Consider the following 72089-nt stretch of genomic DNA (forward strand, 5'->3'; position numbering starts at 1 on the left):
TGTTCTGGAGTCTCGTTTTTGAAGATTTAGGCTACTCATTATACCCTTAGATGTCCTCAGAAAGGTGGTGGTGACCATACCTCTTGCAGTACAAAAGGTGAGTATATTAACCAAAAATGTTTTATGCATTATTTTTTTTTATTTTTCAGTTTAGTGTAGTGATACCTCATAGCAGGAAGGACCTTAAAAAAATAGCTTTAACTGTAAGCTTTACTTTAAGTATCTGTAAAACCTTTAGATTTTGTCATAATATATACAGTGCCTTGAAAAAGTATTTATACCCCTTGAAATGTTGCACATTTTATCACGTTACAACCAAAAATGTAAATGTATTTCATTGGGATTTTATGTGATAGACCAACACAAAGTGGCACATAATTGAGAAGTGAAAGGAAAATGATAAATGGTTTTCAATTTTTTTTTACAAATAAATATGTGAAAAGTGTGACGTGCATTTGTATTCAGCCCTCCTAAATCAATACTTTGTAGAACCACCTTTTGCTGCAATTACAGCTGCAAGTCTTGTTGGGTATATCTCTACCAGCTTTGCACATCTAGAGAGTGACATTTTTGGTCATTCTTCTTTGCAAAACAGCACAAGCTCTGTCAGATTGGATGGAGAGCAATTTTCAAGTCTTGCCACAGATTCTCAATTGAATTTAGATCTGGAATTTGACTGGGCCATTCTTATGCCCCGTACACACGGTCGGATTTTCCGATGGAAAATGTGCGATCGGAGAGTGTTGTGGGACATTCCGACCGTGTGTGGGCTCCATCGGACACTTTCCATCGGATTTTCCGACACACAAAGTTTGAGAGCAGGCTATAAAATTTTCCGACAACAAAATCCGATCGCGTCAATTCTGACCGTGTGTGGCCTGTTCTGACGCACAAGGTGCCACGCATGCTCAGAAGAAATTCTGAGACGGAACAGCTCGGTCGGGTAAAATTAGCGTTCGGAATGGATACAGCACTTTCGTCACGCTGCAATGTTAAAAATGGTTTAATACAGTGCACTCTCTTCTTCTTTATAATGTGAGAAGAATGAAGTAGTTTTACTGCTCATATTCACACAGACTTCTCACAAACTTATTTCTTTACTATTTATCGGGATTCCCTCAATATATTTTGATTTGTCACATCTGACAACGTTATTTTTGTGTTGGTTTTTTTTTTTTTGGTTTTAAGGCAGATTATTTTTTGTTGGTTTGACTTTTTTTCAAGGCTGATCTTTGTTTTATTGTATTTTAATTTTTACTCCAGAATATTTTTGTGTGTGTTTTGTGTGTCAAGTTACCACAACACCATTGATATGTTGTTCTATTTAATCTGTAGGAGATTGTTTGGTGTGGTTGTCACTTGTTAATTTCACATTGTACTTTCAAAATGTACCTGAATCCTCACCAACCAACTGTCCTTTTTGGATGAAAACACACATAGGAGAGTATAATTTTCCCCCAAAATTCATTTATTAAGGGCTCACAACTAAACAAAGAGGGAGGCAACGCTGGAGAAACAGCAGAAAGGGGTGAAGCCTTGGACCCCCAGGGCACACATCAACTATTTTCAAGCAAAATTGGTGGCCTGAGGAGTCCATATGTAAGGGAGTGCAGTCTGATCCAGAAGTCCCAGAGATCCGGAAAGCAGCAGATGACATATGTGTCCCCAGGCTGTGGTCATACAAGAGACTGCAGCTTTTGTCAGACCAGACTGAACCCAGGGCCATCACTCTCTGGTCTTCCTTCCATGCTTCCTTCCACGCTGTGGCTCTGGTGGTGGAGTTGTGGCAGCAGGAGGAGGAGGAGGATGGTCCAACTCAATCACGTTGGTCTTGGGTGTGATTTTGCCACTCACTCCCTTAGTTAGGACTTTATAAATAAGTTGCTCACACATGAGGCATTGACCCTCCTGCATGCCCTGCAGTTTGGTGGCAGCCATGCAGGCAAAGGCCTCTTCAGGAGTGGGTAAGGCTCTGAGGGACGCAGAAGCCTCCTGAATGAGCCTGAGTGCAGAATCCTGAGCGTGACTCCCCTTCCTGGGTCTTTTGTATGGAAGGCGGAGGGGAGGAACCTGCGATTCGGTCATGCTGCGACTGGTCCCAGGCTTCTCCTGGCTGACACTTAGCCCTGCCTCCTCCTGGCTGCCACTAATCCCCGCCTCCTCCTGGCTGCCACATTCCAGAGCCTCGTCCTGGCTGAGGTCTTCCTGTGTATGAAAAAGGGACATAGTTTTAGTATTTTAGTCATCAATCACACACAATTTTCACCTCCTGACTGTTGCAAATTGAATGTGAACAAATATAACATACTATCATTCTGAGCCCAGCATTTTTCATTCTTGTCCCAATTGTGGGTGCCCACTACTGTCTATTGATATGTCAAACACTTTTTTCAATCAGCAATTAGTGATCAATAATAACATCTAGTAAAGATCATTTCTTTATTGACCAGAAATCTGTAGAAGAATGCTATACCTGACTCCAGCTGGGCTCCTCCACTTCTTCCTGGCTGGAAGGCCCAGGTTGGACATCGGAAGCCTCAGCTGGGGTGGAAGGAAGAGTGGAAGGAAGAGTGGAAGGAAGAGTGGAGAGGGATTCCCTGACTTCAGTGTGGTCTGACAGAAATCGCAGTCTCTCATAGTACCAGAGCCTGGGGACATAAATGTCATCTGCTGCAGCTCCGGACCTCTGGGAATCTGTGACCTTCTTGCGCTCCCTAAGATAAATGCTCCTCAGGCCACCAATTTTGGCTTTTAAATAGGGAATGGTTGATGTGGGGACCACCGGCTTCACCAACTCCAGCAGTGTCTCCAGCGCTGCCTGCCTCTTTTGTTTATGATTATAATGGGGGTGTCTCACCTGCCACAGACAGGGCAGCTCCCTGTACTTGTCTATGAACAGGGGGAGGAAATTGTGGTCGTTAAAGACATCCATTTTCTCTGCAAGACACAGCAGAAGAAAAACCCTAAGGTCAGGCCAAACTCTCCTAATCTTGTTACAATATGGGCTTCAATTTTTAAGCAGTATAGGCCCAAGTTTAGATCTTACCTTCGTTATCACGATCGGCGCCTCCGATGCTCCTTCCTCCGCTCACAGATCGTACGTAATACGCACGCGTGTTACGCTTTATACACACTGCGCATGCGTGTAACTCTGCCTGCCCCTGACGTTCTTTCTAGTCTATTCCCCGCCCCTTTTCATTCTGCGCAGTGGGGGAGAGCACATGGCGGATACACAGCAGGTGCATGCTAATTATAGCAACGAGGAGGAGGAGGAGGAAAGCCCGGATCCGGAGACGTCCCGATCCAGAAGGAGAAGATTTAAGGCATCAAATATGTCCTTTGGGGAGATGTTGGAGATGGTGGATATCCTGAAGAAGGCCAACTATGACGGAAGTATGGACCTTACCCCAACCCCAATGTCCGAAAGGCCAAGATCATGGCGAAAGTGGTCAAAAGTCTGCACCGGAATTTCGGGGTACGACGATCGAAAGATCAGCTCAGGAAGCGGTGGTCGGACCTCAAATTACTAGAACATGAGCAGTACAGAAAGATCCGGAGTGTGCTGCAAAAAAGTAAGTAGTTGTCCTGTGTTCCTATTCTTTTTGTGTTTTATTACGTTCGTGCTGTTCCATGTGCTTTTCTTAAAAGTGTGCATTTTAAAATGGCAACTTTCATGTTCATGGGCACATTATTCGTTCGTATCAAACATTTTTCTTTCGGCCTATAAAACACCATTGTTTTGGCCATATGCATTTGACCACATTTTTGACGCCCTACTTGTATGAAACTAATTTGGTTGTGTAGATGGCTTTGTTACTAGAATGAAATGCAAACTAGATTCTGTGTAAGGAGAGGACACTGAGCAGCTGTTTTCACATCTGGACACTGGAGCACTAGTGTGGGACCCCAGAACACCATTTTTATTAGGGGGCCACACAGGTGCTCCAGTGTATATTATAGGGGGGTCTCCATCTGTGAAGCTTGTACCAAACAGGTAAAGTATTGCAGCTTGACAAAGGACACTGAAAATGCTACATTTTAGAACTCGGCCAAAATAGACAATTGTACCCCACTTCCAAGCAATGTTTTCTATTTATAGTTCTGCCATCAAATATCTGTGTGCTAAGTATACCATTTTTGTTTTACATAGGGGAGAAAAGACTCGGAGGACACCCCTCATCCGAGGAGAACAGAGACCCCCCAGGGGAAATACCCCCAACCCAAGCAGAGCAGGAGGAGGAAGAAGATGTGGTGGAAATTGTCACCACAACAGGTGAGTGTCTGCGACCACAGGCTCAGGTAAGAGATGGATGCCGGCATGTTTTTGACACCTGTTTTTGTTTGGTTTCTCTCTTTTTAGGTGATCGTGATGTTGTGGATCCAGATCCTTTCACATCAGAAAGTGCACAGATCCTGATCGGGGAGATCATGGGGTGTAATTTAGAATTGGAAAACCTCAAGAAAAACATCAGTGATGTTATTCAAAAAAATAAAAACATCATTGATGTTTTGGGGCGAGTTTAAAACCCCTCCAAATCCCTTTTTTTTGTTGTGTGCTACAATCTTAAAAATGTTTTACCGATTTTTAGAAAAGCCAAATTTGGAGGATGCACACAGTGTGCCAACATGTGCTATCTGCCATCACGGGAGATCAATGAACGCATTTTGGGGGTGCAACCCCTTCCTCAATAGTAAAGTAGCTGAGAGGAAGGGGTGGCTCCCTCAAAACACGTCCCTTGATCCCCCGTGATGGCAGCTTGCACATGTTGACATTCTGCAATTTGTGTGCATCTTTCAAATTTGGCTTTTCCTGGGGTGACTTCACCCCATCTGAACGCAATATCAAACACAGTTCCTAAATACTCATGTCTGATATTGCCTTCAAGTTCTACCAAATGTGAACTTTCTAAGTTCAAGATTTGTGTCTTTCTTATTGGTTTTACACATGCCTGTTTTATCTTAAATGGACATTTCTATTTTTGATAATGCCACTCCAAAAATTGTTATACAACAAACATGTTGGTTTGTTTTAAAAACCTTTTCTAAATGCACATGTGATTGTGCAGGTATTAAAAAGACTGTTAATCAAGAATGTGTGGATTATTTCCTCAACGCTACAACACTTTTGTGGTGATGTAATTGCTGCTTTCTGTGAAAATGGGGCTTATTTCCTAAGGGCAAATCCTCTTTGCACTACACTGCAGTTTCAGTGCAGTTTCAAGTGCACTTGTAGTGCAAAGTGTCTTTGCCTTTAGTAAATAACACCCAACAGTGCTTTGTATAAGGTTACACAATCACGCCATTTTCCGGACTACCCACATTTCTGTCAGGGTCAGCTAAAACAAACACAAGCATTAAATGTCACCAAAGATTTTGTTTTTTTTTTGGTTTTTATTTGATAAAGGCTTCACAAATTGTCTGGCATATGCGATGCAATATTGATGGCCCCCCTACCCGCAAAGAACTCAAGGTATCTTAACCGGACATCACGGGCACTCAGGGAGGGCAAGCCAGGACGGCCACTTTCAAGCGCCGTCAGTGTTATTTCATTTAGAATTCCGGCCTCAGGCCCAACTGAGCCAGCATAGTTGGCAGAATGTTGGCGTAAAAAGTTATGTAGAACACAGCATGCCAGGATTATATGATTAAGTTTATACTCCCCCATATGGATGGGTGTCAGAAATAGGCGGAACCGGCTGGCCATGATTCCAAATGTGTTATCCACCACTCTTCTGGCTCTGGCCAGCCGGTAATTAAAAACCCTCTGTTCCAGGGTGAGGGTCCTCATTGGGAATGGCCGCATAAGATGGTCCCCCAGCGCAAAGGCTTCATCTGCAACGAAGACGAATGGGAGTCCTTCCACATTGTCTTCTGGAGGTGGCAAGTCCAAGCTGCCATTCTGGAGACGCCTGTAAAACTCCGTCTGGGCAATGACTCCACCATCGGACATCCAGCCATTCTTCCCCACATCCACATACAGGAACTCGTAATTAGCCGACACCACCGCCAACAACACAATACTATTGAACCCCTTGTAATTATAATAGTACGACCCCGAGTTGGGGGGTGGGACGATGTGGACGTGTTTCCCATCAATTGCCACTCCGCAGTTAGGAAAGTCCCACCGCTGGGCAAAGTGGGAGGCCACAGTCTGCCATTCCTGTGGCGTTGAAGGAAACTGTTGAGGAAAACAAAACAAACTTAGTATTTTTGCACATAAACATGGAAAGCAGATTAGACACAAACATTCTTGTCCAACATCCAGATAACATTTATTAAGGGGAATTTTACAACACCAAAGTATAAGGTACACCTATCATATTCCCCCTCCCACCCCCTCTCATGGGCCATTTCTAACATTATAGGGGGGGGGGGGAATCTTGGACAGGTGACCCTCTTCACTTCATTGAGAGATTAATGCCTAAATACAGGGTATTACTTGGAACAGCCCCTCCTTAGTTACACTAAAGCATGTAGAGCAAGGGCCTGCCTGTATACTTTCAAATGGTACTGTTTAAAGTTTTTGTATCCTATTATTATCTTGATAGTTAATAGCAGAATGTCCAAATGTGCTCAAATGTGTACAGTGTGTATTTATATCTTTGTATTATGACACTTCTTACCTGTCCAGTGGGCTGCCAATAGTGTAACTATTTTGAACGGAGATTAAATTACACACAGGTGGACTCTATTTACTAATTAGGTGACTTCTGAAGGCAATTGATTCCACTAGATTTTAGTTAGGGGTATCAGAGTAAAGGGGCTGAATACAAATGCACGCCACACTTTTCACATATTTATTTATGAAAAAAAAAAATTGAAAAACATTTATCATTTTCCTTCCACTTCACAATTATGTGCCACTTTGTGTTGGTCTATCACATACAATCCCAATAAAATACATTTATGTTTTTTGGTTGTAACATGACAAAATGTTGAACATTTTAAGGGGTATGAATACTTTTTCAAGGTACTGTAAATATGGATAAATACTATTCTGTAATATTTAAGATTGTTTAATACATGGAGCAGATTCTTAAAAGCAAATTTTGTGCCTAAAGTTATGTTTCTATTAAATATGACCAGGCATTCTAGAGTCTGCCATCTTCATCCTGCCAACAGTGGCGGCTGGTGTTTTTTTCCACTCCCCGGTCGGCCGCCGGCGGCGGCAACCCCCCCCCCCCAGAGGACAGTCGGGACATCAAAGCCCCGCACTTACCCCATCTAGGAAGCTGGCGAGCGGGCGGGCAGTGTGTCCGGCAGCTTTCTTCCTCCTCCTGTGGTGTGTATCACGGCTGCTTCTGCCGTGCATCCCCCTCCTCCTCCTCCTCCTCCTAGGCATCAAATAGGATCCCCTGACCTTTCAGCCAATTGGGAAACAGGTATCAAACCCGCCCTTCCTGATTGGCAGAGAGGCGATTCTGTGTTAGAAAAGCGAATATTCATTTGCTTCTCTAACACATCTGGGTGGGCCCTGAGCGCAATGCTCTGCGCCATGAGTCCACACTATTTTGAAGCCTATTAGAGCCTATGGCTCTAATTAGGTGCTTCAAAAAAAACAGCCCCATGACTGGAATTCATGCAACCGGCATCCTGAAAAGGGCCGGATGCATGAATAGGGGGTGGCCGTGGCGGTTGTGTATAGATTTATGCTATGCATGGATCTATCTATTAATCATATAGGGGGTGGTGTGGATAGAGGGGGCGACCCTCAATGGACCATGCCTGCCACATAGTGCTTGATACCTGGATAACCTACAAGCAAACTCAGAAATGGTCAGGTGGCATCAAATATCAAAATCAGTATTTGCACTCTTGGGTTGGCAGGGCTCTGGGTGAAGCTAAAGGGGGATAATCTGGAAGAAAATGAATATGTCTATAAGGTATACTGTCAGCAAAGTTCTGCATAATGCTGACCATAGAAGATCAAAAATTCGTTCTAAGAAAGTTTGTTTGTTTTTATAACATTATATGCGTTTTTGTTCAGTAAAGTCCATTCATTCCAGAATCAAATGTTAAAAACAAAGAAAATCTTTTGCTAGACATTCAAAGGTTCTGAGAATGTTTCTAAGAATTTTCATTCCAAATTCTATCCATCTATAACCAACTTAAAGTGGTCAATAAGCCACTCAATTACATTCCTACAATGCCCTCTGCTATATTAAAGTGATTGTAAAGTCTCTTTTTTTCCCATAAAAATAACAAACATGTTATACCTACCTGCTCTGTTGCAGTGGATTTGCACAGAGCAGCCTGGATCCTCTTCTTTTTGGGTCCCTCTTTTGTGATCCTGGCCCCTCCCTCCTGTTCAGTGCCCCCACAGCAAGCAGCTTGCTATTGGGGCACCAGAGCTAAGTCAGAGTTCCGCGTGTCCATTCAAACACGGAGCCCCGACCCCGCCCTGCCCCCTCTCTCCCCTGATTGGCTAGCTGACTTTGATTGACAGCAGCGACAGCCAAGGGCGCTGCTGCTGTGTCAGCCAATCAGGAGGGAGAATCTCGGAAGGCTGAGACACTCGTGGACATCGCTGGACAGAGAGGGACCTCAGGTAAGTGTTAGGGGGCTGCGCTCCCCAGTGTATGTGTTTTTTTTTTAAAATGCTGCTTTGTACCTCATTTCATATTGCTGCTCAGCGCTTACGTGACCACCTGCTGCTCCCTCTCCTGATCTGACAGCTACAGTGGGAGGAGCTGAGAATCCCCCACTGACATCAGCCAGGAGGAGGAGAGGAGAAGACCAGCGGGTGGTCACGTAAGAGCCGAGTGGCACTATGAAATGAGGTACACAGTGGCATTTTAAAAAAAGAAACACATACACTGGGGACATTATATAATATAGCAGAGGGGATTGTAGGAATGTCGTTGAGTTATCATAGCAGCAGGAGGGAAGCAGATCAACACTGACACAGCTGACAGGCAGGGAGGGGGGGAGAGGAGGACAGAGGAGAGCTGCGGATGATGAAGGCATGTAAACTGACCATAGTGTCAGGGCTCAGCAGCCATGATAAACTATGGTGAGTTTACAGGGAGGAGGGCAGAACTAGGCAGGATCAGCCAGAAGAAAGAGATAGAAAAAGCCAAATTACACAGCACAAGCAATGTGCTGTTATATATGCTTTAAAGGAACAGAATCCATTTTTTTTAGGGTTACAAGCACTTTTAGTCTTGTTACAAAAAACACTTTTTCCTAATTTTGGATAGAGTAGGGAATCGTTAAAATGCCTGTCATGCATTTTTTGGTCATTTGCATCCCACTGGGGAGATTTTCCTGAACTTCTTATGATGTAAATCCTTAAAAGTGAAGGAAATGCCCTCTTAGACAGGGGCACCAGAACAGGTGTCCCTATTGGAAAATGTCTTTATTTCCATTCTGGAGACAACTCAAAATGATGGATTTTCTGCAATATCCAATCTCAGCAATAGTGGTTAGTTACAAGGACAATAGAGAGTAAATTTCCCTAATGAGGACACAGACAGCAATACCAACCTATCAAGGGTTCTAACCTCACCACCACCAGTCCCCAGTCTTTACTCCCTGCAGGGACATCCCTTGGCCCTTCCTCAGACTTCCAGTAGAGCGGCAAGTGGCTTTGATCTCTGGACACAAGCAACTGGAAGATCAAAGCTTGCCCTACCCACCAATAAAGGGGTCTTCTGGCATTGCGGCAGACTGCCTGCCAGGCACCAGGAAATCTGTGGGAGTGCTCGGCCCCTGCTCCCGCCATAGGTATCTACCAGGGAAAAATGCATTGATCTTGGAGGATCATGTGACCAATAGGCGGTGAGGCTAGTTGCTTAGCAACAGCCTGCATATGTCCCCTCCCCTCTCATGCCTGCACCTCTCACATGGCTTTTGTGGGAAGGCTGAGTAGGCAGACCTACAGTGTAAGCAACAGAAGAGCCTGAGCTGAGGCAGGGCTCTGTCTCTCAATGTAAAGGGACCACTATGTGGGGGAATTAACCTGCACCAATTGGGATGCGCAAAACCTGCAAGTTTGAGTTACTTAGGTCTGGGTTTACTGCTGCATCTGTATTTCTGTGGCCTATTTCCTTGCTGTACTATATTACTGTCTTGTGACCCCCTGCTTAGTTAACACTTGCTGCACCCTGTATTGCTGTCCTGTGTCCCTATGGACTTATCCACTTGCTTTACTATATTACTGTCTTGTGACCCCCCACTGGAATAACCTTTGTGGTACCTCAGATTGCTGTCACAGTTACTCTGGACTTATTGCTTGCTGTGACATATTGCTGCCCTGTGATCCTGCTGCCTGTCCCTTGTTGCACTCTGGATCCCTGCCCTGTGTGTCTGGACTTATTCTTTGCTGAGCCACATTGCTGCCCTGTGATCCCGCTGCTTGTCCCTTGCCATGCTTTGAACTATTACCATAATGCATCATATTCTATCATGTGATCTTGCAGATTCTCCCTGGCAATACCACACTGCCGTTTGGCATCTCCCTCTCAACCCTGGCTCTATTGCATTGCTTCTGTATATCCCATGTTGCTTTAATTTTGGATAGTAAAACATTTTTTTTCTGCCAGTAAATACCTTATATATATGCCACTTTCTGTTTCTTGTCTGTTCATTAGCCTAGGCTTTAGGGTGACCACATTTCCAAACTGCCATTCAGGGGGACAGCAGCAGAACTGAGAGGGAGTGCTGTGGGGGGGGGGGCAGCAGCAGAACTGAGGGGGGTGGGGGTCTGGGGACAGCAGCAGAACTGAGAGGGAGTGTGCATTGCTCACTGAACTAGGTAGTGGAAGTTACGGTTACACTAACCTGAAGTTTGTCTGGCGGTGGCGGGCAGAACTCGTGGGCGGGAGGGAGCCGGAGGGAGGACTCGGACGAGGCAGCTCAGACTCAGTCAGGACTCAGGATGGAGAGAAGTTGGAGAAGTCGGGCAGCTCGGAGTCGGCCCGGGTTGCGCTGCTGGCTAGCAATGTGCTTCTGGTTCACGAATGAATCACCGGCTGCAGTGCTGGAGTAGTCGGCTCAGCGGCTCCGGGTCCGGGACTGTCACTGGCAGGCACCACTGACTGGGGCTGGGCACAGGGCGGCGCAGGCTAGTAAGTGTGGCAGGCTGGCGGCTCAGTGGCTGCTCTCTCTCTGGGACTGAGGCGCGCTGCTCAGCCGAGCCCGTAGCGTGTAGACTAGAGTGCGGGCGGGTGCCCACTGCACTGACTATCACGTGAGGGTGAGGGACCAGCTGACGTCACTGGTTGCTAGACGCGGGGCGGGCGGCCCTAGCCTAGCAACCAGTTAAGCTGCATGGTGTTGGTGTGTGTGTTACTGTGTTAAAGTTAGTGTACTACTGTATAAGAGTGGCGGACTCGGAGACGGAGTCGGACTGGTGCCAGCCCCGGCGGTGTGGTTTTTTTTCATTCCGGGACACTGTATTGTCCCAGAATGAAGGTACCCGGGACATGGGACAAAAAGCTGAAATAAGGGACAATCCCGGGCAATCCGGGACACGTGGCCACCCTAGTAGGCTTATGACATCATGCACAGCTCTCTCTCTCTCACTCTCATAAGAGTTTGCCAGGAAGGGAGGGGGGGTTGAGTGAAAAGAGGGCCAATGAGAGCTGCAGAGCTGGATGTGTCCCTCTGTGTGTCTGTGCAAATCCAGGAAGTGAACAGGCAGCAGCTTCAGCTGCCCACAGTTAAAATGGGTGCAGCCAGACTCAGTGGAGGGAGATTTCTGCAGCATATTTTTTTTCTGCCAAAAGAACTGGCGTTTTATTAAGCCCAGTGTGCAAGGACCCTTAGATACACTTTAACATTTTTTCATCTTTTGTTGCATCCACATATTGCTGATCTCCTTCTTTGCAACCACTTCCTACTTACATGCATGTACTCCAGGTATTTTTCAAGACAAATTTCCTCATTGTAACAACAGTGGACCATGGCTGTATAATTTGTGCTGAAAAGGCCTCTTATAGTCTCCATTGGAGACCCATGTGCAGTGGCATCACTAGGGGGTGGCTTTTGGGGCTATAGCCCCAAATCTGGGGCCCATAGCCCCGGGTCTCTGCAGGGGTCCCCAAGGGGAGGGGATGCCCTGAAGTAAGTGGGGGCTCTCTGGGGACCCTGATGCAAGAGGGAGGCTCTCTGGGGGCCCTGATTTTAAGGGGGAGGCTATGTGGGGACCCTGATTTAAGGGGGAGGCTCTCTGTGAACCCTAATGTAAGAGGGACTCTCTGGGAACCCTGATGTAAGTGTAGGGCTCTCTGGGGACCCTGATGCAAGGGGGAGGCTCTCTGGGGACTCTGATGTAAGGAGGAGGCTCTCTGGGGATCCTGATGTAAGGGGATGCTCTCTGGGTACCCTGATGTAAGTGGGGGGCTCTCTGGGGACCCTGATGCAAGGGGGAGGCTCTTTGGGGAGTCTGATGTAAGGAGGAGGCTCTCTGGGGACCCTGCTGTAAGGTGGGCTCTCTGGGGACCCTGATGTCAGTGGGGGGTTCTCTGGGGATATATACAAACACACACGTATATTACTGTATACTGTATACATGTGTATGCCTGCCCAAGCCTATGACTTTCTTTACTACGCTGGTATGGGCTCTAGCCCCAGATCTTTTGTAGACCTAGCAACGCCCCTGCCCATGTGACAGGGTGACAATGCAGGAACACAATCAGCAGACAAGGACAGAATGTTTTTATATTTTATTATATATAGGAAGTGCCTGAACATGGATTTTATGGCAGGACCACCAGGTAGCATTTTAATGAAAGCTGCAGAATTAAAATACTGAAAATGACTTTTGCAATGACAGTACCATGTTAAAGATAGTATGATTGGATTTACATATAGTTTGAAGAGATTCATTTGATTTCTCTTGCATAATCAAAACACAGGTTTGCTTTAAGTATTTTAACCATTAGTCGACCAGCGCACGGCGATGTACGCCGACATAATGGCACGGCTGGGCAAATGGGTGCACAGGTACCATGTTAAAGATAGTATGATTGGATTTACATATAGTTTGAAGAGATTCATTTGATTTCTCTTGCATAATCAAAACACAGGTTTGCTTTAAGTATTTTAACCATTAGTCGACCAGCGCACGGCGATGTACGCCGGCATAATGGCACGGCTGGGCAAATGGGTGCACAGGTACGTCCCCTTTAAATCGCGGCATTGTGGGCTCCGTGACCGTGCCCGCGGGTCCCTCGGACTGATGTCCACTCGGGGCCCACAATCATGTCACGAAGCGGAAGAACGAGGAGCAGTGATCGCTGTCATGTTAGTGGAAGCCCATCCCCCCCACAGTTAGAACACCTTTCTAGGACACTTAACCCCTTGATCGCCCCTAGTGTTTAAACCCTTCCCTGCCATTGTCATTTACACAGTAATCAGTGCATTTTTATAGCACTGATCCCTGTATAAATGACAATGGTCCCAAAATGGTGTCAAAAGTGTCCGATGTGTGCGACATAATGTCGCAGTCACAATAAAATCCGCAGATCGGCGCCATTACTAATAAAAAAAAATTCATAATAAAAATGCTATGAATCTGTCCCCTATTTTGTAGACGCTATAACTTTTGCGCAAACCAATCAATATACGCTTATTGCGATTTTTTTTACCAAAAATATGTAGACGAATACATACTGAGAAAAAAATTTTATTTTTTAATATTTTTGGGGGATATTTATTATTGCAAAAAGTAAAAAAAATAGCTTTTTTTCAAAATTGTTGCTCTTTTTTTGTTTATAGCGCAAAAAATAAAAACCGCAGAGGTGATCAAATACCACCAAAAGAAAGCTCTATTTGTGGAGAAAAAAGAACATCAATTTTGTTTGGGTGCAATGTCGCACGACTGCGCAGTCACCACTTAAAGCGACGCAGTACTGAATCGCAAAAAGTGCTCTGGTCAGGAAGGGGGTAAAATCTTCCACGGCTGAAGTGGTTAATGAATGCATAAGTGGAATACATAGGGACTGTTTCATATTTGCCTACACTTGAGTTAGTTCTGTCCCATAATCAGCATTCCTGTAAATGGAAAACAACAGAAAAGATTCATACTTAAGTACAGGATGATCTGTTCAATTCTATTTTAAAATCTATTTTTTTTTAAATCCGGATGTACCAACTCATATTCTCCTGTCAGCTTGTCCAGAGCAGCAACTATACTTCAAGGTGTCAACAGGAAAAGCTGTGATGTAAGGAGAAATCCCAGTGCATTCCTCTTCCTCAGCACACATTGCATATAGAACCATGAGGAATGGATTTGAACATTATGATTTCATCAGACCTCATTGGCCGGTATTTGCCTGCTGTGACGCAGCTGCCCACACAAGAGATCAGAGCTTTTCCAGTCAATTACAGTACGCTCCTTTCCCATGCAGGGAAAACAGTTCTCATGGCTCAAACCTTTTTTGCTTTAATAGTAATATTTTACTAGAATGTTATTAATACTTGCATCATGCTGCATTCACTGCATGATAATCTGGTTTTCAAGGAACATGTAGGATGAACATTTCATCAGTATAGGGAATTGAAACCAGAGCCAGGACTCATCAGTCGGTGTTTCATGGCTGCAACTGGTCTGTTTCATTTATCATAACCCATGACTAACCCTAACAAAAAAATAGTCCAGCCAATACACTCAGCTTTCATTTTAGTTCTATTCTTATTAATCATTTCTCAACCAGGCTCTGTATAAAACACACGCACTGTATGACCTCAAGTATAACTAAAGGCAAACTCTAGTTTTGGATATAGTCAAGAGGGATTAGACCCCCTTTTATTGCTGTCAGTGCTCCCGTTAAGGAGATTCACCGTTTTGTCACAAAACAGAAAAAAATCCCAAATGTTGGGTTGTCCCCAAAACAGTGATAAAAGGGGAAATCTTCCAATGGGGATACTAGTTCCGCTGATCCTGGTGACAGCCAGGGATTTCCTCACTTTGGAGGGACTTTTTCACTTTCTATTGTCGTTATGGGACAGGAAGACATTGGAAATCTAACTAGTGGGGCAAAGATGGTAGCAAGAAAGCTGAAATGGGTTATAACCCTTGCTTTCTCTATCCAAAATGAAAACAATAGCCTTTGGTTCCACTTTCAGGTTATCCTAAATTACATTTTTGTGAGTATTCCATATTGGATAAGGTAAGTGGGTTTGTAGGCACTTGATCCCCTCGCTGGCTATGAAAACTGAATTAAATTTTTTTGGTAATGTTAAATTGGTCCAGCTTGAACCAGAGTAAGGCCGGCCATAGATGGTTTGAACAACTGGCCAGGATTCGAACTGTGTGTGGACAGGCTGAATGTATCGATCGATCAATCAACTTGGGTACAACCAGCCTGCCGTATTTACTTCTGATTTACTTGTGACTTCAGTCCCAGAGAGTGTAAGAGGACAGGAGGCCATGAAATGAGATTGGAGGAGAAGCGGTTCAACCATAAAGCATTTGTTACCCTAAAAAAAAAAAAAGGATCCTGTTCCTCTAAAGCATGTTAAGCAGCACAGTGCTTCGCCCCCTGTATCACCGGAAATACCTGGCTGCTCCTGCCTGATTCTGCCCTCCCTTCTGTAAACAGACCACGGTTTATCATGGCTGCTGAGCCCTGACACCGTGGTCAGTTTATGTGCCTCCGTCATCCCATTGTTGCCTGTCAGCTCATTACAGTGCCCACCCCTTCCCCTCCTGCTGCTATCATAATTGTTATATTTTCATACAATCCCCTCTGTTTAATAAAGATAACTGCCCCAGTGCCTGTGCAGAATAAAAAAGAAGCTGATTTGTACCTTATTTCACAGCGCCTCCAGGCACTCACTTGACTCATCAAGTAAAAAGTGTACTAAAGCGCTGATATGAACTAGTAAATAAATAAGCGACAAATACTAGAAGATGACCAAATAATATAGCTGCAATTATTGTGTATGTGAACTGATATCACACAAAAAGTGTTGTATATATTCAAAATGTATAATGCGCTACTATTAACCTCCCAATATAACACGGTGTGATCTCTTAATGATTAATCAGTGAATCCTGTGCAAAATAATCAAATGGAGCCTATTATAAATAACATAACATCCTTCACCATAACAAAATCCTATAACTAAATATCAATGTAATAATAAATTATTGAACACAATTAAAAAGAGAAAAATAAAGATAACATATATTAATGTGATGAACCACAGTGCATAGCTATCTCAATAGGACAGCATACCGCTGTAAAGAAATATAACGTCTCTGGTGATTGATGAATATAGACAGGTTTCAATGAGTAATCCCCAGTGATAGATGGCTTGCTCATATATTCAGCTGCTCATTAGCATGGGCTGGCTTCTGGCTTTCAAAGAACTTCCGCAGTATGAAACAACAAAGAAAGAAACACCATTGCGCAGGCAGTGTGATATGTAATCCCTATATAATAAGGGTAAAAAATTCACTCACACTTTTCAGCAGAATAAATCGCATATGGTAAGGTCAGTTGCATACAGCTAACAGCTGGAATCTCCTCACACGTCAACAGTGTACACACAGCACTGCTCGTCACAGCACACACAGCACTGCTGTTCAATCATTTATTGTCACATTGATATTTAGTTATAGGATTTTGTTATGGTGAAGGATGTTATTTTATTTATAATAGGCTCCATTTGATTATTTTGCACAGGATTCAATGATTAATCATTAAGAGATCACACCGTGTCACTTGACTCATCACCTCTCTCCTCCCGGCTGACGTCAGTGGAAGTTCTGGGCCCCTCCCTCTGTAGTTGTCAGCCTGGGAGAGAGGCGAAGAGTCACGTGAGCGCCAGGTGGCGCTGTGAAATAAGGTATAAATCAGCATCTTTTTTATACAGCACAGACACTGGGGCACATATAGTTATTAAACAGAGGGGATTGTATGTTCCCAAACAAGTGGCTTTACAACCACTTTGACCCGCTTGTGGTTTTTTCATTGTCAGGGCGATAAGGATGCGGAACTCTCTTCCACAATTGGTGGTGTCAGCGGGGAGTATTGATACTATTAAAAGACTCTTGGACGCATCTTAAAGAACACAACATACAGGGATATGGGAAATGATTATCAACACTGACAGACGTACACCTACACAGGTTGAACTGGATGGACTATTACCTACTATGTAACTATGTAACTATATGATTATTGCTAGTGGGTCCTATAGCTGCTAGCAATAATCACTGTCTTTCACCGGCGGGGATGACTTAACTCACTCCCCACCATGAGAATATAATGGGGTTAATTTACTAAAGGCAAATAGACTGCACTCTGAAAATGCAGTTGCTCCAGGGCTTACTAAATGAGGCAAACTTTTACTTGCAAAGAATACCCAATCACGTGCAAGGAAAATAAAAAAAAACAGCATTTTTCCTTGCACATGATTGGATGATGGAAGTCAGCAGCTTCTGCTCATTTACTAAGCTCTTGAGCAACTGCTTTTGCAGAGTGCACAGTTTTTTTGTCTTTAGCAAATCAACCCCAACGTCTCAACAGGAAGGATTTCCCTGTCACTGTCTGTGTTGATGGGGGAATTGTGCAGATTTCACATGATTCCCCCAAGGACACCTTAAATAATTCTCAAGTAATGCAAAGCCTTCTCTGATTGGATGAGGTGGAGATAGTGATATCACTATCCTGCCTCACCACCTTGTTCAATCAGAGAATACTTTGCATACACTAAGAAAAAAAAAAAAGGTATTCTCTGAAGGGTGTCCATGTCAAGCGAATGACCCCCTGTGATTACTATGCAGCAGGGCAAGTGCTTGGCATGTGACACGGAAGACAGTGAGAATCACTGTAGTGGCAGCGGGATCAACCAGGTATGGAATATATATTAGCTCCATGTAACTATGCAAACGAAACAATACCTGGAGTTCAGCTTGAATATTTTTCAACAGATCAGCCAAGGGATTCTGACTCCTGCAGCCTGCTTGAGAGAACTTTGTAAGGACACCCTGTAGCCCAATCACTACAACAGATGAAGTGTAGACGATGGCAGCATGACAGCCAGGCAACTAGTATTTGCAGAAATCAAAAATAGCAGCTTCCGTGTTTCCATTAAGCAGTCCTTATCTGACCTGTGTCTATAAATGTGGCTAAAGGGACTATTCTTAAGCCTGGTACACACTATTAGTTTTTTTCCATTTAACCCAGTGGGTTGAACGAAAAAAAAAACTGTCAGCTCCGGTCAGAGCCGCTGTACTCACCATGCGAAGTTAGTATCTTCCCCACTGAGCTATTGTGTTCTGACAAGGGGATGCCATTGGCTGAGAGACAGCTCTCACGTTAGTACAGCCCCCCCCCCCCCCCCCCCCCCATCACAACACTCCAATCAGTGCTCTCAGCAATTGGCTGAGAGTGCTGATTGGGAGCTGATTGGCAGACCTTTTTTGGTCACACCCCTTCGACAAAAGCCGGCCGAATGGAAGTTGAACCAACTCCAGTACACATGGGGCGAACGTTGAACGGTTTCTACTAGGCTTTAGAGTCTAAGGTCCTTAACTCCTATGTATACATACACAAGCTAAGGCCAATTTAGACAGGATCCAATTACCCTACCAGTCTTTTCGGAGTACCTGGATAAAAACCATGCAAGTACAGGGAGAACATGCAAAGAAACCAGATTCCTGATTTGTGGTCAGTAATGATCCTGAAAGATCTGAGCTAAAATAATATCCTGACCAAAATTCAAATTGGTGACCCTGGTGCTACAAAGCTGTCCACTAAGCCACTGTGCTGCCCAGAATATAAATTGATGTTACTGATTAGAGAAAGTTTTATTGAAGCAATCGTACATTGCCAGAGTAACCAGCTTCATGTTTTGTGGTCAGTGAGGATCCTCAAAAACCTGAGCTAATCTTTTATAGCCCTGTTACACAAAGTAGTTACTGCTCACTCAACATGATGCTTTAAAGTTGCTTATCTCAATTACTGTATGTGGACCTACAGGCAAGATAGAGTGTGAAAGCTATATACAAACAATTTTGGCATATTCAGTCAAACATCTGCAAAGGTGTTTTAAAAGATTTTTTTCCAATTGTGTGAAACTACTGTATATGTGCGCTGAAATGGCCATTGGATTTTCCCAGCCGATTGCAGTTGTATTTTCTTGAGATACGTTGGTGCCACAATTGTCTAACAGTGATTTTCCTTCCACTTCCGTGCCTTAAAAATCCACTCTTGGCCATTTCTGATCACCATCTGCTGGCAAACTCTAGTAGTAGTATCTTCAGTTTCTCTCCTTCCAAACAGCACTGAATAATAAAGTGACTTACGAGATGCGTCATGTGTTGTATGGACTGCAAAATGTTCAGTTTGGCATGTAGGCCTAGTTTATGTTGTGGTTCACATGGTATTTTGTCCATGTATACTGTTTTGTGTACTGTCACTTTAGTCATTAGTGATACAGTTCCTCTGCAGGTATATAATTTCCCCTTTGAAGGGCATACATGTAAAGGAGTCAATCTTGTGGGAGAGTCTAGTTTTTTTTTCTGCCAAAAGAACTGGCGTTTTATTAAGCCCAGCGTGCAAGGGCCCTTATATACACTATAACATTTTTTCATCTTTTGTTGCATCCACATATTGCTGATCTCCTTCTTTGCAACCACTTCCTACTTACATGCATGTACTCCAGGTATTTTTCAAAGCAAATTTCCTAATTGTAACAACAGTGGACCATGGCTGTATAATTTGTGCTGAAAAAACCTTTTATAGTTTCCATTGGAGACCCATGTGACAGGGTGACAATGCAGAAACACAATCAGCAGACAAGGACAGAATGTTTTTATATTTTATTATATATAGGAAGTGTCTGAACATGGATTTTCATGGCAGGACCACCAGGTAGCATTTTAATGAAAGCTGCAGAATTAAACTGCAAATGAAATTAATTAATACTGAAAATGACTTTTGCAATGACAGTACCATGTTAAAGATAGTATGTGTAGCAATAACTCTCGGTGGAGCTGCTGGTTTAAGCGGGTCTGTTACCTTCACTCTGCTTTCCTCTGTTCACCGGCACCGGGTCTAGGGTTCTGTTGAGTTTACCTCTGGACGACACACGCACCAACACTGGAGTACGTTTTCAATGCTTTATTAAACACTTGACTTAGGAGATAGCAGGAAAGAGGCGGAAAGGAAACTGCAGAAGAAACTCAAACATCTTCCTTTAGGGTTCTTTTAACAAATGTTCGGGTAGAATTCAGATATTGTATGGAATGCACTCCCCTCGTGGGACACACTCCTTGCTCGTCTGGATAGGCCTCTCTCATCAGCCTAGCAGCCAGCACGCAGCACAAATCAAAGTCTCTGCCACAGACTTGCTTGGGAACAAATTCCGTACGATCCTCTGCCACAGGATGTATCAGATTTTGTAATGAATGTCAGTCACAGTGCCTGAACCTTTAAGCCAACCCAGCAACACTATGCTGTATAGTTACTTTCGGATATGTCCTCCAACCGAGTCACCAGGCCCCTCTATAGACCAGCACGCTGCGTGATAGCTCCAAGATGGGTCCTCTCCTGGTATTTCCTCGGTTGTCCAGCTTCGTCACACAGGACCGACAGCTCAGGACCATTCCTCGGCCGCGGTGGTAGGCCCCAGACAAGCCTCTGGACCCATCCCACTCCGGTGGCCCCCGTAGTATCGTGGGCCACCGGAACGGAGGCCCACGAGGTATCTCCTTAATGCATACCTGTCGGCCAGGAGGGCCAGCAGGTGGCTGTAAAACGAACCCCAAAATATGGCGTCTGTCCCATAAATACCCTCGCCCAGAATGCAACTCGGAGGATCACCTCCACCGAGTTGTCTCCGGGACAGAAGAGCATCCATACGCTTCAACACGTTGCCTTTCCAACACTAACCAGTGATAACAGCGACACCCACCGGTCAGCACAGAAAAACACACAACGTCGGCCAAGCTGGAAAAGAGGCAAACTTAACCTTCCTAACGAATAAATTACTAAATGTACCTAACATGCAGTAGATTGCAAATCTACCAGCGCTACATACTCCCCCCACTACAATAGACGTTGTCCCCAACGTTTGTCCAAAAACGGTGACAATAACTCCCAAGCCTGAGAGTAAGCATTTGAGTTTCTTATAACTTTGGATAGACAGAGAGAGAGAAAGGGACAGTGAAAGACACTATAAGACTTATATCTATAAAACATTATGTTTACATCCGCAAACAAAACCACAGTATGATTGTACACAACATCACTATCTAACTAGCTGAAAAGCCTCCCAGCTTAATATAAGATCCGATGATCTCTGAAAACACACATATGTATATCCTACACAACATTAGGAGCAAAGCCTCATTTAAAAATGAGACTCTCTTCCTATAACCTATACCAAAAAAAAAAAAAATATATATTCTTTAGTCCATCCCTATATAAAATTCTTCTTCCCTTTTTTTTTTCATGAAACAAAATCCAGCTAGCAAAAGGAAGTCCTTGGATTTAAACACTGAACAGAATATGTAGATCTTGACCACGCAGATCTCTTTACCCTGACACTAACTAGCTAAATAACTTCAAAGTTCTTTTGTCCATAGTTACCAGTAAAACCGGGGATCTGGCAAGGTCAGTGTCTTTCCCTCTTTATCCACTGTGGTAATAAAATACACAACATTGTCCTTTCCCGGCCTGTAAATTACCACTTTGTCAGCATAGATGTGCCGACCGAAATTCCAGTGTTCAAAGCATCCGTTAAAACGTTCATCCATCTTAACAGAACATCCAATCTTTCTGAAGGGCTTAGGTACAGACAAATAGTCCCAAACAGCTTCACTGTACCAAAGTTCCCGATTTGTTTCAATCTCCTGCATGATATCCCGGGACACATAGGGGAACTCCAAACCATACTCTGCCGCCACACGCTTGTTCAATTTCCTCTGTAAGCGGGCAAGTTTTGGCAAAGATCTGTCTCTCCCCATACCAGGCGGTATACAGGAATCCAATGATTTGCTCACCATAGACCCAGCCGGTGTCTGCAGTGAACTAGCAACTTTTGGCAAAGTCCCATCAATAGTACTGTGCTGCTCCACACAGGGTGACATCTTCCCAGAACTGAGGGCTGTCCATTCAGGGAAAGTAACAGCGGAGGCAACATCCTCACTTTGTGACCACAATAACTCTTGTGACGTAGTCTCAAATAGGTCATCATCACCGGAAAGATCCGACGTGGATTCCATTTCAGAATCTCCCAACTCTTCCGCTGGCAAATATTTATTTACAGTCCTGGACACATTCCCCAACAGTGGCTTACCCATTCCTGACGTGGACTCTGGTAGCTCCGGTCCAGGTAACCTCTGGGGTAGGCCTCGACCACGGCCGCGGGAAGCCTTTACATAGCCCACCTTCCTTTGAGTAGGCACAAGAGGAGTAGGCGTAGTGGACGCAGAAACCAAAATAATGTCCCCTGATGAGACAACAGCAGCAGTGTCTTCTTCTGGAACATTGTCAGTAACGACAGGCAAAGTGGCGGCCTGTCGCTCTCTCTCTGTAGCGATAGCAGCTTCTACTGAGGCTATACCTGTTGCCCAATCCATCCGATAAGCACGGGGTGACGTGGTAGGTTGCTCCACCACAAACAAGTACTCTCCACATTGCGGACATCGGTCAAATGGGCGAAGATGCACGGCCAATCCTTCCCATCGATGGCAGATCATGCCCAATCCCTCAACATCTCCTGAGGTATACAGGACAAACCTCCCAGCACGCAGCACGAATCAAAGTCTCTGCCACAGACTTGCTTGGGAACAAAATCCGTACGATCCTCTGCCACAGGATGTATCAGATTTTCTGTAATGAATGTCAGTCACAGTGCCTGAACCTTTAAGCCAACCCGGCAACACTGTGCTGTATAGTTAGTTTCGGATAGGTCCTCCAACCGAGTCACCAGGCCCCTCTATAGACCAGCACGCTGTGTGATACCTCCAAGACGGGTCCTCCCCTGGGATCTCCTCGGTTGTCCAGCTTCGTCACACAAGACCGACAGCTCAGGACCATTCCTTGGCCGCGGTGGTAGGCCCCAGACAAGCCTCTGGACCCACCCCTGCGCCGTAGTATCGTGGGCCTCCGGAACAGAGGACCACAAGGTAGCTCCTTAATGCATACCTGTCGGCCAGGAGGGCCAGCAGGTGGCTGCAAAACGAACCCCAAAATATGGCGCTTGTCCCATAAATACCCTCACCCAGAATGCAACTCGGAGGACCACCTCCACTGAATTGTCTCCGGGACAGAAAGGCATCCATACGCTTCAACACGTTGCCTTTCCAACACTAACCAGTAATAACAGCGACACCCACCGGTCAGCACGGAAACACACACAACGTCAGCCAAGCTGGAACAGAGGCAAACTTAACCTTCCTAACGAACAAATTACTAAATTTACCTAACATGCGGTAGATTGCAAATCTACCAGCCCTACATATGATTGGATTTACATATAGTTTGAAGAGATTAATTTGATTTGTCTTGCATAATCAAAACACAGGTATGCTTTAAATATTTTAACCATTAGCCGCATGGCGATGTACGTCGGCACAATGGCATGGCTGGGCAAATGGGCGTACTGGTACGTCCCCTTTAAATCGCGGCATTGTGAGCACTGTGACCGTGCCCGCGGTTCCCATAAACAAGGCATTTCCCTGTTCTGCCTAGTGACATGATGGGGATCTACTGATCCCTGTCATCAGGAGAAGTAATCGCTGTCATGTCAGTGGAAGCCCACCCCCCCCCCCCCCCCCCCACAGTTACAACACTTCCCTAGGACACTTAACCTCTTGATCGCCCCCTAGTGTTTAAACCCTTCCCTGCTATTGTCATTTACACAGTAATCAGTGCATTTTTATAGCACTGATCACTATATAAATGACAATGGTCCCAAAATGGTGTCAAAAGTGTCCGATGTGTGCGACATAATGTCGCAGTCACAATAAAAATCACAGATCACCGCCATTACTAATAAAAAAAAATTAATAATAAAAATGCTATAAATCTGTCCCCTATTTTGTGGATGCTATAACTTTTGTGCAAACCAATCAATATACGCTTATTGCGATTTTTTTTTACCAAAAATATGTAGAAGAATACATACTGAGAAAAAAATTTGTTTTTTTATATATTTTTTGGGGATATTTATTATAGCAAAAAGTAAAAAATATTGCTTTTTTTCAAAATTGTTGCTCTTTTTTTGTTTATAGCGCAAAAAATAAAAACCACAGAGGTGATCAAATACCACCAAAAGAAAGTTCTATTTGTGGGAAAAAAGGACATCAATTTTGTTTGGATGCAACGTCGCACAACCGCGAAATTGTCAGTTAAAGCGACGCAGTACTGAATCGCAAAAAGTACTCTGGGCAGGAAGGGGGTAAAATCTTCCGGGGCTGAAGTGGTTAATGAATGCATAAGTGGAATACATAGGGACTGTTTCATATTTGCCTACACTTGAGTTAGTTCTGTCCCATAATCAGCATTCCTGTAAATGGAAAACAACAGAAAAGATTCATACTTAAGTACAGGATGATCTGTTCAATTCTATTTTAGAATCTATTTTTTTTTTAAATCCGGATGTACCAACTCATATTCTCCTGTCAGCTTGTCCAGAGCAGCAACTATACTTCAAGGTGTCAACAGGAAAAGCTGTGATGTAAGGAGAAATCCCAGTGCATTCCTCTTCCTCAGCACACATTGCATATAGAACCATGAGGAATGGATTTGAACATTATGATTTCATCAGACCTCATTGGCCGGTATTTGGCCTGCTGTGACGCAGCTGCCCACACAAGAGATCAGAGCTTTTCCAGTCAATTACAGTACGCTCCTTTCCCACGCAGTTCTCATGGCTCAAACCTTTTTGCTTTAATAGTAATATTTTACTAGAATGTTATTAATACTTGCATCATGCTGCATTCACTGAATGATAATCTGGTTTTCAAGGAACATGTAGGATGAACATTTCATCAGTATAGGGAATTGAAACCAGAGCCAGGACTCATCAGTCGGCGTTTCATGGCTGCAACTGGTCTGTTTCATTTATCATAACCCATGACTAACCCTAACAAAAAAATAGTACAGCCAATACACTCAGCTTTCATTTTAGTTCTATTCTTATTAATCATTTCTCAACCAGGCTCTGTATAAAACACACGCACTGTATGACCTCAAGTATAACTAAAGGCAAACTCTAGTTTTGGATATAGTCAAGAGGGATTAGACCCCCTTTTATTGCTGTCAGTGCTCCCGTTAAGGAGATTCACCGTTTTGTCACAAAGCAGAAAAAAATCCCAAATGTTGCGTTGTCCCCAGAACAGTGATAAAAGGGGAAATCTTCCAATGGGGATACTAGTTCCGCTGATCCTGGGGACAACCAGGGATTTCCTCACTTTGGAGGGACTTTTTCTCACTTCCTATTGTCATTATGGGACAGGAAGACATTGGAAATCTAATTAGTGGGGCAAAGATGGTAGCAAGAAAGCTGAAATGGGTTATAACCCTCACTTTCTCTATCCAAAAAAAAAAAAAAATAGCCTTTGGTTCCACTTTCAGGTTATCGAAAATGACATTTTTGTGAGTCTTCCATATTGGATAAGGTAAGTGGGTTTGTAGGCACTTGATCCCCTCGCTGGCTAGGAAAACTGAATTAAATTTTTTTGGTAATGTTAAATTGGTCCAGCTTGAACCAGAGTAAGAACGGCCATAGATGGTTTGAACAACTGCCAGGATTCAAACTGTGTGTGGACAGGCTGAATGTATCGATCGATCAATCAACTTGGGTACAACCAGCCTGCCGTATTTACTTGTGATTTACTTGTGACTTCAGTCCCAGAGAGTGTAAAAGAACAGGAGACCATGCAATGAGATTGGAGGAGAAGCGGTTCAACCATAAAGCATTTGTTACCCTAAAAAAATAAATAAATGGATCCTGTTCCCCTAAAGCATGTTAAGCAGCACAGTGCTTCGCCCCCTGTATCACCGGAAATACCTGGCTGCTCCTGCCTGGTTCTGCCCTCCCCCCTGTAAACAGATCACGGTTTATCATGGCTGCTGAGCCCTGACATTGTGGTCAGTTTATGTGCCTCCGTCATCCCATTGTTGCCTTTCAGCTCGTTACAGTGCCCACCCCTTCCCCTCCTGCTGCTATCATAATTGTTATATTTTCATACAATCCCCTCTGTTTAATAAAGATAACTGCCCCAGTGGCTGTGCAGAATAAAAAAGATGCTGATTTGTACCTTATTTCACAGCGCCTCCCAGCACTCACTTGACTCATCGCCTCTCTCCTCCCGGCTGAGGTCAGTGGAAGTTCTGGGCCCCTCCCTCTGTAGTTGTCAGCCTGGGAGAGAGGCGAGGAGTCACGTGAGCGCCAGGAGGCGCTGTGAAATAAGGTACAAATCAGCATCTTTTTTTATACAGCACAGACACTGGGGCACATATAGTTATTAAACAGAGGGGATTTTATGTTCCCAAACAAGTGGCTTTACAGCCATTTTAAACCAATTGGGGTTTTTTCATTGTCAGGGCGATAAGGATGCGGAACTCTCTTCCACAATTGGTGGTGTCCACGGGGAGTATTGATACTATTAAAAGACTCTTGGACATGCATCTTAAAGAACACAACATACAGGAGATTGGAAATGATTATCAACACTGACAGACGTACACCTACACAGGTTGAACTGGATGGACTATTACCTACTATGTAACTATATGATTATTGCTAGCGGGTCCTATAGCTGCTGGGGTTAATTTACTAAAGGCAAATAGACTGCACTCTGAAAATGCAGTTGCTCCAGGGCTTAGTAAATGAGGTAAACTTTTACTTTACATTTTTCCTTGCACATGATTGGATGATGGAAGTCAGCAGCTTCTGCTCATTTTCTAAGCTCTTGAGCAACTGCTTTTGCAGAGTGCACAGTTTTTTGTCTTTAGTAAATCAACCCCAACGTCTCAACAGGAAGGATTTCCCTGTCACTGTCTGTGTTGATGGGGGAATCGTGCAGATTTCACATGATTCCCCCAAGGACACCTTAAATAATTCTCAAGTAATGCAAAGCCTTCTCTGATTGGATGAGGTGGAGATAGTGATATCACTATCCTGCCTCACCACCTTGTTCAATCAGAGAATACTTTGCATACATTAAGAAAAAAATTTAAGATATTCTCTGAAGGGTGTCCATGTCAAGCGAGTGACCCCCTGTGATTACTAAGCAGCAGGGTAAGTGCTTGGCATGTGACACGGAAGACAGTGAGAATCACTGTAGTGGCAGCGGGATCAACCAGGTATGGAATATGTATTAGCTCCATGTAACTATGCAAAAGAAACAATACCTGGAGGTCAGCTTGAATATTTTTCAACAGATCAACCAAGGGATTCTGACTCCTGCAGCCTGCTTGAGAGAACTTTGTAAGGACACCCTGTAGCCCAATCACTACAACAGATGAAGTGTAGACGATGGCAGCATGACAGCCAGGCAACTAGTATTTGCAGAAGTCAAAAATAGCAGCTTCTGTGTTTCCATTAAGCAGTCCTTATCTGACCTGTGTCTATAAATGTGGCTAAAGGGACTATTCTTAAGCCTGGTACACACTATTAGTTTTTTCCGTTTAACCCAGCGGACTGAATGAAAAAAAAACTGTCAGATCCGGTCAGAGCCGCTGTACTCACCATGCGAAGTTAGTATCTTCCCCACTGAGCTATTGTGTTCTGACAAGGGGATGCCATTGGCTGAGAGACAGCTCTGATGTTAGTACAGCCCCCCGTCACAACACTCCAAACAGCGCTCTCAGCCATTGGCTGAGAGTGCTGATTGGGAGCCGATTGGCAGACCTTTTTCGGTCACACCCCTTCGACAAAAGCCGGCCGAACGGAAGTTGAACCAACTTCAGTACACATGGGCCAAACGTCGGATGGTTTCTACGAGTCTAAGGTCCTTAACTCCTATGTATACATACACAAGCTAAGGCCAATTTAGACAGGATCCAATTACCCTACCAGTCTTTGGGGTGTGGAGATAATCAGGGTACCTGGATGAAAACCATGCAAGTACAGGGAGAACATGCAAAGAAACCAGATTCCTGATTTGTGGTCAGTAATGATCCTGAAAGATCTGAGCTAAAATAATATCCTGACCAAAATTCAAATTGGTGACCCTGGTGCTGCAAAGCTGTCCACTAAGCCACTGTGCTGCCCAGAATATAAATTGATTTTACTGATTAGAGAAAGTTTTATTACAGCAATCGTACATTGCCAGAGTAACCAGCTTCATGTTTTGTGGTCAGTGAGGATCCTCAAAAACCTGAGCTAATCTTTTATAGCCCTGTTACACAAAGTAGTTACTGCTCACTCAACATGATGCTTTAAAGTTGCTTATCTCAATTACTGTATGTGGACCTACAGGCAAGATAGAGTGTGAAAGCTATATACAAACAATTTTGGCATATTCAGTCAAACATCTGCAAAGGTGTTTTAAAAGATTTTTTTTCCAATTGTGAGAAACTACTGTAAATGTGTGCTGAATTGAATTGGCCATTGGATTTTCCCAGCCGATTGCAGTTGTATTTTCTTGAGATACGTTGGTGCCACGATTGTCTAGCAGTGATTTTCCTTCCTCCTCCATGCCTTAAAAATGCACTCTTGGCCAATTCTGATCACCATCTGCTGGCAAACTCTAGTAGTAGTATCTTCAGTTTCTCTCATTCCAAACAGCACTTAATAATAAAGTGACTTACGAGATGCGTCATGTGTTAGTATGGACTGCAAAATGTTCAGTTTGGTATGTAGGCCTAGTTTATGTTGTGGTTCACATGGTATTTTGTGCATGTATACTGTTTTGTGTACTGTCACTTTAAAATTCTGGTTGATGCTGTAGGGATAAGTCATTAGTGATACAGTTCCTCTGCAGGTATATAATTTCCCCTTTGAAGGGCATACATGTAAAGGAGCCAATCTTGTGGGAGAGTCCAGAGTGGGGAGGAGACCAGTGAGGACCAGTGCTGTGATGTAATCCTTCAATTTGCCACCATCCCTTCAATGGGCCCGTTCTTCAGGGAAACCACGTTTCACGGAGTTTAGTCACTATGGACATTTACCATCTCAGGTATGGGCAGCACAAGTTTCCTATGCACCAATCTTTTACTGATACGGACAGTGTCCTAATTTATCAGGTGTATCAAAAGGACAACATCACTAGGAGTTAAAGCCATTCAACCCTTCTGGTTAAAACATGCTGAACATTTGCAGAACAACACATTCAACCTTCTGGGTTGAGACAATGGTAGTATATATATAGTGGCCAGCCAGTTAGGGCGCAGTTGACAATGGCGGGTGTTGGCAGCCCTGATGATGGAGAGGGACTAGTGTGCTTTATGTCCCTCACCTTGCAGCTCAGTCTCCATCTTGGAAACTGCTGTGGTGCATGCTTAACCTGGAAACCTGGCCTGTGGGTCGCGAGAGGGAGGCCTTGCATATAAGTACAAGATATAGCGTTAAGGTGAGACATGGTGGGCTGGTGAAGAGTGGGTCAAGTTCAGCATTCCCGTCTTGAAACGCTATGGAGTTCTTAAAGTGAGAGATCAAGATGATAGTGTCCCTGGGCTTTCTACAGTAAGTGGTTACTGCTCTGAAAGTACCGTGATGTGGAGTGCTACTTAATATGGTACCAAACCTGCCCCGGGGGGAGCAACCTCCCAACAATCGGTGTTTTGTTCATATTCTTCTTTACTGAATATTTCTGTTTGGATATCTTCCAGTGTGACTGCTTTAAAAAAATGAAGCCTTAATTAATATTACGTGCGCTTAATTAGCTTTACTACTGTTCATGTAGGCTGCATTCACACCTGAGCATTGCGTCTTTGAGCAATCTTTATGTGCGATTTGCGCGTTTTTGAGCTTTGGTGCTTTATTATTAGTCAATAGAGAAAACTATCATCTGTTGCATCATTTGTTGCTAGGTTTTTCATCTTTTTTAACTTTTTCATCAACTTTTATTTATTTTTTTATTATTATTCATTTATTTATTAAATATTTTTGTTAGGGTTATGGTGTATACCAAGGATATGCAATTAGCGGACCTCCAGCTGTTGCAAAACTACAAGTCCCATCATGCCTCTGCCTCTGGGTGTCATGCTTGTAGCTGTCAGAGTCTTGCTTCATGGGACTTGTAGTTCTGGAGTGACTGGAGGTCTGCTAATTGCATATCCCTGGTGTATACTATACTACTATACTACACAATGAGGATTTGCTTAATTGTATAACCATATCACCCACTGGAGGAGAGGAGAATGGATAGTGGGAGAGAGTGTGAACAGACCCATAAATTATCGCAGTGCTGATTGAAAGAAAGGATATAATAAAGCCACCCATGGAGAGAAATTGCTAACACCCTAAATGCTTTTAGACTTTCTGGTCTAGGGAATGAGATGACCTGCTAGCACACACAGTGTGGATTGAGGTGCAAGAGAGGGTGATCACATCACTGAGGAATTTGATGACACTTGCACAACGGATATCTTTAATATGTCCATTAAAGATTTTGTTCTTTAATGGACACTATTATATGAAAAGTCACGTTAAGTCACTAAATTGGATTCTTTTTTCACCTTTTCACTGTATTGATTAATATTTAATCTATGTTTGCTTATTTGCACATTTTTGCATTATTTGCAGCACTAGTGTTTTTGGCTACAATACCCAGAAGGGGTATTATTTTAATGTTGGATTGTGCTAAGACATAAGAATATTATTTTTATTTGCGTTATTTTGCACACCTTGATGAGAAGTTTGTTGCAGCACTGGCACTTTGAGTACAAACTCAGTAGATAATTTATAATAATTATTCACATTATTCAAAATCTCTCTTGAGAGATCAGACAGGTGTAATATTACTGTTTGCAATTCTTTATGTAGTTTTATCATTCTTTTAGTTTTGAAGCATAGTGCCACTTCAAATTTGTAAACAATGCTACTACTACTAGTAATTTTAATAATAATAATATAAATTAGTAAATAAAAATAAATACACAAATAAATAAAAATATTCATAAATAAGTACAATAAATGAATACTATGTAATAATAAATAAATAATTAACCCCTAACCTTAACCCCTAACCCTTAAAAAAAAATGAATAACACCCAACCCTAACAGAAAATAAATACATTAACAATAATACATTATTATTAATATTATTAATATTAAAAATTCTTTATTTATTTTTTAAGGTTAGTGGTTTTTTATTATTTATGTAGTGTTACATATTATTAATATATTTTATTTATTTAATTTATGATGGTTTTTAGTTATTTGTGTACTTATTTTACATGTATTTATTAATATATTATTAGTATTTTTTTTTTTTACATTTTTTAATTTGAGCACAAAATTGTGCAAAAACGCGCAAATGCGCACAAAAATGTGACGTTTACAGTCATTTCTATGGGAATAAAAATGCTCCAAAAAAAAAAAAAACAACACGTCAATCTGCCAAATTTGAGCTACAAAAAAGCATCAGAACTCTTTTGAGCTTCAGGCGTTTGGCTTCAGGCAACTTGGAGTGGAGATAACCAACTCCATTGAGAATAATTGATTTTTTTCTCCTCCAGCGTTTTGGAGCTTGAAGCTACAAAACGCTGAAGTGTGAATGGGGCCTTATGGCCAGTTTTGCTACATTCCTTAAAAGTCTTGCATGTATGAAAAAGTAGTGAAAATATTGAAAAGCTCTCACAGATCTATAGACAGAAATAGATAAAGTGCCAAATAGAATTGGTAACTGTCCTTCTTTAGCTTTAAAATTCAAAGAAGGACACTGAAAAGCTTTGTCCACTCGGGCCTTCTTTACTGCTATAATCTTCTGGTGCCGCAGGGGTTAATAGAGTTGAGGGAATTGTGATATGCACTCAACAAGAGTGATATACGCCTTTTCTGACCCCCTCCTCCATTCATAGATGCTGCACTATAGCTTCCATGAATGAAAAGCAATCTAGAAATGAGGGACAGGCCGATGCAAGGTTTGCCTCCTTAATTCAATACTGTTGGTTTTTATACATAGAAGATATAGTACAGTTTCTACAAAAGGAGGAGGGGGCCGCAAAGGGAAGTCATAGTTGGCACTCTTTCTGAGTGCATATGACAAGCCCCTCGGCCCTATTAATCCATGCAGAGCTAGAAGATTACTGCTGGGGGGTAACAGGGAGGTCAGCAGTGTTGCCAACTGCCTGTTAATTTATGGGCAGCCCGTAAATTTCAGCTCATTTTCAGGCTGCCCGTAAATGCCCTTTACGGGCAAGTGGTTCCGAAGCCTGCCGGGCTTGGGAAAACTTGTACACGCGTGGCCGGGCGGGCGCAGTGACGTGACGTGCCTTATGGCGCCATTTTTGATCGGCAGGCGCTTGTTTTTGGCAGCACCTTGCCACATTAGAGGAGGTCAATCTCTGCCTCTTCCTGGATTCTGGAACGGAGCGCTGACTGTGACCATCCATCCAGGTCAGTCAGACATGTACTGTGCTGATCAGCCACCCCTATACTGAGCCAAGTATGGAGGAGGAAGGAGGACAGATAGATAGAGCAGGAGCAGAGCCATCCACAGAGACAGACCACCTCCTGTACCATGTCTGCACAGCTCTTGACCCTCTGTACCGTTTCCACACAGCTCTTGACTCCCTGTACCATGTCCGCACAGCCCCTGACCACCTGTACCATGTCCGCACAGCCTCGGACCCCCTGTACCATGTCCGCACAGCCTCGGACCCCCTGTACCATGTCCGCACAGCCTCGGACCCCCTGTACCATGTCCGCACAGCCTCTGACTCCTTGTACCATGTCTGCACAGCCTCTGACCCACTGTACCATGTCCGCACAGCCTCTGACCCCCTGTACCATGTCTGCACAGCCCCTGACCCTCTGTACCATGTCCGCACAGCCCTGTACCATGTCCGCACAGCCTCTAACCCGCTGTACCATGTCTGCACAGCCTCTGACCTCCTGTACCATGTCCGCACAGCCTCTGACCCCTGTACCATGTATGCACAGCCTCTCACCTCCTGTACCATGTCAGCACAGCCTCTGACCCACTGTACCATGTCGGCACAGCCTCTGACCCCCTGTACCATGTCTGCACAGCCTCTGACCCCCTGTACCATGTGTGCACAGCCCCTGACCCCCTGTACCATGTCTGCATAGCCCTGTACCATGTCGGCACAGCCTCTAACCCCCTGTACCAGGTTCGCACAGCCTCTGACCCTCTATACCAGGTCCACACAGCCTCTGACCCCCTGTACCATGTCCGCACAGCCTCTAACCCCCGTACCATGTCTGCACAGTCTCTGACCCCTGCACCATGTCGGCACAGCCTTTGACCCTCTGAACCATGTCGACACAGTCTCTGACCCCCTGTACCATGTCTGCACAGTCCCTGACCCCCTGTACCATGTCCGCACAGCCCTGTACCATGTCTGCACAGCCTCTAACCCCCTGTACCAGGTCAGCACAGCCTCTGACCCCCTGTACCATGTCCACACAGCCTCTGACCCCCTGTACCATGTCCGCACAGCCCTGTACCATGCCCGCACAGCCTCTGACCCCTGTACCATGTCTGCACAGCCTCTGACCCCCTGTACCATGTCGGCACAGCCTCTGACCCCCTGTACCATGTCGGCACAGCCTCTGACCCCCTGTACCATGTCGGCACAGCCTCTGACCCCCTGTACCATGTCTGCACAGCCTCTGACCCTCTGTACCATGTCCGCACAGCCTCTGATCCACTGTACCATGCCCGCACAGCCCCTGATCCCCTATACCATGCCCGCACAGCCTCTGATCCCCTGTACTATGTCTGCACAGCCTCTGACCCCCTGTACCATGTCGGCACAGCCTCTGACCCCCTGTACCATGTCTGCATAGCCTCTGACCCTCTGTACCATGCCCGCACAGCCTCTGATCCCCTGTACCATGCCCGCACTGCCTCTGATCCCCTGTACCATGCCCGCACAGCCTCTGATCCCCTGTACCATGTCCGCACAGCCTCTGACCCCCTGTAGCATGTCGGCACAGCCTCTGACCCCCTGTACCATGTCGGCACAGCCTCTGACCCCCTGTAGCATGTCGGCACAGCCTCTGACCCCCTGTACCATGTCTGCACAGCGTCTGACCCCCTGTACCATGTCCGCACAGCCTCTGACCCCCTGTACCATGTCTGCACAGCCTCCGACCCCCTGTAGCATGTCGGCACAGCCTCTGACCCCCTGTACCATGTCGGAACAGCCTCTGACCCCCTGTAGCATGTCGGCACAGCCTCTGACCCCCTGTACCATGTCGGCACAGCGTCTGACCCCCTGTACCATGTCCGCACAGCCTCTGACTCCCTCCCATACCATGTAAATAGAGAAATATGGTTTTTGACTTTTGTTTAACTTAAACACATTGCTAATAGCACTAGCTACATGTTCATAGTTTAAATATTGATATTTGCACTGTATAGCACTGAAAATGGGCATTTTAGGCACTTTTTTGCAGTGCCAGTAAAAAAATGTGGCTCTGTCATTAAATTTCATGATTTTTGCCAGTAAACAAATTGGTGGTGTTTGTAAATTTTGGTGTCCTGCCAGTAAATTTCACTTTGAGGGGATGGCAACACTGGGGGGTCAGAGGAAGAAAGATGCCACTTAAAGTAGCATCCAGCAGCACAAGAGACAAATGGCATTGGCTGTAAGTAATTTCCCTTGCTCTATATTTTTTTAAACATTTTTTGACTAAATTTAGACTTTAATGTTTCGTTTGCATTATTCCGTAGATTATTTTCTTCCAGACCCACAGCCTGTTTGAGGAAAAAAATGACTTGATCTGCCCACACTTGATGGTATCTTTTGCATTATGCCTTCTAAAGTCAGGTTTAAAAAAAACTAAGTTGCTTTGTGAGCAACTGAAAAAGACATTTTTGTTATGTCCAGGTGCCAGAATAAGGCTAAACCCTGCTTAGAGAAAACCCTTGGCCTCTGTAATTTCCCTGTTTCTCCTAAGGTTTTGTGGACAGACATAGAAAATAATCTGTAATCTAGTAGCGAGTGTCCCACGGCTGTGGTTAAGCTTTGTAGATAGAGTTGTTAATATTTAAAGCTTTTTTTGAGGCCGGATCTTGGCATATTCAGCACATTTGAGGCCTTTTGGCCGCAGCTTGTGTTTTGGTTTCTAAACTCTGGCTACAATAAAAGAAAAATCACCTTGTGAGTTAATAAAACACATAGCAGTACTAGCAAACTAATGTTTAGGGTAGGTTCAAACTAGCCAAGATTCTGAAAAGTGATCCATGGTGTGTCACTTTTTAGAGTGTGTCTAAGCAGCTGCTGTTGGCCATTCAGGAGGCAATCCTGCTGCTTCTTGAATATTTATTTCTTTTTATTTTTTTACAGTTTATAATGGGCTAAGACAAGTGCTTGGCTTGCAGTTGTGGCATAGCTTGATTTACTTTAAAGGGCCATTTTGACAGGTGGTGGCGCCTTATGACAGGCATTTATGAGACACAACCGTGAAGCAATTCTCTCACATCATCTAAGCACTAATCAATAAAATAGCTCCAGCTCCAGATTTTAACTAATAAAAAAAAAAAAAACTACATAGAACCATTGGGGCAAATAAAAAAGAGCTTTGAGATAATTAAGTTGATTTACCAAACCACACTCATACAATATTTTAACAATGATGCTTTATTATTATTTGCTGCTTTTTCAATTGAAAATTACATTTTTATTTCAGTAAAGGCTTTGGAACTCGTAAGATGATTTTAAATCATGCTATTCTGTTAAAGGCTTTTCCTGTTTTTAGTCAGTAAAAGTACATTTTTCAAGTCTTAAAACTGAACTGAAGTCAAATAAATAAAAAAAAAAACAATTAATTCAGTTATCTATTGTATTCATTCAAACATTATATAATGCATTTTGAAATGCAATGCATTGTATTTTATTGCGAGTTCCTCCAGTTCAAACTCATCAAACCATGTCTTTAAAGTGGTTCCAAAGGTATACATTTTTTTACCTTAATACACACATGATCTGAATTTCCGACAACAAATGTTCAATGTGAGCTTGTTGTCGGAAATTCCGGTCGTCTGTACGCAGCATAATATATTCTATGACTAAGGTTTAAAACAATTCCAGCATCAGCTACCCCCATAAATACTTACCTGGCCCTTCTTTGCACAAGAAATTTGTAAAGCCGGCCATAGACGGTTTGAATAACGGCCAGTTCAGCAGGAACGGGCTGAGAGTTGAACCATGCATGGGCAGAGGGAATGTACCCAAATTGATCGATCGGTCAACTTGGGTACAACCAGCCTGTTAGTGTTTTCATGGGATTATTGCTAGAAGCTATTATAGCTGCTAGCAGTAATCATTTATAGAAAAAAAGAGATTGCGCAAACCTTAAACACATTATTAAATAATCATACAAAAACACATAACCATGTGAGTGAATCGGTCAATGTGAGTCAATTATTATTATGTTAAAAAGTGAAGTGATGATGAAGGCAACTTCTGATGCAGCACCTAAAAATCTGCAATAGCAACTGGTCAGTACTTTATATCCAAATGTAAGCTAAGAAGTAAGCTAAAAGCCAGATGGCGTCTTACCGAACAGAATGTACCCCAAATTATAGGGATCAAGCTTGCCTGATATGCACAGTAATGAGCTGCGATGTTCCAAACACTAGCCACTCTCCTCCGTCAAGGACAGAGCATGCTGCATTTTTCTGCACTGCAACTGCAGGGAATGCGCTACTTACGCACTTCAAACTGTGCCCTTTGTAGCCAAAAAAGCCAAGTCCAAAAAAGGTATAGAAAAATGCACTGCAAACCCAGCGCAAAACGCACTCAAGCGTAGGTCAAGCGCAAGTCAAAAACGCACAGTTTTGTGCAGTTTCTGGTGTGAATGGGCCCTTAATCCAATCACCACTGAATGTGTAGATATTCACACCCTTCTACATGTAAATCAAGGAACTAACACCTGTGCAGGCTTCCTCACACCAACAACTGGATTATGTAACTAGAACTATTTCACAAAAAGCAAGGTGAACAAAGTGCCAAAAAGTAGAGAGAATTGTGTATGCTTTTTACTGGGTCATGTATGGTTATGTTCATAAGACAGTACCTATATGGCTGGAGCTAGGGCATAAGGAATATGGCTGGAGCACGGGCATAAGGAATATGGCTGGAGCAAGGGCATAAGGAATATGGATGGAGCAAGGTCATAAGGAATATGACTGGAGCAAGGACATAAGGAATATAGATGGAGCAAGGTCATAAGGAATATGGATGGAGCAAGGTCATAAGAAATATGGATGGAGCAAGGCATAGGAAATATGGCTGAAGCAAGGGCATAAAGAATATGGCTGGAGCAATGTCATAAGGAATATGGCTGGAGCAAAGTCATAAGGAATATGGCTGGAACAAGGCATAGGGAATATGGCTGAAGCAAGGGCATAAAGAATATGGCTGGGGCAAGGGCATAAGAAATGTGGCTGAAGCAAGGGCATAAAAAATGTGGCTGAAGCAAGGGCATAAAGAATATGGCTGGGGCAAGGGCATAAGGAATATGGCTGGAGCAAGGGGATAAGGAAGTGGTTATGATGGTTGCTTCTATACATCTTGCATTTAGGTATAGCCACACTACTTTTGTTCTCATAGTTATACAGTAGATACAATTTCCATAATTTTTACATTGTATTCACAGGTATCTGGCCAAGGGGAAGTCCTGTGCATCCCTGCACTACCAGTTTCTGATGGGAAAATACACAGTCACCAAATTGTGTCATCTGAAATGTGTTGAGCACAGAGTTTATGCCACTGCCATCTGAGGACATGTGGAAAGAAATCAGTCAAGGATTTCTACAAACCCGAAATTTTCCTAATGGAAAAATACTGTACTTTTCTATAGTTTTAATGGCAGTCGCACTAAGCAACTACAACTTCATTGGTGTGTATGCTGGGGCTCATGGTGGAGTGGCCAATTCCTGACCAATCGGCAAAAGATTAGGGGAAGGGACCTTTAATATTCCCATCCCTTAACCTGTTGCAGTTGATATGGAGCGCTTACCCTTTTGTCTTGGTTGATCATGAGGCCTTTTTACTGTCCACCAATATCATGAAGTCTTAACCAATGAAAGGACTTTCCAAAGAGGGTGTTTAACTACTGGCTGATCTGTGCTCAGTGTGTCATGGAGTGTACTTTTGGAATTTTGGCCAATAAACTGTGCATTCTCCACACTGCAGATGCACTCTTGTACTCTTCAGTTTTAGTAAATCAATCCCATAGAAACAAATCTTCTTTTTACCCATAATGCACTAATGCGGGTCCTTTGAACATGAGTCAGGTAGCTTAGAGGGTCAAAATGGTGGCTTTGTTATGTGCCAGTCCCCTCACTATATAGGATTAGCTATAGTACCATATTGGAAGCTGCTGTAGGGAAAAATAGGGAAAACTGATAAGCTGCATAGGGGAGTATTAGGGTCAGTAAGGAAAATGTCATTTAATTTTGACTGCTAGTTCTTTGGGCAATATTTGCTACTTTTTATTATTATTATGGGTTGTCTTTCATTTTATTTTTGGTTGATTTAACATCAGTGGTGACTTGTAGCTGCTGTCCTTTTCATAACAAACTATTTTTTGCTGCAAGGTTTACCTTTAAAAAATGGGAACTTTTGATTTGGAAGATGGGCCAGAATTCTGGGGTTTTAATTTATTTTTGTTTACACTGTGTTTTTTTGCAGCAAGGCTTGGCTGCCTCCCTCAGCCTTGCAAGATACCCTCTCAATGTTGAAGGGATGTGGCCTGGTATGGTTTAGGAGGACACAGGTTGCATGTTTGCCGCCCCCCGCTTTCCTTGCCACTCAGAGTTGTTCACTTACTGCTAGTCCCTTTTTTAACATAAGCTTGCAAATTAGCCTTGAAAAAGGCCAGAAAAACATAACATGATTTGGCTTTTATAGACCTCAGTAGGATTTGGTGCTATGCTCGGTATTTGTGAACTTCCTGCAAGGTTTGCTGAACGTTCCCAAACTTTGCCCAGATTGAGTATCACCACCAAGTATGAGCCGAACACCCCCCTGTTCGGTTCGCACCAGAACATGCGAACAGGCAAAAAATTCTAAAGGCTTATATGCAAGTTATTGTCATAAAAAGTGTTTGGGGACTCGGGTCCTGCCCCAGGGGATATGGATCAATGCAAAAAAAGTTTTAAAAACGTCATTTTTTTCAGGAGCAGTGATTTTAATAATGCTTAAAGTGAAACAATAAAAGTGTAATATTCCTTTAAATTTCGTACCTGGGGGGTGTCTATAGTATGCCTGTAAAGGGGCGCATGTTTCCTGTGTTTAGAACAGTCTGACAGAAAAATGACATTTCCAAGGAAAAAAAGTTATTTAAAAGTACTCGCGGCTATGTGAATTGTCGGTCCGACAATACACATAAAAGTTAATTGACAAAAACGGCATGGGATTTCCCCACAGGGGAACCCCGAACCAAAATTTAAAAAAAATGGCGTGGGGGTCCCCCCTCAAAATCCATACCAGACCCTTCAGACCCTTTCTTTCTCCATCTTCTTCTTCTTCCGATCCTCTGCTTCTTGCTCCGGTGTTCTCGTCCAGCATCTTCCTCCACGGTCCCCAAAGCACCTTCCCAATGTTGAGGGCATGTGGCCTGGTACAGTTCAGGAGGGGGGCGCACTCTCGTCCCCCCCTCTTTTCCTGCGGCCTGCCAGGTTGCGTGCTCAGATAAGGGTCTGGTATGGATTTTTGGGGGGACTACACATCATTTTTTTAAAAAATTTTGGCACGGGGTTCCCCTTAACCCCGTCTGGTATGGTCAGGTCTGGTATGGATTTTGAGGGGGACCCCCACGCCTTTTTTTTTTTTAATTTTGGCGCGGGGTTCCCCTTAATATCCATACCAGACCTGAAGAGCCTGGTATGGAATTTAGGGGGACCCCCACACCATTTTTTTTTTTTATTTTGGTTTGGGGTTCCCCTGTGGGGAAATCCCATGCTGTTTTTATCAATTAACTTTTATGTGTATTGTCGGACCGACAATTCATATAGCCGCGAGTACTTTTAAATGACTTTTTTTCCTTTGAAATGTCGTTTTGCTGTCAGACTGTTCTAAACACGGGAAACATGCGCCCCTTTACAGGCATACTATAGACACACCCCCCCAGGTACGAAATTTAAAGGAATATTACACTTTTATTGTTTCACTTTAAGCATTATTAAAATCACTGCTCCCGAAAAAATGGCCAATTTTAAAACTTTTTTTTGCATTGATCCATGTCCCCTGGGGCAGGACCCAGGTCCCCAAACACTTTTTATGACAATACCATGCATATAAGCCTTTAAAATTAGCACTTTTGATTTCTCCCATAGACTTTTAAAGGGTGTTCCGCGGCTTTCGAATTTGCTGCGAACACCCCAAATTGTTCGCTGTTCGGCAAACTTGCGAACAGCCGATGTTCGAGTCGAACATGAGTTCGACTCGAACTCGAAGCTCATCTCTAATCACCACTAAAGAGGAACACACCCCTCTATCTGCATTTCCTTTTTCAGCAGTGATAGTACTGAAATGCCTACTGTAAAAATAAAAACAATTTACGACAGTAAGAAACAATTTTATTATAACAATGTAAGCACTAATGTGTTTTGATACTGCTATCATATACCATAAGTAAACCAATTATCTTGACTGCTCATGAGATACTGCTGGCCGGTAACTCCCCTGATCCAGCAATTAGCTTCTCTAAACAGATTCACACAGGAAAGCTCCGTATTGAGTTCATTTAAAGTACTTATTCTTAACTAAAGCCCTGATGAAGTTTTTTTTTTTTCTCTGAAACCTGAAACACGTTGGCTATTTTTTAATATAAACTAAAAAATGAATCTGGATTCTTTTATGCGTTGGTCTGGCATTCCTTCCATTAGTGCATTTTTTTTTAAATTAAAAAAATGTTCATGCCTTTTAATATTTTTTATAATATTTTGCTTGTATACTACAGAATAGCAATACAAAATGCAGAAGTATTTACAAACTAATCCTTTTACGTTTCTCATCTTTGCATCTCGGGTTTCCTCCTTTCTAGTCACATTTCAGTTTTTCCCCACCAGCTTTATTTTCCTTTTAAACATGGGTTATTAAAGAAGCAATAGGATGTACCAAACTCAAGAATAAAACAGGTTTATAACCAGTGCCCAAACCTTGTCACCCTTCCTTCCTATTACTAATATCTATTTATATTTGAAATGTAATGTTTATATTCCTGCCATCAGATGAGTTTCACTTACCATGAATCAAGTGTCTACAGCTTTTATAAACTCCAAAACACAGTAGCATGTATTACTCAACTCTAATTTGTGTATTTTTATGGTTATTGGGAAGACATTTACCACCTGCTGAGTTCTAGGAACACAATAATGTCTTAGCCCCTCATATTTCATTTCACTCCTCTGCTCAGCCCTCTGCCATATACAGTCTTCTCATTGCTTACACCAGTCTTTTCCTTTACTACATCCAAATCTTCAATTTATTCCCTTTCTTTATGAAGAAAAATCCTTTTTGGCCTAGCTACAGGTCATTCGGACCCGCAGTCAAGCTGCCCTTGTGCTAATAGCTCCACAACTTTCTTTAATGTGTGTTCTACTGCCAACTCCTAGGCTGGATTGGTTCCATTTAATTCTCTCTTTCCAAGCAGGATCAAGTAGAAACATAAATTATTTTCCCTTACTGAGGCTCCTAACAATCTACAGGCCTCAAGACCAGAGAAGACAACTCCCATGATCAAAACACCATGAAACATCGTAACTCCAGGATAAAAATGATATCTTGTTAGGGGTGTTAGGCCTTTTGCTAAAAATAACGCACTCAGTATGCCAGTAACTGCAGATTTACAATATCCTGTGACTTATCAACTGCCAATCTGAAGAAATTGCTCATGTAGTGATTAGTCAATAGCGACTCTGAATGAGTCATATGGCCTGCCAGTGTTGGTACTTCTTATATAGGTGTGTGTGTGTGTCTACTGGTATTTATTATGTAGCCATTTGCTAATAAATATAGAAAATAGTGAAAAAATGTTTTATGTATGTGTCTGACTCTTGAGGTAAAGCAAAACTATTAATTGATTAATTAATTAATTGATGATCAACGTATTAGATATAAGGGGCCTCGAGTGTGGCTCCTGACATCACCAAAGGGCCACACATTAGGAACACGATGCTAATGAAGACTGTTAGATGCAGTAGATAAGACACTGCAGTCATTGTAATGTGCATGGCCAGAGACTGCTAACATGCTATAGTGGTAATCAGCTATCGTGGGCATTTCCCATGAGATGGTCATAAGTTACTGTCACTTCTATTACCATACCTCCCAACTGTCCCCATGTCCCAGACTGCTTGTTCCAGCATCCACTTCCTGTTTCTTGTCATGTTATGATAACTTTACATGACTCAGAGCTGCAAGGGAAGCCTGGAATAAATTTCCCTTACTCTGAGGCATCATGGCCAGCATTGGTCTGAATAGGTTTTGGAGGGGGACACTGGAGGGGGAGTTGAGTATAGCATTACTGCTGGGAGTATTGCATTGTGGAGTGATTATAGAAATAAAATCAATTACAATGTCTGTAGCAGGAACAGGATTTTGTGCTGAGAACACTTCTTACCTCTACAGCATTGCCTTAGGTGACAGTTTGTAGTTCTTTTCTGCACAGGGGCAAGGAAATAGTGTTACAGACACCTCCAGCTTTGGCTTATCATGGGGAAAAACTAGTAACTTTTTTTTTTTTGTCAGACTGCTATTTTTCCAAGAAAGCCTCAGTTTTCAGCATCTGTGAGTGCCCAACAGATGTTAGGTCATTGCGTACCTTTCAATTGCAGAACTGTCCGGGGATTTGAACTAAATTCCGGATTCCTGTGGACCCACCTCCTGTCCCAACGCTGGGTGCTGGAATGCTCATTCCAGCATCTGGTACCTGTAAAAGGCCAGACCTCTGACCAGTGTGTAACCCATGCAGGACAGTGAAGATGTCTTCTATCCACTTTTTGCTTCTTATCATGTGACAAACATGTCACATGACAGTGCAGCACTTCATAGATATGTCTGTCTGACATTATATTGTTGCACCCATAACCTTTATTTTGGAAGCTCCCCCGCAGCACCAACCTGTACATAATGTTTTAGGACACCTTTGCCATACACAAAGCCATCACACTGCTGTGTTTCATGGATGAAGATGCTATCATGGCTGTCAACCAGTTTGGCTCCTGCCAGTCTGTCTCTAGTCTCTGCACAACAACAGCATTTTGGATTTTATTCATTAGACACATATGTTAATAATAAGAGTTAATCACTCATGTGGCACATCTGTATAGCTTATTAGAAAAAGAAAGAAGGGAACCCAGCAGGTCAGACTTTGGAGGCAGATTGGAACAACAATATCATTTTAAATTTTATTTTATTTATTTATTTCAGGTACTTATATAGCGCCGTCAATTTACGCAGCGCTTTACATGTACATTGTACATTCACATCAGTCCCTACCCTCAAGGAGCTTACAATCTAAGGTCCCTAACTCACATTCATACATACTAGGGACAATTTGGACAGGATCCAATTAACCTACCAGCATGTCTTTGGAGTGTGGGAGGAAACCGGAGTACCCGGAGGAAACCCACGCAGGCACAGGGAGAACATGCAAACTCCAGGCAGGTAGTGTCGTGGTTCGAACCAGTGATCCTTCTTACTGCTAGGCGAGAGTGCTACCCACTACACCACTGTGCCGCCCATTTTAAATGTTTGCTTTATTTAAACATAAACATATAGACATATACAGTATAAAAATTGTATTAAAAAAAGGTATTGTCCACTAGCGGCCAGACAGTGGCCAGAAAGAGAGGACGTTACATATACCCAATTGAAAAAATTACATTCAAAAGTATGACATCAGAACATGCGTGAGCCCTTGTGCGTCTACGCGTTTCACTTGATCACTTCTTCAGGACACACATTGGGGGGGTCCAGGAACAGGTCTCACTGATCTGGACATATGTCACTGCCTGCACAGGACTCTCCCTGGATAGGCGCCACTGCACCAGAATAACCAAAACCAGTGTCCAAATTTGAAATATACAGCTCAATAATTCAGCCTCTAGGGGCAAACGACATCTGGTAAGGTACACTTGCCATCAAACATAAATCAAATACTTGCTGCACTGATATAGATGGTCACACCCACGTTGGGCAATAATTACAGCATTATCGGAATCTGGAAGCCCCCTTTCACAAGGGCCCCCCAGATCCTGCCCCCCTACCGTATGTGAATGAGTATGGGGTATACTGTACCCCTACCCATTATCTTAAAAAGTGTAAAAAATAAAAACAGTACACAGGTTTTTGACAAAGTAATTTATTAATCAGCTTCGGCGTCTCTTCTGATTTCTTCTCCCCTCATTGGCTCTTCTCCCTCTTCCGGCGATGTCTTCTCCCTCTGCTGGTTCTTCTCCCCTCTCTGGTTCTCCCTCTCTGCGATCTTCTCCCTGTTAACAAAAATAGAGGAGAAATGTCCCAATGGGGACACGTGTTCTGGTAACAACTGTCTACGAGTGGAGTCTTTCTACTTTAGAAAGACTCCTCTCTTTTCCTGTTGTGTCTACAAAACTAGACATGAAGGTAATTTTCCCAAATGGGACACAGAGGGCAAAAAACATTAGCCATTCTATCCAAAATGTCAGCATTCTTGCCACTTTAGCCACTTTTAAGCCAGGTTGGGTTCACTTTATTGCATAACTAAACAAAGTACAGAAATGTAATATATTAAAGCTTACTAGTAACTGTTGAAACAACAAACACTTTGGTCAGGATTATGTAACATATAAAACAGCAAGAGTATTGCAATGGTTACATTTATGTAACAGTGCTCCTAAAATTGCTGGTCAAAGAAAGGCAACAACATTCCCTGTCATGGGTGGTCAGTGGGGAAAATATACCTCATTGTTGGTGTTCAATGCCATTAAAAATCCCAGTGTCATTGGCCAGTTAGAAAAAAACAAAATGCCCCACTGTTGGTTGTCAGTGGGAGGAAAATGCGGGGCATTCATGATCATTGTGAGAAAAATGCCAGGCGAAAGTGGTCAGTGGGAGTACAATGCCCCAACATAAGTGAAAGTAAAAATGGCTCTGGCGTCAGTGGGAGTAAAAATAGCCCTTGTGTCAGTGGGAGGAAAATATCTGGTGCTACTAGTCAGTGGGAGGAAAAAATTCCCTGGTGTCAGTGATCCTAATTGAATAGAAAGACAGATGGGATAGATAAGGTAAATATGGCTTAGGGTTCATTCTCATTCTCACAATGTGCAAGAGACAGGTTTTTTTATGTGCCCAGAGCACCGTGGAGCTGTGTACAGGCAACTATGCCAGACATCTGTGCTCTGGGCCACACACCTGCCCCTGCACACCTATTAAACGCGGAAGAGTCTGTACAGTTGGTGCATCTCCTTTGCGTAACATAACTGTCACAATTAGGGGTCAGGCTCAAAGACTATTTACTATAACAGTAGCAAGACTGCCACTGACCAGCAGGATAGGTACACAGGCAGTCACCCTGGCGGATAACGTGGGCTCACTTAAGTTGTGGAGTCTAAATACTAACCGGTGTTCACCAGAGCTTCTGATGGTAGAGATGGATTTTGCTGCATGCTAGCACCAGGTTACAGTCCTCAGGATCACCCCACCAGGAGGTGAGCAAGCTGGGGTCCAGTAGCGTATAAGCACGTAAGGATCAAACAGAAGCGTAGTCAATAAACAAGCCAAAGGTCAGTAATGAGTAGTTATGAGTAGTTGCGGGTGGGGGATTAGCCAGAAGCATAGTCGAGGAACAAGCCAAGGGTCGATAACGAGCAGTAGAAAAATATGGACGTGGCGGGGAAGCCGAGTGCGAGATGCTGGCTGGAGAGAGCACAATAATCTGGCAAACAGGAGGTGCAGAGACATGGCTTAAATCAGGAAGTTCTTGGGAGGAGCAAACAGTTCAATGTTCAGCAGAAGTTAAGGCACAAGGCAGGCTGGTCCAGTGGATCAGAAAGGATCAGCATCTCATGTAGCTCAGCCAAGAAGAGTCATTGAAAAACACAGCAGAGGTCCCAGGTTTAGGTCCAGGCCCTGACTCTAACAGCTGCTGCCTGCACACAGCTGCGTTGCACTCTGGGCACATGAAAAAATGAATGAGATATATCGATAGTGTATATACAGATGGATGAGTCTTAAGCTGGCCATAGATGAAACTTGGTCGGTTTAGCAGGGACCTCTCAAATTCCTCTAACATTCCCCATTTTGTCACACTAGCCAGTGAATGATTAAAAAAAAAGTTGCTGGCAAAGTTGAGGCCCCCTTAAGAATGCACAACAGTTCCCAGCAGACAACAGATTACCTTGTATGATGTTAGTCTCTTACAAGACCCCGGGCACCCTTTTCTGGGTCTCTGGGAATATTCTCTGAAATCAATAAAAGTCAAGTTCAAGTCAGAGATAGAAGTTGCTGTGATCTCTCTCTCTCTCTTTCAATCCAGCAGAGGCAGTCCCTTTTTTCCTTCCTTACAAGTGGTAGGAGTGCTCTCTATTACAGTCTGATCACACCAAGCTTCTAAATCACACCTCGTACTGCACGATGAGTAGTCTCTCCCACTTGTGGTCAGCTATGGCAGAGTTCCTTTCAGCCAGCAGCCTGGGATTTTTCCACTGCTGCTTTAAACAGTTCTCCCTCCTTTCCTTTTAGCAGCCTCCAGACCACCCCTCTTTTCTCTGTTGCATCAGGCAACCACCTCCAGGATCAAATCTGAACCAAGCAAAATGGCTGTCCCCTTCACTGGAGAACTCAATAGACAAGCATTATTCAATAACACTTTAACAACTTAAAGTGTTACTAATCCCAGGACCCTGCATTCAAAATAGCAGGTCTCCCACAGTACACAAAACATGGAAATGCAATTTTTTTAGTAAATATAAACTGCTAAATACCTTTTCTCATCAGCAGTTTAGTGACATCTATCAGCATCCAGCGAAGGACTGGTTAAAGCTTGTAGGAGGAGGTTTCTGACAGTCATAGTAGACTGCAGGACCCCTGACCCTCTGTCTGGACAGTGCTGATTGGCCCTGTGCTGATCACATGCACCCTCCCAAGAAAAAAAAAAACCTCTCTAGCAATACACACCAAACTGAGCATGTGCAGCCTGACTCAATAGACTCTGTGTTATCAGGAAATTATTAGGGGACAGTGGAAGGAGGGAAGGATCAGAGAAGACAGGATCAAACAGCCTTTTTACACAATACAGAGGATTAACCCCTTGGGTTCCACAGTGAGTAGAACAAGCATGCTTTAATGCATATACAGACTGATTTTTCTGTTGTGGGTTTAGTAACACTTTAAAGATGGCTGTTGCACTTCTGCATTAATGAATATTCAGTTTAACCCTGTTTACACTGCAAAAGGATAATACAGCAGCAACAAAGGAGGACGTTTTGCAGCAGTTATCAGCTACTGTCCAGGTTACACTCGTATATATGTTTCATTGTTTCTAAGATATATTTTAAAATAGAAGTGCTGAAGTGAGGCTTGGTGGTAGTGACTTCAAAATATGGCTAGTGTATGCTTTTCTGCTGCTAAGCTTTGTTTTATCACTAGTTTCAAGAACTCTCATGATCATTAAAAAATACAATATTGGTCCATAAATGTATGTACAAATACTTTGCATTGTCTCTCCAATGAACCTTAAATGTATTTAAAAAGAAAATTACTTTTTATTTATTGCCTACCTGCTTCTCTGTTCCTCCCCCGATAGAAGCCCATATTTTGGGTATTGCTATTGCTGAGTTCAACTGCTACTGCCCCTTTGTTTAATAAGCATGTAGGCAGGTGCATTCTACTTTCTCTAGTGCAGGTGGTGCTCTTCTAAGTGGCACTGTTTTTGGAGAGAAACTCAGAAGGAACAGGGTTCCTCTATGGTTTCCTGGGTCACTGGGGAAGCTATACTATTGGATGCTGCCACCCTATGTGACTCTAGCAGCCATCTTGGGTCAAGCAGAGTCTACTTAAGGTCCTGGCTTCCAGGTTTGGCATGCATTGTGCAGGTTGGTAGAGTAGGGACAGGTACTCCCCCTGTTAGGGACACTACTAGCATTAGGAAAAAGTTCCTGACGAGAAGGAAAAGTGTATGGTCACATCTCTCCTGGGCACCTTCTTTATTGGGCACTAGATGGCCAAGCCGCGTTGTGCACCTCGCAGCAGATGCTGTCAATCAGGCTGGAATCTGCTAATTTCCTGTTACTGGAATCCGTGAGTGCACCTGGCCGGGTAGCCTGCCCACCAGTTTATTGTAACTATTTCTGAATTATTTCAATACAAATTCTGCCCTACCACCTACAAGTGTGCATTTCTATTACCACACTGCACAATAGAACATGTACTTCTCTGTATATAGGCTAACAGATGTAGTGACAGCAGCATCACTACTCCTGTCCGCTAGGTGCCTGAAGCAGCTGAATATAGGATTGTGTTTCGTGGTGGCTCTAAGTACTGTAGCCTGAAGTGGCACTACCATTCTATGTCAGCCTGGGATTGGTAGCCTCTTCCTCAGTGTCTTTTCTTCCAGCTCAGGACACCACTCTATGTTCTACCGATTCTATACATCCAGTCACTGGGAATTAGCTCTCCTTCTCCAGTCTACCCCTGAAGGCCCATGTCAACAGCTTCAAGTGGTGTTATGGTGCTATCAGATATGCATCTGTTACTGTCCATGTCTGCTCCCTATTGTTTTGCCAGTTGTGCATATACACAGTACCAGTGCCATGCAGTGTCTCCACTGGATGGCCAGGAGGTGCGATCAGCTGGGTGGTCAGGAGGTATGATCTGCTGTGGCCAGCGCTGTGGTCAAAGCAATAGGAGTACGGAAGAGCTCTGGCGTGTTCGCAAGCTGCACGTGCCGAGCCTGCCAGGAAGTCAGCACTGCACAGCGCTAATCACAAGCAGTGAGACATTTCCCAATGTGTGGCTGCAGAGATCGGGAAATTTCTCACTGCTTGTGATTAGCGCAGCACAATTCCAACTTCCTGGCGGGCTCGGCACGTGCAGCTTGCAAACACGCCGGAGCTCATCCTTAAATAGGAGGCCTACGTTAGCTTCAAGTTCAGAAGAAATAATGCAGCAAGTGCTCACAAGGCTTGTATTTCGTACATATTTGAGATGCTTTAGAGTTGCCTCTGACTAGCTATGTTTGCATTTACACTAACATTTATTGGGTTTACCAAACCATTAAGGTGCATATACACCTCCGCTTTTAAGTAAAGCCAAGTAAGTGCATTGTTAAACACAGAAAAATAGGATCCACTTCAAAGAGCAACCATTGCCCAGGGTTGTGGGGCATAGACCCTTGTCCCCATCAACATGTGGACAAGGTTCTTGGGGAGGGGTGCCCCCTACCCCAAAGCACCTCCCCCCATGTTGGGGGCATGTCCCCTGGTATGGTTCAGGAGGGGGGGGCACTCACTTGTCCCCCTTTTCCTGACTTGCCAGGCTGCATGCTTGGATAAGGGTCCACCGCAATATCGCAGTCTAGCTGATCGCTGCCATTACTAGTAAAAAATATATAAATAAATTCCATAGATTGTAGATGCTATCACTTTTGCGTAAACTAATTAATATACACTTTTTTCATTTTTTTTAGAACAAAAACATGTAGCAGAATACATATTGGCCTAAATTGATGAGGAAATTAGATTTTTTATCTTTTTTTTAATTATATGTGTTTTATAGCAGAAAGTAAAAAATGTGTTTTTTTTTTCAAAATTGTCAGTCATTTTTTGTTTATCGAGCAAAAGAAAAAAAACACAGAGGTGATCAAATACCACCAAAAGAAACCTCTATTTGTGGGGAAAAAAAAAAAAGAACAAAAATGTTATTTGGGTACATCGTCGCACCACCGCACAATTGTTAGTTAAAGTAATGCAGTGCCCTGTCACAAAAAAAATGGCCTGGTCAGGAAGGGGGGTAAATTTTCAGGAGCTGAAGTGGTTAAAGAGGCTCATATGTTGTATAATGCTGCCTGCAATGTCTTATTCACATAAAACTGGCCAATGATAAGACATAAATTGTATTTCCCATGCTAGCTCACAAGGCACCCCTAAGAAGAATGTAAATATTTATTCCCCTCGCACCCTCCTCCCGTAAAAAAAGAAAAAAGTTTCCAAACAACAACATAAAACTGTACCATATGTGAAGCCAAAGGCTCTGTTTTACCTCACTTACAAAAGAGATATTTAAACAGCCTCCCTCCAGCTTCCTGGGTGGAAAATCACAGTCAGCATTTGTATATAAATATTATTACCCAGCTTGAGTTAACAAGCCAGGAAATAGCTGTAGCAGCAGTGCTGCGGGTTCTGTTCTAGGAAAATAACTCTTCACAAAAATGTCATGTTTGTAGAAAGTTTATCTCTCCACAGCTTGGTGGGACCGGTTGTAAAAGAAGGGATGATACCAATTTTGAGATCAAGTAAGCTTCAAAGGATGTCTTGTTCGCATTGCCTTGTCTAGCCGATTAGTCAGCACAAGTCTGACAGTTGGACAGTGGTGTTTTATGCACCGTCATGTATCCAATAGCAGCTCACTACTGGAAACAACGAACAGGAAAGAGATCAGAGATATCAACCAACTTAATACACTTCTATACAAAGAGCGGAATAACCGAGTCCTGTTGGTATATTGCAGGTGAGAAGAGATGAACGTAACTGTCTTCTTTTATTTCTGCCAATAAAGTGATTCTTTAAGAAATGTATCCTCATGTGTAGACAGTTTTTTTTATCCTTTCCTAGCTGCTAACAGATATTACATGTCTCTATAACATGGGTATCCAACCTGTAGCCTCCAGCTGTTGCAGAAGTACAGGACCCATGAGGCATTGCAAGGCTGACAGTTGCAAGCATGATGGAACTTGTAGACATTAGAAGAGCGTAATTCGGCAGCACCACTGTAACATGCCTCCATCCCTAACACATACAAGCAAAAATCCTGGTCATGGGACTTTAAATGAGGTATATCACAAAATAAAATTACAATAGAAATTGTATTATAAAGCCACAAAAGCATATTGTAATGCCGCGTACACACGATCGGAATTTTGGTCTGAAAAAGGTATGATGGCTTTTCCGACGGGATTCTGCTCAAGCTTGCCTTGCATACACACGGTCACACAAAAGTTCTCTGAACTTTCGACCGTCAAGAATGCGGTGACATACAACACTATGACGAGCCAAGAAAATTAAGTTCAATGCTTCTGAGCATGCGTCAAATTGTTTCCGAGCATGCGTGATTTTTTGTGCGTCCGAATTGCATACAGACTAACGCATTTTCGAATAGGAACTTTTTCCGACAGAAAAATAGAGAACCTGCTCTCAATCTTTTGCTTGCTGGAATTCCGCCAGCAAAAGTCCGATGGAGCATACACACTGTCGTATTTCCCGACCAAAACCTCTCATCGGAGTTTTGCTGGCGGCATTTCCGATCGTGTGTACGGGGCATTACTATACGTCAAGATAGTCTGATCTTTACATTTTATATCTATCATTCATTTTTCTATTCCATTGTACCATGTAATGGTTTTTTTTAAATGAATTTATTATTATAATCATGTGCCATATGCCAGCTCTTAATTATGTTCATCGATCAATTTTTATTCTGTACCATGTATTTTGCTAAACATGAAATGTGCTTCTACAATGAATTTTTTAATAAACTTTATAATACGTTTTCTATTTTTGTAATTTTATTTTGTGATATGCCTCATTTAAAGTCCCATGAGCAGAATTTTTGCTTGTATGATGGGACTTGTAGTTTCACAACAGCTGGGGGGGCGCAGGTTGGACACCCATGCTCTATAGCTTTAACATTTATGAGCAGAATGATCAGACAAGGAGTACCTGTAACTTGCAGTTTACTAAACAGGTGAAAAATTAGAAGCAATAATGCAAAACAGTTTCGGGATGGCAAAGAACATGCATACACTGCAGAATAATACAAAACACATTATGAAAGCTGCACAAACATGGACTCCTCACAACAGCAATGTCTCTGTGACTTACCCAAGGTAGGGTGGTTGCATAGCATAGTTTCTTTACAACTCTATAACAACAGAAAGAATAGCTGAGAATCACTAGTTCAGTAAAACAGTTAAGAATGCAAAGAACTACTTGTGATTATCCTCATTAACAATATCTCACAAAAAAGTTCAGGGTAGCTCTGGTAACACAGGTGAACAGCAAGCAATAATGCAAAACAGGTTTGGGATGGCAAAGAACATGCATACATTGCAGAATAATACAAAACACATTATGAAAGCTGTACAAACATGGACTCCTCCCAGCAATGTCTCTGTGACTTACCCAAGGTAGGGTGGCTGCATAGCATAGTTTCTTTACAACTCTATAACAACAGAAAGTGTAGCTGAGAATCACTAGTTCAGTAAAACAGTTCAGAATGCAAAGAACTACTTGTGATTATCCTCATTAACATTATCTCTTACAAAAAAGTTCAGGGTAGCTCTGGTAGCACAGGTGAACAGCTGGAGGGTCCCAGGGCCCAAGGACAAAAGGCCACCCCACTAGTAGTGCAGTACCCCTGGTAGCAATTGGGGAACGTTTGTAATGTGTGGGGAAATGGTCTTTTGTAGCCCCCACTGGAGACCCATTGGACAGGGTGACAACGCAGGAGCACAAATGGGAGGCAGGGACAGAGCACTGTCATCCCACAATAGAAAGTGCCTAAACAAGGACCATAATGGTAAGATCACAGTTATTATTTAGGGAAACCTACAGATTTAAAAATATTGAAAATAATTTTGTAATGAACTTAACATGTTTCAGTGATTTGGTTTGCACATACTTTAAAAACTCCCACAATGATCACTGAGATTCACAAAGTCCATCTATTATCTTTATAATCGTGTATTTCCACTTTGTGTGTTTGTTATGTGTTTCCATTCACTCATTAACTCATTTTGTTTATATAATACTTTTTTAAATGGAAGTGGAGGAAATATCAATCATCCGCCCGTCCTCCATTTGTTGATATTGTTTGATTCATGGAAACTGCAGTACTGCTTTGTTTATGAATGGAGGAAGGTGCGAAAAGGGTGGGCATAGCTGGGCACCCTTGATAAGTATTTGTCACAGCACCTTAGTTATATTAACTCCCACCGCACTGAAAGGTTCATCAGAGAAGGAAGATTTCGGGAAAAGGAGAACACAGCTGCACAAGGGTCACATCTCACTGAAGGCAACTAATATATATCCCTTGTGCTGATTTTTTATTTTACGTTGATGCCTACTTCCGCATACCTGCCCCCATCCGGCTCCTGCTGTGATTGTACACAGCAGGAGCCTGTTAGCAAGTCCCGGCCAATGATTCATGGCTGGGACCTGCTGATTGCCTGTATGCAATCACGGCCCCGAACTCTTGTGTTGGTAAACAACACAGAGCTCTGTACTACAGGAGCCATCTGTCAGCCTCTCATCCCTGCAAACTAGAGATGATAAACTGAGAGATCAGTTAGTAAATGCAGCACACTGTACACACATTGCATATAGCTAGGCACATATTTAACACCTTGATCGCCCTAGATTTTAACCTTTTCCCAGCCAGTGTCATTAGTACAGTTACAGTGTATAATAACACTAATCACTGTATTAATGTCACTGGTGATGTCAGTGGCAGTTAGTCACCCCTCCCCCGTGTCAGTTAGCGTCAGATTGTCCGCAATATCGCAGTCCCATTATAAGTCACTGATCGCTGGCATTAGTAGTATAGAAAAAAAAAAATTCCAGTATACTGTACAGTTGTGCTCATAAGTTTACATACCCTGGCTGAATTTATGATTTTTTGGCCATTTTTCAGAGAATATGAATGATAACACAAAAACTTTTTTTCAATCATGGTTAGTGTTTGGCTGAAGCCATTTATTATCAACCAGCCGTGTTTACTCTTTTAAAATCATAATGACAACAGAAACTACCCAAAATGACCCTGATCAAAAGTTTACATACCCTGGTGATTTTGGCCTGATAACATGCGCACAAGTTGACACAAAGGGATTTGAATGGCTTATAAAAAAAGGTAACCATCCTCACCTGTGATTTGTTTGCTTGTAATTAGTGTGTGCGTATAAAAGGTCAATACGTTTCTGGACTCCTGACAGACCCTTGCATCTTTCATTGAGTGCTGCACTGACATTTGTGGATTCTGAGTCATGGGAAAGGGAAAGGATTGTCAAAGGATCTGTGGGAAAAGGTAGTTGAACTTTATAAAACAGGAAAGGGATATAAAAAGATATCCAAGGAATTGAGAATGCCGATCAGCAGTGTTCAAACTCTAATCAAGAAGTGTAAAATGAGTGGTTCTGTTGAAACCAAACCACGGTCAGGTAGACCAACTAAAATTTCAGCCACAACTGCCAGGAAAATTGTTCGGGATGCAAAGAAAAACCCACAAATAACTTCAGGTGAAATACAGGACAAATGCCACAAAGTATCCCGCTTATAATACGCCAACCAGCACAGAGAAAAGCCTCAAACCTTCTGGCACAAAGTACTTTGGAGTGATGAGACCAAAATTGAGCTTTTTGACCACAACCATAAACGCTTCATTTGGAAAGGAGTCAACAAGGCCTATGACGAAAGTTACACCATTCCTACTGTGAAACACAGAGGTGGATCACTGATGTTTTAGGGATGTGTGAGCTACAAAGGCACAGGAAATTTGGTCAAAATTGATGGTAAGATAAATGCAGTATGTTATCAAAAAATACTGGAGGAGCATTTGCATTCATCAGCCAGGAAGCTGCTCATGGGATGTACTTGGACATTGCAACATGACAATGATCCAAAACACAAGGCCAAGTCAACTTGTCATCGGCTACAAATGTGTAAATAAAAGTGTAGCGCTAAAAATAAGTGAACGTGGCACACCTTACGAAAGGGGCTATATAATCAGAAAATATATAGCAATCCGTTTCTCATAGTGGAGAAGGCAGAATATATATAGAAGACCTCATGCGATGGTAAGTCGCTAAGAAGTTGCAACCCTATAGTAAAAATAATTAGCGAGGGTAATGTGGTATAGTGACTGAATAGAACCTCAGTATCATATATAAATGTTCAAAAATAAACTCATATGTGATCGAAAACTTAAATGTGGTAACATGAAATTAGCAGTAGAAGTGACCAGGTAAGTGAAAACACACCATCATATATAGATGGAAAACAGACCCGTGTATAACCATAGGCTTGTGATAAAAAGACTAATTACAAGTGGCTCAGGCTTGTCATTAGTTAATTGGTAGGCACATATAAGCGCAGGAGGTGGCTGGCCAACATGTACCCCAGTTGAAATCTTTGTAGACGAAACGTACAGGGTTAACACGCTGGCCCAAGCCATCTCATACTGCGCTGTTTTTACTGTTCAATTGAACCATTTTTATTTTTGATATTCATTCATTTGGATATTTTTTATTTTAATAAATTCCATCATTTGGATTTGTGGAGGCTTTTTCTATTTTTTATGCCTTGAATACATACCCACATTTGGAGGAGACGTATTTGGAGAGCTGCATCTGCCACTGCCTGCTGTTGGGGAGTTCCATTCATCTCCACAATTGGTGGCTTCTTTGGACTTCCATCGTACTACAGAGGAGGCGATCGTACAGCTCATCCTGGCAGCCTGACTCCATGTCTCTGGTTCTATGCCTGACAGACCCACCACCATACGGTGAGCTGGGTCCACTACTTCTGGTAAAAGTACCCCTTTCTCTCACCAATTTCTTGGAAGGTGAAGGCACTCCCGGGTGTATTTATCCATTGTCCGTACATCTACATAAGAGACTGTCTAACATCTATAGCAGCAGTGTGTTTTCATTCGTCACTACTTACTTCTGATGTTTCATGGACTATCATATGTCTGCTCTCATTCACATTTGAAATTAGTACTGTGTTTGTCTTTTTATCACAAGCCTATGGTTATACACGGGTCTGTTTTCCATCTATATATGATGGTGCGTTTTCACTTAGCTGGTCACTACTACTGCTAATTTCATGTTACCACATTTAAGGTTTAGATCACATATGAGTTTATTTTTGAGCATTTATATATGATACTGAGGTTCTATTCAGTCACTATACCCCATTACCCTTGCTAATTATTTTTACTATAGGGTTGCGACTTCTTTGCGACTTACCATCGCATGAAGTCTTCTATATATATTCTGCGTTCTCCACTATGAGAAACGGATCACTATATATTTTCTGATTATATAGCCCCTTTCGTAAGGTGTGCCACGTTCACTTATTTTTAGCGCTACACTTTTATTTACACATTTGTTCACAATTAGTTTTATTGTTGTGTTGGCTGCTCACACAGAGCAGTATTTCAATACATTAAATTCTGTCATTGGCTACAGCAGAATAAAGTGAAGGTTCTGGAGTGGCCATCTCAGTCTCCTGACCTCAATATCATTGAGCCACTCTGGAGAGATCTCAAACGTGCAGTTCATGCAAGACAGCCCAAGAATTTACAGGAACTGGAGGCTTTTTGCCAAGAGGAATGGGCAGCTTTACCATCTGAGAAAATAAAGAGCCTCATCCACAAATACCACAAAAGACTTCAAGCTGTCATTGATGATAACGGGGGCAATACACGGTATTAGGAACTGGGGTATGTGAACTTTTGATCAGGGTCATTTGGGTAGTTTCTGTTGTCATTATGATTTAAAAAGAGTAAACACAGTTGATTGAAAATAAATGGCTTCAGCCAAACACTAACAATGAGTGAAAGAAAAGTTTGCGTTATCATTCATATTCTCTGAAAAATGGCCAAGAAATCATAAATTCTGCCAGGGTATGTAAACTTATGAGCACAACTGTATATACCATAGTTTGTAGACGCTATACCTTTCAAGCAAACCAATCAATAAACACTTATTGGGATTTTTTTTTTTTGCAAAAACATGTAGCAGAATACATTTTGGCCAAAATTTATGAAGAAATGTGTTTTTTGTTTTTTAATTTATTGAATATGTTTTATAGCAGAACGTTAAAAATAAATATTTTTTTCAAAATGTTTGGTCATATTTAGTTTATATCGTAAAAATTAAAAACCCAGTGGTGATTGAATACCACCAAAAGAAAGCTCTATTTGTGTGGGTAAAAAAAAATGATATAAATTTTGTTTGGGTACAGCGTAGCATGACCACGCAATCGCCAGTTAAAGCTGAATAGAAATATTTAGTTGGCCATGAAGGGGGTAAAATCTTCCGGAGCTGAAGTAGTTAATTGATCCTTATATCGATCCAAAAGCATCAGAAAATTAAAAACTAAAATGACCAGGCTGCCTTCATAAAGGGTGGAGGTACCTCATAAAACATTCTCATAAAACAGCACTAAAATAAAATGGCCATACATCTAAGAGAACCACCCATTTCACCGACATTAATCCTAAACTGTGTGGCATTTTGAGTACAATTAATGAATTTTATACACAAGCTTATGGTCCTGTAGAACTGGTAGGGTGTTTCAAGCCTTCTGTTTAGGAAGAGCAGTCTTTATTTTATCTGCTTGAACTTACATGCTCCCATTTCAGCATCCTGTGTAATGAATTTAATTATCTGAATCAACATTCCTTTGGTAATGAAATTGCTTCATCTGTAATGCACATTTAGGGGACCACTCAAGTCAAGCATATATCATGGGCAAAAAAACATTCATCCCCACCGAGCAAACACTTAAAAGACTTCAGACTGTGAATCTGCGAGTTTAAAATGGAAATCCTTGTAATATAGTATTCTGTCAGCATTTATAGAACTGAGGGCAGGTTTGAAATTTTTGACAAATAGGGGTTATTAAATATATGGTTTCCCCTAGTTCATTTGCTTAGTACAAGATTTAGAAGGAGGTCTGTTCAAACCACTAGGTAGGCAGTGTTCCCAGAATAACCATGTAGATTTATTCACAGTGTATGGTGATCTAAGGAAAAGCACGTTTTCCTTGCCATTCTTACTGGTAATAATGAAACATAATATGAAGTTGGCTATCACTAACCTCCACATGTTGCAATATGTTCTAGGACCTCTCACAAAATGTAAAGGGTTTAATAGAAAAAGAGCGACACCTTAAGTAAAGAGTCCCAATAAGTTAATTTTAGTTTACCAAGCTAACAGGTCCAGACTGCCTTTAGCTGGGCTTTGAATTGACAACAATGGCATGACCCTTCTACAGAAGACAGTCTGTCGGACCAGCTGCCGTACACATGGGTCAAATGTCGGCCGATTTTTATTGAACGTCTTCGACCCATGTGTACTAGGCTTTAGAGGACTACAAAACAACATGAGGAGAGCCTAGAAGATATTGTCTCAGAGCACAGAACTTCCTTTAAACGCTGTCCCCATTCAAATTTTGCAACTTGTCTACTCATTATGCCTTGTAGTTGTAAAGTTGTTGTAAAGTCTCAAGGTATTTCACCTTCATGCTCTCTTTGCATTAAGGGGAAAATCCTACTGTGCTGCAGTTGCTCCCCAGAGCCCCCCTTTTTCTTACCTGAACATGACTGTTCCAGGGATGGGGACGAGCCCAGCAACTCCTTGGATCCTCATTGGCTCTCGCTGCCGTCAATAAAATCCAGTGACACAGGAGTCGGGGCTGAGTCCTGTTGTTTGCATCAATGAACGCTGTAGCAGAACTAAGGAGAGCGCCTGCACAAGTGCCCCCATGGAAAGTGGCTCTCCGTGGGGGCACTCAATGAGGAGGAGGAGCCAGGAGCACCACGGGGGACCCCAGAAAAGGAGGATCGGAGCTGCTCTGTGCAAAACCCTTGCACAGAGTAGGTAAGTTTGACATGTTTGTTATTTAAAAAAAAAAAAAAAAAAAAAAACACCTTTACAATCACTTTAAATCCTGAAGTCTTCTGGCCAGTCTAGTGACATCCTTCCATTTCTCCGCTGGTAGCAGCTGTCCTTATTCCGGGGCAGCAATTATGTAATGATGGTTGAGCGATGCCAAGTCTACGAGTGCTGTGAGGACAGTGGGTGATAATGTGCCTCAAGGGGGCATGTTCATGAAGGCCTGGGCTCACAGGATTCGATACGATGATGCTGGATATCATTCTACCCAAAAGAGGACTGGACTGCAGAGCAGTAAGTTTGCAACACATAGTGTCAGACAGTGGCGGAACTACCAGAGTCGCAGCAGTCGCAGTTGCGACTGGGCCCTGGACCTTCACTGCTGTGGGGGGGCCTGGCCGTTCTCCACCATCAGGGGCCTGCCCGGCCGTGCTTAGCTACTGCTAGGAACCCGGCCCCATACTCCAGGGGGGCCTTGCGCGGAGCCCTGTCAGTACCCTCCAGCATACCAGAATTTTTTTCCAGTTGCAGGCTCCGATTCCCCTAGAGAGATCTTGCTTCTATTTCTGACCATACCATGTGCGGGAGGGGGGGGAGCTTTCCACCTGCTGTGCGGGGAGCTTTTTACTAGGCACAGACTGCACACCACCCCCCTCCCCTGAGTGCCGCAATGGAACATTCCAGAGTGCGATCCTCATTACTACGGGAGCAAGCCCTGCATGCAGCGGTGCGGAGACCAGTCGGGCATACAGGGCCCCTCTGGGACTCCTTGACATGGCTGCTGTCACTGTACAGGGCTGCAATGCTCTGGATGGAGGTATGCAACTCAAAGTGTTTTGCATTCTCTATGTGTGAACCTGGGATGGTGGGGGAAGGTGGTGAGAGACCCATCACAGGGATGTTCTACATGCAATTATTATGCAGTGTGGACTAAAGAGCCAATCAGACAGAGACATCTGCTGAGTGTGAACACAGGGGGTCTATACCTGGCTGGCACCTTTCTACCTGGGCTGAGATGTCTGTATATGGGGAGCTGTGGGTACAAGACTGTGTGTGATGTGTACTGCATGCAGTCTGCATGTCATGTGAGCACAGTGTAAAGTTCATATAGGATGTGTATGGTGGGTATAGTAAAGTCTGCATAGTTGTGTTCAGTATAGTCACACCATGCATTGTGTAATCTATAGTGTGAGCATGGCATAACCCTGGTATGGTGGTACCTGTGAACACAAGATAGTCTGTAGCTTGCACATCTGCCTGCAGCATGCTCTACATCATATATGTCAAACACAATGCCCGCAGTCAAAATCCAGCCCACTAGGCATTGTCATGTGGCCCTCCCACCCAGTTTTGCAGCCAGAATGTAGCAGAACTCCATTCTGCCACCTCCAGCGGTCACCTTCTGCTCCCGCTCACTGCTGTCACTTGTAAACACAGAATACTTCTGTGTTTACATGGGACAGTTTGCTCTCAGCGGCTTCCAGATGTAACAGATCACTACACAGTTCACCTATACAGGATGGGCCTGTGGCTGCCTACATAGGGAGTTACTAGAGCCAGGCAAGTTGGGGAGTGGGTGTTGCACACTGTGCAAAGAGCACCACAAAACCATGCATTTTGTACACAGCGCACCTCTAAACCTTTTACTCTGTATGTAGTGCACCCCTGAACTCTGCACTCTGTACATAGGGCTTCCCTGTAACTGCGCTCTATACATAACGCACTTCTGAACTCTGTATGTAGTTAGTGTACCCCTGAACTCTGCGACTGGGCCCTGGTGTTCCGCCACTATGGGGGTCCCCAGCTTGGAGTCAGGGGGGGCCAGTTATGGTTTTTTGCACTAGGGCCCTGAAGGTTCTAGTTACGCCTCTGGTGTCAGGTTAGGGGTAAGTACTGTAGTGAAATCTGCCTCTTTTATTTTTTACATTTTAATTGCCACCTAAAACTCACCCAGATTTGTTCACCATTTTAGCTAATAAGGGTTCCCTAAGGGTTAATTGGAGGGGAACAAGTAATGTTTATCATGAAGTGTACTCCTCACTCTCCAGGGCCCAAGCTACATTTGACTTTTAACAAATGCAACCCATCATTTAACATGAAAATACTGTAAATCTCTAGCTCAGAATTTAGTTACAAAAACAATTAAATAGATCAAGGCAGCATACCATCAAGAAGAGAGTATATCTCTTTATCTATACGGGGAGAATTGTGGTAGGTTGTATTTATCTATTTGATTATTTTAGTGACTAAAAACTGTTGATAAACCACATGACAGTTTCTTATACAGTATCTCTTGGGGGCTCTATTGGTGATCTTCAGTTCCTGGGTCTGCGCAACTGCAGTAGCCATTATAAAAGGTTTCATATAAAAGGCTAGATATTTAGTTCAAAAAGATTCTTATAACTGAAATAGACCTTTTGGGGTGGACTTACTGTTTAAACGTAGACCCTTAATCCCTGAACAAGAGACAAACCCTAAACTAATACCTAATGCCTATTCCACTGGCCTATCATACTTTCCCCATCAGGTGACAGAGTAGTCATTGCCACCAAATAAAAAGTTATCTCTTCTACATACAGATCTAATGCCAGGAATAAGAAGATCTGAAAAAGCATATCTTGTGTAGCAAAGGCATATATCCCTTTAGGTACTGGACAAGTGCTTCATTTCTATGGCTTAATATAGCAACCCATTTCAAAATGAAGGATCTTCTGGAAAGTAAATCTGGATAATGTACATGAACAATAGTTCTTACAGTGTTGTCAGGGTGAATTTTGCTCTGGACAGTCCCCAACTTTAGCAAAACCAATCACGTCTAAGCCAAATGATACTTGTGACCTCAGTGGGCAGTCATCTGAAACCAGGAAGATGGCAGCTTAAAGTGTTAGTAAAATCACAACAGTTAACCTCCCTGGCGGTATGATTATTTCAGATTTTTGCGTCTCACAGCGGTACAATTATTTTGCAAGGAAATTTGGCGCTTTATATTGTAGGCCTGTAATTCTTAGCAATAACACACTTAAATCTGTCCAAGAGTCTAGTAGATATCCCGAGTATGATGAAGTTTGAAACACAAAATCATAAATTATAATATAATAAATAAATATAAATAATAATACAAAATAATAATATAATAATAAAATTAATTTCCCCACGATTCGCTCAATTCTGCAAGTGTTCTAATTTACTATCACTGTTTTCTAGCTGGTCTAAAACCACTTTTGACGTAAAGGGACACTTTTTAGTTGCTATGGACAATCTCAAGTTTCCAGGCAGAAAGAACAGTATATATAATATAAAACTGCATGCAGGGCACTGGACAAAGCACTGGGGACAAAAGGGATGTGAAATAATTTCATACAGTACTGTAATCTGTAAGATTACAGTGTACTGTATGTGTTATGATTTTTCACTTTTTTGAATTTGCCATCAGGCTCCACCCCTGTGTGTCGCGACGCTCGCAGGGAATGGAGCCCGGCACAGAGAGGCTTCGGGAGAAGGACAGAGCCCGCGGACACAGCGGGGGGACATCGCAGGATCCTGGGGACAAGGTAAGTACACTGCACCAGGATCCTGAGATGTAATCTCGAGTGTGGCTCGGGGTTACCGCTAATGGTGCTGAAATTTAACCCTGAGCCACACTCTGGAATACTGCCAGGGAGGCTACATCAGTCTGTATACTGTATGCAGTAAAGCATGCGTGTTATACTCACTGTTGGGCTAATCCTCTGCATTGTGTATAAAGGCTGTTTGATCCTGTCTTCTCTGATCCTTCCCTTCTTGCATTGTCTCCAAAACATGTCCGGATATGACAGTGATACTGTAGGCTGCACATGCTCAGTTTGGTGTGTATTGCTAGAAAGTTTTTTTTTTTCTTGGGAAGAGTGCATGTGATCAGCACAGGGCCAATCAGCACTGTACAGACAGAGGGTCAGGGTTCCTGCAGCCTGATAAGACAGCCAGTGCAGTATGAAAACTCCTCCTACAAGCTATAACCAGGCATTGATGTCACAAGACTGCTATATACTGCTGATGAGAAAAGGTATTTAGCAGTTTATATTTACTAAAATGATTGCAGTTCCATGTTCTGTGTACTGTGGGAGACCAGATATAATGAATGCAGGGTCCTGGGTTTAGTAACACTTTAAGCCAGGGATGTGTCCAGTATGAGCACTGAGGATCTGCAGTGGAAAAGGCCAATTAACAATAGGAGGTTAGTTAATGTTTCAAAAACTTCAATTTAATGGCACTAAATTTATTTTAAGACTGCACAAAAGAGTAAAAGTTTGCTTTGCTAAGAATTAAATTCATCTTTTTATGCATTTAAATTTAATTTTAGATTTGAGAATGTGATTAACTAAGGACCATAGTTTGGTAACTAGCAGCAGCTAAGACAGGCTACAACAAGCAAACCTGCTAATTTGCATTCAATGGGCAAAGTAGAGATTTACTTTAAGCAGACCATTGTGCAAATGTCCACATTCTTGCACATTGTAATACATGCCTCCATTGTATAGAGTATATGAGCACAGTGTTTTCATCACTGGAACAGAGGTAAAGGTATAGCCCTGGATTTGTGCCAGTACAAGTGCAGTAACAGGGGTTATTAAAGTATTTTTAAAGCCAAAAGACTTTGGTGATAGAGATTGGTTGTGTTTTTGGTCCCCATTGGTAAATGAGAAGTTGCTGTGTATTCAGATTCTGGGTTCCCTGCCTACCCAGCCTGGGTGAGTATGACACCATTGGCTGTGCTGCTCCCAGGGGCTGTTGAGCATCTCTCTTCTGCCGAGTTGAGGCACGGAGGGAAAGTCAATTGTCCTCTATGTGGAGTAGGCAGTCTGGGTGACTGGGTCACAGTTCCTGTGGTAGCTGTGATAATTATGTAAGACCAACTTAGAAAATGAGAATCGCTGCACATGATAAAAGTAACACACAGGATGCAAGGCTCAGAAGTATTCCACAGAGTAAATGAGTTAGGAGTAAGTCCAGGGGACAGAAGTATGTAACACATACAGTGCAGAGATAGGTGTTTGTAGCATACAGTGTACAGAGGCCAGGAGTAAGTAAATACACAGTCTGCAGTGGTCAGAAGTAAGTCATGTGCAGAAGTCAGGAGTAAGCAACACACAGGGTGCAGGGACCAGAGTAACCTTGAGTGTGCAGGGGTCGGGAGTGAGTAACGCAGAGCTCAGAGGTCAGGAGTAAGTAACACACTGAGTGTAGAGGTCAGGAGTAAGTAACACACTGAGTGTAGAGGTCAGGAGTAAGTAACACACTGAGTGTAGAGGTCAGGAGTAAGTAACACACTGAGTGTAGAGGTCAGGAGTAAGTAACACACTGAGTGCAGAGGGTCAGGAGTCAGTAATGCACAACTCTAGCCATATATTTCTTCACAAAAAGAAAACACCCACCCAATTAAGAAAAATTAGCAGCTATTCTAATAATTAATCAATAACTATATAAAGTGCCAATTATCAAAATAGTAATATCACATACAGTGCCAATGTGTAAAAATCTAGGTTAAAGCCTCGCCCCAACTCATATGTGAATGGTTATGAATAATGATAGTCTTATTCACTGTAAAATAAATCAATGTTGCACAAAAAATCCACAATTATAAAGTGCATCAATACTAGTGTCTACAAATAGCTATTTTTATATTAAAGTGCAAAGTGCAAAAAAGGACCACTTTAATTTGTGCTCATAGGGTGTGTAACCTGGGGGACAGGTAGCAGGTACAAAGCTCTCTGAGATAAGCAGTCTTTCAGGCACAGATACCAAATCCAGTGAGGTAGTGACAAACAGTGCTGTGTTTATTGGTGATATATACAAGTCTATGTACAGGTGCTGTACAGGGTTCCAGAAAAACAAATAGGAAAAAAAATAGCCAAACAAAAACCTAGCTGTGTCTCGGCACTAACTATACAATATTTACAGGTCCTAACTACCAGGCCAAGCAAGCCTACAGCTTGTCAACTTCCACATACACAGCTTAATAGCTTTTACCAACCTTTTGCTCTCCTGGACAGACGTAGTTTGAGGTTCCCAGGCCAAGAGCACTGGCTGTCTGTCTCAGGTGAGTTTAAATTGGCCTGGGGGAGAGAACCAAGATCCGAACTGGACCATTGATCAGAGATCCCCGAATGTGTATGAGAGGGGCCTGGGAGATGTATAAACCCCAAACAGGACTTTTCCCGGCTCTTTCTGGGACGCTTTGCTACAGGTGGAAAAGAATTCTCCAACTCCAGTCTGTGTATATATCTTCACACCGCGTCCTTAACAACCGATAAATCATCAGCTGTCAGTGGGATTCTTCACTGACAGCTAAAATCTAAACAAAAGAATGCCGGCAATGAAAAATTCAGAAAAAAAAAACAGTGTGGGGGTACCTCTTCAGGTCTGGTATGGATTTTCAGGGGAATCCCACCCTAGAAGAGTTTGAATTGTTCAGAAAATTTGGAATTCATTAAAAAGGGAATAAACAAAACTAAATTGAATTAATTTCAACAAAATTCATTACTATTTCATTCTGAGAGGAGAGGGGTTTGTGGGACTTTATATGAAGCACATAACTAAATTAAACGAACCAATAATTGTAAAATAGTGGATGTTTATCATTATTGGGCATACATAACGTAAAACAGTAAAAAATATATATAATAGGTCGCAGTAGATATCATCTAAACAATTCATAAATATTATACACAATTATTCCAACATGATACACATTGTAATGGACCTTAGGTATGCAGACCCAAAGATGAAACTTGGTAACATATAAGCATGATAATAATGATGGAAATGGTTTGTTATAATAAAATATATAACAGATCTAAGATATTGCACGTGGTTACTGTGCAATAGCATCATAGGAAAACTCTACGCGTTTCGTGGTCACATTGCCACTCATCAGGAGCAGATGCGGATTGGAAATATCTATAATAAAGAAAAATGCCAAAAATAGTATAATGGTAAATGTAAAGGGGAAGTAGAAAACAAGGAAAAAGAGGGGGAACAGCAACGGATCCCAAACACTCTTACCTAACTGTAGTATATGGATAAAATTGTTAATAATATCAATGACTGGAGGCACTATAGGAGACGTCATCCCTGGGGAGCTGAGGTGATAACAACTGCGGCAATATGGCGGCACCAACATCAGTGAAACACCATAAAGGTGGAGTCTCCAGTTACCAGCTGTGATAATAATTGATGCTGTGTAATATTCCAAGAAATATCTGTAAAAATGAATAATGTATCGATAAGGTGATGACACAACTGATAAACTAGGGAAAAGAATGGTATCCCAAATAACCATATAACAATGATGACAAAGCCAGGTGAATAGAAAGAAAGGAAAGAAATTGTGTGTCTCACTAAAATTGTATGATGAGACAAGGGTAGCGTTGTAGAGGTTAGTGAGTGGGTAGAGTAGACCACAAAGTACCTTAAAGGTGCACAGTACAGATGTGGTATAAGTACCAGCAATCAGCCACAGGTAACCACCAACATCACACAGCGTAATCAGAGGGGAGGTGGGACCAATGTCTGAGTGGCAATTGGCGCTCTGCGATTGGCGCTCAAACTTCCCTCGTGGTGTACGCAGGTGGAGAAACAACATACGTATTTATTACGTGACAGGGACGAAGGTACATGTACTGGCATAGTCATGGCCTCATATAAAGTCCCAATCTTTCTTTCTTTATCTTTATTTCATTTGGAGATTTGGATACATCCGAATCTCCGAATAACCAAAAATTTGTCTGAATGTCTGAATTGTCTGAATTCACATTCAGACTGAAACTAATTGCACATGTCTACAGGAAAATACCATCACAACAACTGAGAAGCATGGTGATGGAAATGTTAAAGTTTGGGGTTACTTTGCTGTTTCAGGTCTTGGGCAGTTTGCACTCACGGGGGGGGGGGGATTCATTAAAACTGCAAAGCATTTAATCTGGTGCAACTCACTCAATAAATCATCTTCCAGGTTTTATTGCCATTGAAATTTTGTAAAATGATTGAAACAGGCAGTTCATATAAGGCAAATGTCTCCAAGAAGTAATTGCTGCTAAAGTGGGCATTATGAGTTTCTAATGCCAAAAGTGTAGTAACTTTGTCACAGTACACATTACATCTATTAATTGTTTTGTTGAATAAATGGGTAAAAGGACAAATTATTTTTGTGTTTTTATGTAAGAAAATCACCTTTAGCTGTCGGCACTGTTTAAATAAAGATCCAAATGTTTGCCTGTTCAGATATGTTAAAAAAAGTCTATAATTTCCATGAAGTGTAGCTTAACATTGGCAATGCTGCAACAGCCCACCAGCAGCAGTGGGATATCTGTAGCAGCAGCAGCAAGTATTATTATTATTATTATTATTATACAGAATTTATATAGCGCCAACAGTTTACGCAGCACTTTACAATATAAAAGGGAGACAATACAGTTATAATACAATAAAATACAAGAGGATTAAGAGGGCCCTGCTCAGAAGAGCTTACAATCTAATAGGGTGGGGCAGGTGGTACAAAAGGTTGTAACTGTGGGGAATGAGCTGGTGGAAGTGGTAGGAGATTAGTTGGAGACATGATAGGCTTTCCTGAAGAGATGAGTTTTCACGGATCGCCTAAAGGTAGCAAGAGATAGATGGAGGTAGCGAGTTCCAGAGGATGTGAGAGGCTCTGGAGAAATCCTGGAGACGAGCATGGGAGGAGGAGATGAGAGAGCTTGAAAGCAGGAGGTCTTGAGAAAAGCGGAGAGGTTGATTTGGGTGATATTTGGAGACAAGATTAGTGAAGTAGCTCGGGGCAGAGTTGTGAATGGCTTTGTATGTTGTGATTAGTATTTTGAATTTAATTCGCTGGGTGATTGGGAGCCAGTGTAGGGATTGGAGTAGAGGGTTGGCAGACAGCAGCAGCAACAAGTATCTGTACGAGTACAAACAAGGACTGCAAGGACTGACTCTGGGATCTGTGGTTCTTTTCACTATAACAGTGGCTCCTGCTTTTGGACGTGTAACCGTTACTGTTCGAAGACAGGGATTAGTGACAAAATCCTTTGCCTACTGCCTTCATCCCAGTGAGGCAGCAGAAGGTAAAAGGAGGAGCACTATTGAGTAAGAGGGTTGGGGTGCTGTTAATGGGAAGGAGGAAATGGGGTAGGCTTCTATGGGTACGTTTCACTCTTTGCAAACCTTGAGAGCTGTATGTGGGTGGGGTGAGATATTTGGTGACAATGTTTGTCTCAGCGACACTGAGGACTCAGAGTCCTCTGTTGCAGGCAGTTTGTGGTGAATGGGCTGTATCATGCTGAAATCCCTGTGCAAGGACCCCAGGATTTAGGCTATAAAGGCTAAGGACCATTACTGGTTGGCCACTATTTTGGATCTCCAGTAAAAGGGGAAAGTAACAGATGTCATGCTACCATCTCAGAGAGAGCAAAAAAATGCACAACTTAGAATATGTGCTGTGGGAGGACCACTTGGCTTCATTTCTAGCTAGTGTCATGATCCCAGCTACTGCCATTTCCCCTGTTCTGCCACCATTACTAGGTCATACAGCTTTTGCAGCCTTATTTCAGTGCTCCAGCACTGTAAAGGTACCACACCAAATTTTTACGCTGCTGGGCTTCAGCTGCAAAATTTCTAATATTTTCTGCAGGGTATATTCTGTTTAGCTTCAATATTTGCTGCCTATTATGTGATAAAAAACTGTAAAAGTTCCACACATAATTTTTCCACAGCTAGGCAAAATGTATAATCTTCTCTGCAGAGTAAAGCCTAAATTGTGCCTCAAAGTTTGTGGCCTATTCTTAGAGCTTGGGAAATCAAAAACATTTGTGGCTTTTGTCCCTGAAATAATACACCAATATTGTTATATAATATAATATATAATATTGTTATAAGCTTACATGCAGTGCAACAACTGTGTGATATTTGTGGATATTGTTTGTGAAATAACTTTAACTCTACCTTTTTTTGTTGATAAAACGTGTCTTGCCTCTCTCTCAGAATTTGTGAGTAAGGCTGCTCACATATTGTGCATTGACTGAAATATTTCAAGTTATTGTCTTTGGAATAATACACTCCACTACATAGTTACATAGTTAGTCAGGTTGAAAAAAGACGCAAGTCTATCTAGTTCAACCAATAAAAGGGAAAAAAAAAATCAAGTCCATATACACAATCCTATACCCACAGTTGATCCAGAGGAAGGCAAAAAACTCCAGCAAAGCATGATCCAATTTACTCCAGCAGGGGAAAAAACTCCTTCCTGATCCCCTGAGAGGCAATCAGATTTGCCCTGGATCAACTTTACGTACACATTTCAGTATCCAGTTATATTATGTACATTTAGGAAAGAATCCTTTTTTAAAGCAATCTACTGAGCTGGACAGAACCAGCTCTTGAGGGAGTCTATTCCACATTTTCACAGCTCTTACTGTGAAGAAACCTTTCCCATTTTGGAGATTAAATCCAAAGATTTAGGAGTGCCCCCTTGTCCTCTGTTATGACCTTAAAATGAATAACTCAACACCAAGTTCACTATATGAACCACCTATGTATTATACATGTTGATCATACCCCCCTTAATCTCCTCTTCTCAAGAGAGAATAAATTCAGTTCCTCTAATCTTTCCTCATAGCTGAGATCTTCAATGCCTCTTATCAGTTTGATTGCACTTCTCTGCACTTTCTCCAGTTTCCCAATATTCTTTTTGTGAACTGGTGTCCAAAACTGAACTGTATATTCCAGATTCCTCTCTGGAGTCTATACCTGTCTTAATACAAGAAAGGACTTTGCTTGCTTTGGAAACTGCAGCTTGGCCTTGTATGCTATTATTAAGCTTATGATCTACCAAAACACCCAGATCCTTCTCCACCATTCATTCCCCCAGTTGTACTCCCCCAAGTATGTATGATGCATGCATATTCTTTGCCCCCAAGTGCATAACTTTACATTTATCAACATTAAACCTCATTTGCCACATAGTTGCCAAATTAAACAGTGCATTGAGGTCGGCTTGTAAGGTGGAGACATCATGTAAGGATGTTATTCCACTGCATAGCTTGATGTCATCTGCAAACACTGAAATGGTACTTTTAACCCCAGACCCTATATAATTTATAAATATATTAAAAAGTAAGGGTCCCAACACTGAACCTTGGGGTACACCACTGATAACCTTAGACCATTCAGAGTATGAATTATTAACCACTACTCTCTGAATTTGGCCTTATTTTTACTTCTTGATTACATCCTACCACGTCTCTCACTTAGAAATAAAGGCTCAATAAAGCAGTGTATGTACAGTGCATCAACAGTACAATATTTCTGGCTATTTTCTGTGAAATATTAGACCAGTTTATATTTCTTGAGTAAAACCTGTCTTGTCTCTTCCTCCTAAATTGTGGCCTAATAAAACTGCTTATATAAGTCTGTACAGTATTTCTGACTATTGTCTCTGATATAATAAACTCTATTGTTTATTTTATAACAACATTCTGCCTGATCTCGCTCCCAAATTGCAGTCTAATAAGCTGCTAACATACCATGCATTGGATCATGGATGTACATAATTTATGACTATTGTCTCTCTAAAATAATAATCCACTCTACCTTTATTTCATGATAAAACTTGTCTCATCTCTACCTCCTCAGAAATGATTGATGTCCAAGTTTCGCCACCATACACTTTATTGGTGTTTGGATTTTGCAGTTTTCAGAATTCACAATGGCTTAGATCAGGGGTCTCCAAACTATGGCCCTGCAGTTGTTCTGGAACTACAATTCCCATCATGCCTAGTCATGTCTGTGAATGTCAAAGTTTTACAATGCCTCATGCGACATGTAGTTCCGCAACAGCTGGAGGGCTGTAGTTTGGAGATCCCTGAGTTAGATGAACACCTCATGAATAAAACCCAGGCTCATTTGCCCATCCCTAATTTGTACTGATACCAGTGACATTTGTGGGGTTGCTGTTTGGTGTGGTGTTCCCCAGAAAAGCAGTAATGTTCCCAGAAGTGCTTTCCTTTACAGGACCATTTACAGTGCAATGTGGAGTGTTTGATATTTAAAGTAAGCTATAAGGAAAGGGTAGAGCAGTATAAAGTATATAAGTACATCACAGTGTACAATGTAGAGACGTTGAAGTATATAATGTCCAGAATGGGCTACAGAGTGGAACAGAACGGCGCTTCATAAAGAATATAAGGGCTTTTTTTGCATGTGATTGAGTATTCTATTCTTTCAAAGTGAAACATAATTTCCTTTACTTAGCTCTGGAGCAACTACACTTGTAGAGTGCAATGGCACTTGAAAACGTCACGGTAATTTTCCTTTAGTAAATTCACCCCATTGTCTTCTTAAGCCCGGTACACACATACTGAAACAGCAGGGACCAGACAGCTTTTGGTACATGTGCACCGCTGTCTGTTCAACAGAAGATGGTCTAACAACCAGCTGCTGTCGAACAATCTTGCTGCAAAACCAGCATTCGATCAGTACTTGCAGCCAATGGCTGCAAGCGCTAACCTGTGTATTCTGGTGGGGGTCCCCCTGTCAGAATATAATAGCGCAGCAGGAAAGAGCTCCGCATCACACATTGTTGTGTTAATGTGGAGATCAGTCAGTTTTCTTTTGTTCACCCTGCTGGCTAAATGAAAAAAAACTGAATGTGTCTATCCAGCTTTACACTTCAAAAGACTGGGAATTCATCATTTGTACTGCACTTTTATTTTAAGTAAAATTGTGTTGGATTTAAAGTAACACTAAACAAACAGTTTTTAAACAATAAATGCAATACGTTTAAATAGAAATAGAATGTACCTTCTATCTCTCTCTATTTTTGTTTTAGCTCTAAAATGAAAGCTTTATTCTGCTGTTCTCAGACTTCTTGTTCTAGGGTGGTTACGTTCATTCTCCATGCCCCCCTTGTGTATGTGAATATAGCCACCCCTTCCAGTTTGCCACACGATGGACTACACATTTCGTGCAGACAAATTTAGTTTTATGGGAATTGTGTTACGCATAGGGTGGAACATGTGACCAAAAATAATGGCACTGCTCACTCTACACCAGTGGCGGTGAGGTGCATCAGTGGAGGATAGAGAGAATGCACAGGACAAAACATGACTGATGTAAAA

The sequence above is a fragment of the Aquarana catesbeiana genome, linkage group LG03 (assembly GCF_042186555.1).
Source record: "Aquarana catesbeiana isolate 2022-GZ linkage group LG03, ASM4218655v1, whole genome shotgun sequence".
In the NCBI taxonomy this organism is placed as follows: Eukaryota; Metazoa; Chordata; class Amphibia; order Anura; family Ranidae; genus Aquarana; species Aquarana catesbeiana.